The 72,089-nt window shown below is 39.3% G+C and overlaps 2 protein-coding genes across 6 annotated transcripts in view; both read left to right on the forward strand.

The window, feature by feature from the left end:
• The first annotated feature begins 9,540 nt into the window (after positions 1-9,540).
• Positions 9,541-55,764, forward strand: MMP20 (matrix metallopeptidase 20). Of its 3 annotated transcripts, none has more exons than XM_037504356.2 (10): positions 9,541-9,666; positions 17,235-17,482; positions 23,132-23,280; positions 25,048-25,173; positions 25,948-26,109; positions 28,737-28,878; positions 40,712-40,848; positions 41,698-41,854; positions 54,248-54,351; positions 55,385-55,764. In XM_037504356.2, the coding sequence occupies exons 1-10, from the start codon at positions 9,541-9,543 to the stop codon at positions 55,483-55,485; spliced, it is 1,452 nt and encodes a 483-aa protein (XP_037360253.1). In that variant the 3' UTR covers positions 55,486-55,764. The 3 variants fall into 3 exon arrangements, with proteins under 3 accessions (XP_037360253.1, XP_054549222.1, XP_054549223.1); XM_054693247.1 differs by lacking the exon at positions 9,541-9,666 and adding an exon at positions 14,117-14,141; XM_054693248.1 differs by lacking the exon at positions 9,541-9,666 and adding an exon at positions 14,184-14,205.
• Positions 55,765-71,196: 15,432 nt separating this feature from the next.
• Positions 71,197-72,089, forward strand: part of MMP7 (matrix metallopeptidase 7) — a 15,443-nt gene continuing 14,550 nt past the window's right edge. For all 3 annotated transcript variants that reach the window (XM_054693249.1, XM_054693250.1, XM_037504357.2), the window contains exon 1: positions 71,197-71,323. In XM_054693249.1, the coding sequence (XP_054549224.1) occupies positions 71,207-71,323 (117 nt within the window). In that variant the 5' untranslated portion in view covers positions 71,197-71,206. The remainder of the gene's footprint in view (positions 71,324-72,089) is intronic.

Genomic DNA, 72,089 nt, shown 5'->3' on the forward strand with positions numbered 1-72,089 from the left:
AATACCCATGGTGCTGTCTTCCCATCAACATACCTTTCTAAGCTTTCTTTATTCTCATGGCAAATGACACATTCCTAGGCCTTTAGGAGATCACTGCTCTGAAACCATTGTCTCAGAGCCTGATTTTGTAGTACATAGTAAGGTCACACAGATACGCAGTGATGGAGTTAAGGTTTAAACTCAGATCCACTGTCTCAACCTAATGTTTATAATCAGCACCTTTCACCACACTCCCTCACCATTTGCTCACACAGAGCACCAAGGACTGAATCTTGATTTCTCTATAACTCATGCTTCATTCATGCTGTCAGCAAGCGCTAGAAGCTCACTCTGCCTTCCAGCTCAAACACCTGCTTCCCTCCTCTTCCTCACCTAAGCCAATCCCTTGTACTTAAACATGTATCAGAATCTCTTGACAAGCATATTAAAACACAGATGGCTGGGCCCTGAGTCCCAGAGTTTCTGACTTAGTAGGTCTCAATGTAGGTTATAAACTCCAAAGTAGTGCTGATGAGGCCGGTCCAGCACCACTGGCTTAATCATTACATCTTTTGCCAGGACACTGAACAGCCCACCTGGCACCCCTGCTTCCACATGCACATTTTCACAGCAGCCAGTTGCCCTTTCAGACATGTTCTATCCTGTGGTGCATCTACTGCAAACCCTCCAGTGCTTCCCACCCCATGGAGAATCCAATGCAGGGCTCCAAGCCCAGCCATGATTCACCCACTGCAGCTCCCCTCACTCCACTCAGACTCCTCCTCGATCCAGGCTCTTCTCCCCAAACACCAGGCTCCATCGCAACTCAAAGCCTTTTGAGACACTGCTCCCTCTATCTGGAAACATTTTCAAGTGTTCAAATCGCTATTTCTGTTCAAATGCTATTTTCTCACTTCTGTATCCCTTGCACCCAGAACAGTGTCTGGTACACAGAGACACTTTGAAACACACTTTCAAACATGTGTATATATACACATATATATATTTAATCAAAGGAGAAGTGGTAAGGGTGTGGCAAACCCTTCAAAAACAGTTCCTTGATGTTATGTGAAGACAAAAATCTAGAGGAAAAATTGAAGACTTCAAAAAAACTGTTGGGGGAACTATCAACTTCCAAAAATTGCTGATCCATGCACTGAAATAGGTCTATAATTTAGCAAACTGACTCATTCTAAAATGATTGGGCAAATGGAATGTGCTCTAATGGGACTTTTGACATCCTGCCCTCTACCCGGGCAGCTGTAAACACATTTACTACTCAACCTCAAAAGCTCATGTCAGTGAGCTTGTATAACAGCCTGGAATTTTACAGAAATAAACAACATGCTAACTACATGGACACAGCGGTCTCTTATGATTGAAGAAAGCGTAACTGTCAGTCTCCTGACCAGAGCCTCCTACCACTTGCTCCTGGGGACCCCGACCTCCATCCTCACTCCCCTCTTATTTATGCCTTCCACACCATGTTTGGAGCTGTTTTTCTGTAAATGCAAACTCAGTCATGGATTCCAAGGGAAGAACCCTCCGGTGGTTTCCCACTGGCACAGAAGCTCTCCGACATTGCCCAGCCCACCCCTCACAGGCCCCTTAAATAAGCTCAGCAAACCCTCAAAATCCCTAGCTGCTACTGTGGCTGTTTCTCCCTTGTTCCATGCCATTTTGTTCACCTACTGCCTTGATTTTACCAAGCATGTCCCAATTCTGTGCCCTGGAGCCTCATTTCAGCTCTGCTCTTGAGCTCTTCTGGCTTTCTGTGTCGAGTAGGACTTGTCCAGAAAATGATCATGACCTCTGGCTTCCTGTTTGTCACAGGAACTATGGCTGAGAGATGGCCCCCAACAGATAGGTCTCTGCCTGACTGTTCCTCCCCCAGATTCTGGTGCCCCACGTCACTGTGCACATAGAAACACCTTCAGTTTTGTAAAAGCAGCTGTTCTCTGCCATCACCATCCCTCCATACCACACCATCATGCCATTGAACACATAACTCATAACCATGAATGTGGAACTCATAAAGCACCTCTCTGTAGAAAGCCCACTAGGCCCCCCTTCACACTGTCCTCTCCCATTCTCAACAGCAAAGGCAGAAACAGGCTCTCCCTCACCTGCCTCATTCAGACATTTAAATACCTCTATTATTTCACTAAATACACTGTGAGCTATTTTGAGTTTACATCTGTGTCTCTCCCTGGAGATGCAAAAGCATGGTAGGCAGGAACATTCTTATTTCCCCTTTACAACCCTCTTGGTCCCTATATGGTACCAGCATATAGAATAAAGCAAGAGTTCTAAAGTCAGTAAACAGATGAATGGGCAAACATATAAGTAAAATACGCCATTGTTCTGTTTTTCCAATACAACTTAAAGGGTACACTGATGTAATCTTCCAAAATTTCATTTACTATCTTTAAAATTGTATGGCAGCATTAAAGAAAATGTACAAGAATGGTTAGAGGAAAATCTTTACCACATTAACACTACTGTTTTCATTCCTCCAGCTTTCCTTCCAACTTTTTTGGCTTGGACATGCAGACTTTTCTTTAGCAAACATAAAATCATATTTTGTCTAATTTTGTATTTCACTTTTATAGTTAACATTTTTAATTTAATATTTTATGCTTTGCCATTTCATTTCTAATGACAAAACTACAAAACATTCAGTTGTCCTAATCTACGTAACCACTTACCTAGACACTTAGGTTGTTTCCAAGTTTTTGCTCTTATAAGCAAACATAAAATAAACATTTTTGCTTTTAGTCTTTAAATTATTTTCCTAGTGAAAATTCTTAGAAATGGAATATGGCCCAGTGAATATGAACCTTTTTATGGTCCTTGCTGATACATAATTGCCTTTTAGAAGGGCCCTCCCAATTTGTAATTAGAGGAAATTTCTTTTTGTCACAAAGTTTCAGTCCATTTTTACTAAAGATATTACTCCAAAGCAAGACTTACAGAAGGGCTAGCAAGCTACTGGGCAACTAGAGTCAGCCATCTGGTCAGCCCACCTGCCAGCTGGAGGTTTGGTGTTCCCCAGGACACTGCTAGGCTTGGTTTCTGTAATTGTAAGGAACAGACTTTGAGCTTGAACAGATTTGGGTAAAATTCTTGGAGCCACCACTTAATATCTGCACAACTCATTCACCCTTCCTAAGCCAAGTTTCTTCCCTTGAAAGACAAGCTGTCCTATGGTTCAGTGTGTATGGTATAAGGATTTGATAAAAGCTCTGTCACTCTAGGATCATGATAAGGATATCAATGTCTTAATCAAATGTTTTCATTTGATTCATTATGTGGCTTGATTTAAAATTCATTCCTTTGAGGACATCTCTGTTTTATTCATAGCTTTAATCAATCATTCATTCATGCATTATTTTTTTAATTCAACAATTATTTATTAAATACTATTTTGTGCCAGACATTGCTCCATGTACTAGGGCTACTGCTGCAAACAGAGTCTATACAGTCCTTATCTTCATGCGGTTTACATTATAGAAGTGAAAGACAATCAACAACAAGTGGCTTGTTGGGCCTCCCTGATGGCGTAGCAGTTGAGCGCTGGGCTGCGAAGCTGCCCGCAGCCTCTGTAGTGCTGGTTCAATCCCCAGCCGCCGGCGAGGGTCTCACATGGCACGCAGACCTCTCCTGCCGTGCCCACTTCTCCCCTCAGCAGTGTCCTCTATCTGTCTGCCTGTTCTGCTCCCCACCCTGGCTCTGGGATTGTCTCACCCTCCCATACTTCTGACTGTACCCAGTGCTTATATAAATAAATAAATAAATCTTTTAAAAAAACAACAACAATAAATGGCTTGTCAACATATACATCTAGTAAGGTAATACTTTATTTTTTTCCATGGTCAATTCCATAATTAATGGTATCTTAGTAGAAGATGCCTATACTCATTTTTTATTAACCCATCACAATATTTCTAGAAAAGTTTTGCAAAGCATGATGAAAAGCAATTTTGAAGGTTCCCATTCGTGACCTGGCCTGAGCACAAAGCACCCACTAGCCTTTCAATCCCCTTAACATCTTTCTTAGAGCAGCAGATAGTTTAAGCGGTCTCACAAATTGTTGTAGACATTATCTGGGTTAGATTTTGATTTGTTCTTCGGCTATGCAGCCCCAATTTCCTCTGTGGGGGACTTTCCCCTTATATATGTAATTGGTGGTCTCTATGGAAGATATTCATGATGAAGAGTTCTGCTCCTGCCTCTGGACATCAGGGTGAGGGCACACAACCCAGGTCCAACAAACAGACTCTTCTGTAGAAAACTAAATGCTGAGGGAGTGAAGCAAAGACAACTAAAAACAAGAGCCAGCAGCAGTGGCCTTAACTGTGCAGCTGGAAGAGTGAACAGTGTTAGCAGGGAAGGGCCCCAGCAACAGGCTCTGGTCTCTACTGCCTTGGTCCTGTGGTTCTCCAGTCTGGTGTTCTAGACTTCCTGGCAATTTTCTGATCTGACATTTTTTCCCAAAAAAAAGCAGGAAGGAGAATTTTATTAGCTAGAACTGGATTTCATAGCTTGAAATTGAAGAACACTGACTGGCCTAGAAAATGGCCAAGTCAACATTTGAGGTCAGGTCTGCCTAAATACAAAGCCCTATACCCTTTATGAAAGTAAGACAACTATTTAATCAGTTATTTTTGGAAAATAAAGGATGATACCTAGCACTAGCCTGGAGGTGAGACTTATTTTCTCTAATGTGTAACTTATAAGAACACAAATTGCTATTCCTTTTCAGTTGTTGCACTTAACAATCAAAGTGTCAAACCCAGGCATATTAGGATTACCTCCATTCATGAATTAGAACAGTAGGTGCTAGACTGAAACCTTCTAGAAATATCTAGATCACAAACTATTTACTTCAGTCTGCTTCCACAAATGAAATTTAGCATGTTCTTTTAAGTTCCAATGGTGAAAATATCTTCTCTGTGTTCCTTACGTTCCTTCCTTCAACTCCAACACTCCCTCCCGTTCTGCCTTTGTACACACGGTGAATTTGAAGAGTGGATTGAGGAGAAACAAAGAAAAAGATGAACAAATAGATGGGAGTTTCAAGGACTCAATCCTTGTTCTTCAATTTTGACATCTGCTGTAAACAGAGGACAGAACATATGATACAAAACTTTAAAGACATTGTAATATTCTATTATTTCTTCTGACCAAAAAGTAACAATGAGTATATTCATTTATTTACTTCAAAAACAAATTTATGATTTAGTTACTTGAATGAGTTTACTAGATCTGCAGTTCTTTCTTTTTTCTTCTGAAAATCATGTTTTGTGTGCCTCATAGCACATGACAGAAATAATGTTCACATGTGTGGCAAACTCTTGAGTACCTGAGGTTACTTACTAACCTACACACACTGCCTGTAACTTCATACTTTCCTCTTCCATATAGAAAAGTATGTCAGAATATAAGTGTGTGTGTGAGTGTGTGTGTGTGTACGTGCATATGAGTGAGAGAGAGAGGATATTACTATAGAAATTACTCTGAATCTAGTCTAAGTGTGAGTCATTTGCATATCCGTGGCTTAACAAATACTAGTAATAAATTATTTGCAACAGATCTCACAAATGACTTTCAAACACCAGGTATGTCACTCCTAAAAAGAACTGCTGCTGGTAGCAAAGAAAGTACTGAATATTTTCTGTGTCTGGGGTGTTCTCAGCACTTGTTATATATTTTTTTCATTTCATCCCAGACCCCACAATCCTATTTGCTCAACTAATACAGTGATATTTTAACTTTATCATACATCATTATTACCTGGAAGACTTGTGAAAGCATAAACTGCTGGACCCCATTCCTAGAATTTCTGATTCAGTAAGTCTAGGTGGGTGGGGCATGAGAACTTGCATCTCCAACAAGCTTTTAGGCAACAGATGCTGATGGTCCAAGAACCATGCTTTCAGAAACACTGCTCAAGTTATCCATTCATCCATTCAAAAACATTAATCAAACAACTACCAGGTGGGCCTCCCTAGAGGTGCAAAGGGCTAAGTCTCAGCACTATGAAGCTATCCTTGCAGCCACTGTACCATGAGTTTGATCCCTGGCCAGGGAGATGACCCACATGGTGCAACAGACCTCTCCAGTTTCACCTGCTGCTCCCCTCAGCAGTGTATTTCATTAGATCCACCTGTTCTGTTTCCCAATCTGTCTCTGGTGAATCCTCTCACACCCTGCACCTCTGGCTTGCACCCCAGCTCTTGCATGCATAAATAAACAAATCTTTAAAAAAAATACCAGGTGGCTGGCACCAAAGTAAAAAGATGCATTAAACATTATTTTGTAGAAGCTAATGTTTACTGAGCACTGAGCTAAGTAAGGGTTGTGTTATGACCTGATTTACTCTTTTATCACAATACTACAAAGCCAGTATGTTTTTTACTATTTTATAGATGAAAATGCTATAGCTAAACATAACCTGCCAATACCATATGGACAGGTGTCAGAACTAAAATTTGAACCCATTTAAGACCCACTTAAAGAACTAATGTCAGAGAGGATAAAAGCCATGTAAAAAGTCACAAAGTTAGGAAGTATCTCAAACAAAATCTAACCTTTTGTATGATGCCAAACTGTTTTCCCATCATCACTGCTATTCTGCATGCTATCTCTAGACCAAGATCTATCTAAATCAGAGTGGGGTGGGAGGAAGTAGAGCAGGAGGGAAGATATCACTCAGGGTCAGAAAGCAGAGAATGGGGAGTTCTGCCTAAGGTTCTGGTAAACTCTTTTTTAAAAAAAAATATTTTACTTTATATAATTCTTACATCTTTTTTCATCTTTGCACAATGTATGCATTTTCATTTTGGTTATATTCCCCATACAATTGCACCTCCCCCGCCTTACTTTGACTCTAGTCCTTCCTTTCCCCGTTCCTACCTCCCCAGCCCCTTGTAGTGTGTCTCTGGTTTATAGTTGCTTGTTAATTTTGTTTTTTTTTTGTTTTTTTTCTTTAGATTTTGCGTAATTTATTTATTTTTATTTAAATTTTATTTTTATATTCCCCATACAATTACAACCCCCTTATTTTGACCCCAAGCCCTCCTTTCCCCACCCCACAACCCCCATAGAGTGTCTCTGGTTCATAGTTGTTTGCTGATTTTGATATTTTCTTTCTTATAGTTATTCTTTTTCCTGGTCCCTTATTTACATTTTCTAGATTCCTGCTACTAGTGAGACCATCCGGTATTTTTCTTTTTCTTTCTGGCTTATTTCACTGAGCATGATCCCTTTTAGCTCCATCCATGTTGCTGCAAATTGCATGTGTTTATCTTTTTTGAATGCTGAGTAATATTCCATGGTGTATATGCACCACATCTCCTTGATCCAGTCATTTATTTTTGGGCATTTGGGCACCAAAAGCCCCAAATAGCCAAAGCTGTCCTGAAAAAAAAAAAAAAAAAAAAGGGAATGGAGGCATCACACTCCCAGACTTAAAACTATACTACAAAGCCATAATCATCAAAACTGCATGGTATTGGAACAAGAACAGACACACAGACCAATGGAAATGAATAGAAAATCCAGAAATAAACCCACAGATTTATGGTCAACTAATCTTTGACAAAGGAGCAAAGAATATGCATTGGAGCAAAAAAAGTTTGTTCAATAAATGGTGCTTAGAAAAACTGGGTCGCTACATGCTTGTTAATTTTGATTTTTACTTTGTATTGATTAGTCTTTTACCTGGTCTCTTATTTAGGTTTTCTAAATTCCTGCTATGAGTGAGACCATCCGGTATTTTTCTTTTTCTTTCTGACTTATTTTGCTGAGCATGATCCCTTCTAGCTCCATCCATGTTGCTGCAAATTGCATGTGTTTATCTTTTCTGATTAATGAGTAATATTCCACTGTGTATATGTACCACATCTTCTTGATCCAGTCATCTATTTTTGGGCATTTGGGTTGCTTCCATAACTTAGCTATTGTAAATAGTGCTGCCATAAACATAGGGGTGCAGGTGCCCTTTGGAATTACTGTTTCTGTATCATTTGGGTAAATACCTAGGAGTGGAATTGCTGGATCATAGGAAGCTCTATGTTTAGTAGGTCAAGAAATCTCCACACAGCTCTCCATAGTGGTTGGACCAGTTTGCACTCCCACCAGCAGTGCAGGAGAGTTCCTTTTTCTCCACAACCTCACCAGCATTTGTTGTTGCTAGTTTTTTTTTTTTTAATATGTGCCATTTTCACTGGTCTAAGATGGTATCTCATTGTAGTTTTGATTTGCATTTCCCTGATTACAAGTGATGTTGAACATTTTTTCACATGCCTGTTGGCCATTTGCATTTCCTCTTCAGAGAAGTTTCTTTTTAGCTCTTCTGACCATTTTTTGACTGGATTGCTTTCTTTGTTTTTGTTGAGTCTCATCAACTCTTTGTAGATTTTTGTGATCAGTCCTTTATCATTAGTGTGCAAAAATGTTCTCCCAGTCGGTGGGGTTTCTCTTTGTTTTTGTTATTGTCTCTTTTGCTGTGCAGAAGCTCTTTAATTTGATGTAGTCCCAGCTGTTTATCTTTGCCTTCACTATCACTGCTTTGGGTGATGTGTCTGTAAAGATGTCTTTGAGGTGCATGTCATGTAGTGTTTTGCCTATATTTTCTTCTATGTATTTTATTGTTTTAGGTCTTATGTCTAGTTCTTTAATCCATTTTGAGTTGGTTTTTGTGCATGGTGTGAGGTAGTGGTCAAGCTTTGTTCTTTTGCATGTAGCGACCCAGTTTTCCCAGCACCATCTATTGAACAAACTTTCTTTGCTCCAGTGCATATTCTTTGCTCCTTTGTCAAATATTAGTTGACCATAAATCTGTAGGTTTATTTCTGGATTTTCTATTCATTTCCATTGGTCTGTGTGTCTGTTCTAGTTCCAATACCATGCAGTTTCTGGTAAACTCTTAAGAGGCATCCCTGTTTGTTAACTTATTCAAAAGCTTTCTAACCCTTAGTTTTCTTTTCACCCTAAATCAGCACAATATAATGTAATGTTCCCTTCATGGTTCAGGATCTTATGCGTCTGAAAAACCATTATTATGAACAGTTTTTATTACTGAGAAATGTCGAAGTGGAGGCAGAAGTTACAGGTGATTAGACTAAATGTGTGGGCAGCCAAGAATTACTATGAGGACAAATTAAATCATATGTTCATAGATTACCTTTTCTGTAAACAGAATGGGAAAAGGGCCCAAACTGAGACTACTCAAACGTTTCAGTTGAGTTGGGTTCAAATCAATAAAGTTTACTCCAATTTGTGTAAGCAGCAGACAAATTTCATTTAAAGTAACTGTTTTTCTTTTTTGACCTGGTAAATTGTGAGCAATGAAACTTCCCTGACTCCTGTGTACCAATGTGTTAACCCGTCATCAGGGAGAGAAATGAGCTGTATAATTACCTTTTGAGACATGAATCATCCTTGCTCTGAGGACCCAGACCTGCTTGACTCTATAAAAGCAGCTCAAGGTCGAAGTGCAAATGCATGCTGTCTGCCGACCTCGGGTTGATATAATTAACAAGCCACAGTGAGGAGATGAAGGTGCTCCCTGCATCTGGGCTTGCTGTGCTCCTCATCACAGCTCTGAAGTTGTCCACTGCAGCTCCCTCTCTATTTGCAGCCACCCTCAGGACCTCAAGGAACAACTACCACATCGCACAGGTTTGTGAATCTTTACCCCACTACCCTCTTCCTCCTTCTGCCCTGAAAAAACCTAAGAGTATAATGAGAATAGAAGGAAAATTCTGCTCTTGTTATAGAAACATCTTATGAGCCCACTGACGTCAAGGAGCTACTATCTCCTCTACCACTAAGTAAGGGCTCGTGTGCATGACTCAATAAATGAATGAATAAATATTCTATGTATCTTGCTTCATACAGAATTTGAGGTGACTTGCAAAAATGCATGCAATACTAAGAGACAAAAAGCAGTATTGAGGAAGAATGTAGGAGGAAAATGAGGGCAGAAAAATTAAAATCAATATGTAAGATTCACACACAAGAGATAAAGCTTCCTATAGTCACAACAGATATCTTGTGTTAACACTTGACAAAAAGGCTCTTGTGATCAGGACAAACTTTATCAAAATGTAAGGTAAACCAGGTTTTTCTTGGGTGCTTACCCACTTCTCATTTGAGAGTTTTTCCTCTCTAAATTATATTCTCCCATATACCTTATTTACTGACACTTTCTGTATTTTCCTCTTAAAATTCTCACTAACTGACTGTTGGAAAGGATTTGATACCAATAATTCTTATTAGAATTTATGATTCAGTGTATATTTGCTTCCAAGCATTTTTTGCATTTATAAATCTAACTTTATTCATATGCTAATGAACAACCTTGTTATGTGGTTACAAATCTCACAGAAACAAAAATGCTACATTTATGGGGCACTAAAGAATATAGATAGACTTTTTTGCATTTAAAAGGTGACAGTGTTTAACCTAAAGAAATGAGTCTCTGATGGAATGTACTACATTAGTGAAAGGTATGTGGATGAAACAAATGTCTTTTTCACAAGTCTGTCAAAATGGTAGCACTGCTATGATTTCCAAGTCTAAGTCAGAGTGCTCTCCCACCTATCAGGCTACACCTATTATGCTTCAGTGGGTGCATAGAAAGCTGATTTTCACCCATGCACACCACACACCATACACAGTGCACATCACAATACCACATACCACATACAATACATACCACACACCACCATTCCTACCAATTGTCTACACCACTCATCCACTGGAGTCGGTGAGCCCCTATGACCACCACACCAATCATCAAAGACCCTGAATATCAGGCCTGCAGATCAACAGTATGGCAGATGCCAAGTATACACCCATAGATCTGATTTCCTTTGATGTGAGCCCACTTTAGAAAAAATAAATTCAAAAATAGCTCAGAATATTAGGGTCTATTTCAGTTTTTCACTGTTGCCAGTTTTAGGTCCCTCCTCCCCAAATGGCATCCCCCTGATCCAGCCTCATGCTACTATGATTCACATAGCAGATTCTATGTGAATTACAGAAAGAGGGCCATACAGAGACCAGAACTGATCTAAGGTGGCAGAAGACTGCGATTCTCATTCAGGTTTAACAGACTATGGCATTGGGGCCAAGACCAGCCATGCCAGTTTCATTATATTATCATCAATTACTGCCCTTTATGCCAAGACATTAACTACCAGCTCTTTGCAGAAGAATCTAGCTGATCCTTGAGCATCTATGCAGGAAGAAGGCCAGAATATTTTGGTTGAAGCTGTGCTTATTAGAAGAACTAGATGGTCTTGGAACTAGAATTTGGGGATCTTTAATAATTCCTTACTTCTTCCTTCCCAATATAAGTCAGCCCTCCTCGTTTGCCTTCACCACATATGCTCAGAAAGATCTTTCACCAAGGACACTTGTCAACTTGCCATCAGGCAAACAGCACCTTCTCCTGCTACAATGGGTCCTGTCACCAGCTCCAGCCAGGAAGAGGTACCACTCTTAAATATACTGAAATGATCTGGTCAAACCTCCAGAGTGGACCCAAGTGACTAGAAAGAATTTGTGTCCTACCTTATAGTTCATAAAAACAAGTAACAGCTTCGTCAGTCACAATACAACAAATGAAAGAGCAAGAAAAGAGACAATTTAAGTTCATTCATTCAGCAATTATTCACAGAATGTTTACTGTTAGCTGTGTGCCAGGATCAATTCTAAGTACTGGAGAAACATCAGTGAACAAAGCCAGAAAATTCCTCTTCAAGTGGTGCTTCTTATATGTGATTGACAGAGGTGGTGGGTAGGTCAAAGAAGGAGAGAAGCCAGCCAATAATTAAGTGCCTAAAAAATATTTCAGAAAGGGAGAAGTGATATTGGAAAAAATGAGTGACTGAGGCAGGAGGGTATGTTTACAACTGAGTAGCCCAAGAAGGCTTCTCTGAGGCTCATCTTGAGTTGAGCCTGAGTTGTATGAAAGAAGCAGTCGCATGAGGATCTGGAGACAGAGCAAGGCAGGCAGAGCAAAGAGGTAGTGCAGGAGCCAAGGCTACAGAGCTTGGATCAGCATCAGGCTGGTGTGGCCAGAGCTGAGAGCTGAGGGAACGGGGCACAGGTTGAGTCCCAGAGTCAGAGCAGGTGAGAGGGTCACCTAGGGCTTGGGAGCCTGTCAAACAGCACCTCGCACTGCTCTCTTCTTCATAGACCCTTGTTTCCAAATACCATAGGCTTCTACCAACATCATAGACAGAATAACCTACATTTAAAAAGCTGCTTTTTAGATATATTTAATGCTCATTTTTACCCCTTAAATTCTGACTTGCTAATTAGTATAAAAGTTTTGAAAATGACAGAATGATATAATGCTTATTCAGTCTCATGATCTAGGGTCTTGTTCTACATTTTTGTCGCTTTTTTAAAAATAAATAATAGGAACACAACATTTGAAACAGGTTGTGAAATGTCCTTAATAATATAAAGCGGCACTGTCCCATAATTCTGAGGTAATAATTAAAGAAAATAAGAAATAAAAATAAAACCCTTCCAAATATAAACTATTAAATTCAGGAGTTTTTATTACCATTTTATTTTCTATGCATAAAGATTTTTTTCAATTGTTCTTGTATTTGATTCTACTTTTCACACTACTACATCAAAATAAAATTTTGATTTTTATACCACTGTCATAACTACCACTTTAAAGAGTCAAAAGTACTCTAAAATATAAATGAGTTATGAGCGAGTTTACAGTTTTTAACAAGTGTTACTTGTTACTTAACAAATTTTTATTTCCATATGAATACTGCTTCCACAAACACCTTTGTACAATAGCCAAATATAAGAGGTCACTTTTCCACAATAGATTCCCAGAAGCGGAGTTAATGAATAAAAGGGTACAGAGTACATCTAAAAGCACTTTCACACTGAGGGCCTCACTGGAGCCGCACGCTGGAGCCTCACAGTAAGACAGAGACAGACCAGTCCCATTTTATAAAACTGAAATAAAAAAAAAATTAAAGGAATTGCTCAAACTTGTTTAACCTAGCACTTCGGATTTGTCACACAGCATCAAAAGTCCTCACAAAGCAATTTCTGTGACTTAGTGAAAACAGAAAGAAACGTTGAAGAAGCCACAACTTGAACAGCACACTTAAATCTGAGTTTTAAGCTACTCATTCTCAGGAAAGACAACTGGAAAGTGCCCTAGTGAAGAGTTGGGAGGTGACCTAAATGACCAGCGTGGCAGCAGGGACTCCCTTGGCCACTGTCATTTTCATCAAACCCTAGAAGAGAAGCGCAGAGAGACCCATTTGACAGTAGCCCCTAAAAACCTGTGACTTTAGAGAAGGGGGTAGGAGGTGCACATGGGACAATTCTGGTGAGTCCTGAAATCTGGGACCCGGTGCCACCATCAGGACTTGAATCAAGACCTGTAGGAATATCCCAGTGGTGGACTATTACCCAAACGCGATGCTAGGTGCACATCAGAACGCCTCCCTCGACATTCGACCTGAAAAGCGTTCCCAAACCTTGTCAGTCACTCTGGCAAGAAGGTTTGCGGAATCATCTGTCTCTTCAATATCTCGGAACGTGCCAGAAGGTTTCACAGAGGCACGTTTTCACATGTTGTCTAAAGAAAAGAACTCAGACGATAACTGGCCATCTACACGGCGCTGAGAAGTGTCAGGCAAACACGGCCACTGCGTCTGTGAAGGAGCCACCGTCCCACAGAGGCAGCCGCCCTGCGGGAGAGGGACCGCAAACAGTGCCCCGGGCCAGGGCCTCACACGCACGTTTCCCTTCTGGGGGAGCGTGGAGGGTGCCCCCAAAACTTCTCCCAAACAACGTAAGGCCAAGAGGCGATGCCCATTCGTGGGTGCGGAGACCTCCCTAGGCCCCGGGACCCCAACACCCCAGCAGCCGCCACCCGCTCCCACCCGCTCCCGGTCGGGAGGCAGGAAGAAGAAGATAAGCGCACACCGACCAGTCTGCGGGGAAGGCCTTGGCGGCGCGCGGTCTCATGTCGCTGTGGCGCGAGGCTGCGTCACGCACGAGCTGCAGTCGCAAAACCACGCGGTTTGCGTGGTTTGCGGCTTGTCGTAAAAGGCGCGTTCTCTCCAGGTTTCTTTCCTGGAGGCATGATGAGAGCTGAGGTAGGGTTGTCTAGTCGCGGAAGACAAGTGGCTGAGTAGGAACGACTGCTTGTGACACGAACCAGTTTGTATTCTCTGTTTACTTAGAAATCGTTTCTGTTATTTTTACTTCGTTAGAAGTACCATTTCCACCATGACGGGCCCTAAACCCATGTGAGCTGCAGGCCTAGTATTTTACACACATTTAGTAGGAATGACCTTTTATTGTAAAAACCACAGAAGAAAAATTACCAGACATGTATAACTAAAAAAGAATTATTGTCAATTCCATCACTATTCATACTTTCTTAGTCCCTTTGTCTTCAACTTTCAAAACCCGTCTCTATGACTTAGGGCGGATTAGGAGAGAGAGTGAAGTGCAACTGGAGCCCATTTTTATTTAAATTTATTACTTGGTTCATCATCAACTATTTTTGCATTCATTTTCTTTTTTTTAATAATGCATTGAATATTCTTTTTCATTACTGAGCTTTTGGCAAGGCCACTTCCTCAGTCAATGTTGTTTTTATAACCTCACACACACACTTTTCTTTACAAACATGGATTCTCCAGTACCAGCTATTGTAAACCTATTTTTATTCAGGTATCATGAATCATGTATCATGTATCATCTTATATTTGATGTATCATCTTATCATGTATCATCTTATATTTGAAATCAAAACCATCTCAGAAAATACAGGTGTCTGACTTTATGCATAAGGTTACATCTGAAGAGTGTGATTCAGAGTCAACCTTTATCACAGCATCAAGAGCAAACAGGAATGGCTCAGAGAAGCAACATCATCTTGCAAAAAGGATCAGAAATGTTAAATGCTCACTAAAGATGGCCTAACCAGCAAGGGACATGAATCCAAAGCCACACTGTTGTTACAGGGTCTGGGTGCTCCATGCTGTCCCCTCTCTTCCTCCTCTGTTGTTCTTACTTCATAGAGATTTTCACAAGGGCTGGCCCTGGGGAGTTAACTTCTCTAGACAAGGCAGGGAGCCAACAGGCCCAACAGTAAGAAAACAAAATGCCTTGTCCAAACACACAAGCTATTACAGTTCGTGTTCATATTAGAAAGCTTTGGGATGTAGGAAATGATGAAGAACAAATTATAACCCATAATTTTACAATCCAGAGATTAATTTTACAATCCAATAAGATTAATATCCCAATATCCTCCCATTATTTACTTATGTTATAACTCATGTTTGTTATATAAATAAGTGGATTAATATATTAGCTATATTAACATGCATATATAATGAATGTGACTATAATATACATATATATGGTTTGGTTTATTTATGAAATGATGATTATAATCATAATAAACATTTCATCCCTTCTTTTCTCAGCCCTCCTTTTCTCAGTATACTGCCATTATATTGAGTACTTTATTCCATGCCATGAAATATTTTTTAAAAATGCAGTAGAATCCTACCATCACTCACACAAATATGTAGTAATGTGTCTAACAATCCCCACTGTTAAATGTTAAAATTCTTTCCAATATTTTATTATTTATGCTATAAATATGCATGTATAATGTATATTGTAGTTCCCTATCCCCAGTAGATGCCTGAAACCTCAGCTAGTACTCTGTATCTATATATATCATAGGAGCATATACCTATAGATACTATGATTTTTCCTAACCACACTATGATTAAGTTTAATTGATAAATTAGGCATAGTAAGAGAGTAACAATGATAACTAAAAATAGAACAATTATAATAATTACTATAAGAAAAGTTATGTGAATGTGCTCTTTTTCTCCCTTCAAAACATCCTATTGTACATATTTTCGGTGCACAGTGGGTACCTGAAACTGCAAAAAAGGAAACTGCAGTTAAGAGGAGTCTTCTATAAATAAATAACATACATAATTTACATGGGATATTAATCTTTCATTAATATGCCATTTATTTCTATACATTTAAAATACCTCATTAGTAATATAGAAATAGAAAATCCCATATAAAATCATCTGTTTATGTATATCTTTAGCTGCTCTTTATCTTCCTGAAATAAGTTGGGCAGGTGAAATTTCTGGGCTAGCAGCAGATTGGCCCTGCATTTGTATTACCTTGCCTCACTCAGTTCACCATGGAGTGATAGCAAGTGTTTTGAAGGCTATAGTAGAGGTTTTAAGCCCTACGGTTTATGGTTAATTTTATGTGCCAGTAATAATCTTATGGTTATTTTACTTGTCTTGGGCTTCCCTGGTGGTGCAGCGGTTGAGCGCTGGGTTGCAAAGCTGCCCACAGCCTCTGCAGCTCTGGTTCGATCCCTGGCTGCTCCCCGGCCACCAGAGGAGGGTCCCACATGGTGTGCAAACCTCTCCTGCCACCCGCTAATCCCCTCAGTAGTGTACTTCGGTCCTTCTGCCCGCTCTGCTCCCCGCTCTGACTCTGGTGAATTCTCTCACCCTCCTGCTCTTCTGATTGTACCCAGTGCTTGTATAAATAAATAAATCTTTAAAAAAAAAATTTACTTGTCTCAAGGAACAAGGAAACCTGACCCATGAAAATAAGCTCAACCTCATATATTGAATATACTTAATTAAAAGCTTCACCAGGGAGACAGATTTTCTCTGCTCTCTGTTTTGTAGAAGATGAGAGGCTGGAATATCAGACTTCTGGGAGTTAAAGATATACTTATTTTCATAAAGTATAATGAAAATATGATATCAATAACTGCTTACAAGAGAAATAAGATAATCTTTTTTGCAAACAGAATATTTTGTCATTTTGTTCAATGACACATTAAAGTTCTATGGGGAAAATTGTTCACATCACTTTCCTTCCATTATTTTTCCTCTTAAAATAACTATTCATTGTAGAAAAGTGGTAAAATACAGGTGAGTTAAAAAAAAAACTAAAATTCCCACTACCCAAAGATAATCATTTTCAATAATTTTGGCATTTATGTGTTGAAGCTTTATCTATGCAAGTACATCTAATTTTTTTCCCAATTTGGGACTATGCACCAGACTCTCTTTTTAGAATCTCAAGATTATTGCCCCTATCTTAATGTCTTACCTTAGCATGAGTATTTCCCAAAGACTGGACTGTAGCTGTGTAAGCCTGCCTCTCCGTTTCAGGCTTATCTTGACAAGTATTATGCAAAGAAAGGAGGACAGCAGATTGGTGAGATGGTTGCAAGAGGAGGCAATTCCATGGTAAAGAAGATTAAAGAGCTGCAGGCATTCTTTGGCCTCCCGATCACAGGGAAGTTAGACAGGTCCACAATGGATGTGATCAAGAGGCCTCGCTGTGGAGTTCCTGATGTGGCAAACTATCGGCTCTTCCCAGGTGAACCCAAATGGAAAAAAAATACTTTGACATACAGGTAATGAGATCGAGTCTTTCCAAATCCAGAGAGAAGCACTTAAAAAAAAAATCTCCTTCTAATCTGTACAAACATTATGACTCATCACAACCCTGAGAAAAAATAAGAACTTTTTTAGGTCCAATATTTAGTCAGCAACATTGGGGAATTCGCTAGAAAAAATTTTCTCAGGATCATTGTAATGGCAAGCCATGTTCTGCATTGCAAACAACTAGTTAGAGATAGCACACTTACCTTTAAAAAATAATAATAATAATTTAGTCCAGCATTAATAACTTGATGGTACCAACCAATTTTCTTAAAAACAACATGCTCAATCAGAAGGATATGATCAAGTTCTCCTATCAAATTAATTTTTTCATTTATTGATTCTGAAAATAATTTATTGATGATTTATTAGTGCCTATGATAGCCATTTTTGGAGTGTTTTGAAGGCTACAGTAGAGGTTTTATAATGATGAATAGATCACCTTCCCTGATCATAGGGAACCCATTGTCCTTTGGGGCAAGACTCACATACAAGCAGACAGTTGCAGCTCCCTGTGAAAAATGAAACTACAGTCCAAGAGGAAAATTGTGAGAGCAAAGGGAGAGATCTATCAAATCACCCAGGGCCAGGCAGTGAAGACTGAGCCTGATTTGAAAACAGTGTAGAAACTGAATGACACTTAACCCAGGCTACCCTATACTATTCCTTCCCCCTTCTACCTTTTGCCCCCACCTGACCTCCCTCTGACCCCTCCTGCCCAAATTAGGGTTCTGTGTGGTCTAAAGGGACACAGCTAGGGCCTCCCTGGTGGCGCAGTGGTTGAGCACTGGGTTGCGAAGATGCCCGCGGCCTCTGTAACGCCGGTTCGATCCCCGGCTGCTCCCCAGCCACCGGAGGAGGGTCCCACATGGCGCGCAGACCTCTCCTGCCGCCCGCTGCTCCCCTCAGCAGTGTGCTTCCGTCCTTCTGCCTGCTCTGCTCCCCTCTTTGGCTCTGGTGAATTCTCTCACCCTCCCGTGCTTCTGACTGTACCCAGTGCATGTATAAACAAAACAAACAAACAAACAAACAAATAAATATAAAACATGCCTCTATTAAAAAAAAAAAAAAAAGGGACACAGCTAACCAACACCTACATCCTTGCTGTACTCTGGGTTCTCAGGCAGGGACAATTGTCCAGGCACCCAGAACCATGTGTGGGGCCAGCACAGATCCCTTTCCAGGTTTGTCCCACCAAGGGTGACTATCCATGACAACTGTACTTGGGCCTTGCAATTCCAAACAGAGGTGCCATTGGAAAAGAAAGCTGGCCTCTATTTGTATTTTTCCTTGGAGCTCCAAATGTTAGGGATTTTCCACGCAGAAAAGCACAATAAGCAAATGGGGGGTGGGTGGGTGGATAGAATGGTGTATGTATTGTGAGGAGAGGGTCAGGAAGGGGAATGGCAGGAAGTGAAGCTGGTGAAGCAGCCTCAGGGCTGCTAGAATTTAAGGCCAAGGAGTTTGGGTTTCACCTTTCCTGGAATTTTGCAGCCAGTTGTTAAGTGTCCAGGAATTCTGTAAGCTGGTTGCTGAACATGGCCACAATTAATAATTTTATAGATTTTCAATTAACAAATTTTATTTGTATGTACAATTTATATTATATATTTAATTATATGCTACATGCTTTTTAAAAAAAAGTAGTCAAAAATTTGCTTCCTAATTATTAGGCTACAGTTTACCATGATTTATGTTCACACGGTCCTTTACATCTATTTTGTTCATATGGTGAAAATGACTTGCTATCACTCATCTGCCCAACTTTGTGTTCAGTGGTGGCAAGTTTGGAGCTTGAAATTAGCCACAATGAGAGCATTATCAATATGGAAATAGGCAAACTCTACAAATGAGGCGGCTTAAGTCACAGAGTGGATTGCTAAACAGCAGCAGTACACCAGTGAACCCCTGTGATCTAATGAGAACCCAAGCCCAGAGAGCCTCGGCATTCCTCTAGTTCTCGAGTTAGCTGCTATGAGCCACAAAGCCCATAAGGTAGCGCTGTGAACACAATTATTCGTCTCAGGCAAAGAACGCCACAAAAATCAAAGCATTTAGGGAAAGAAATACCAATGATGATGAGCTAGTTAGGAGAAATACAGGAAAAATTTATATAAACCCATGCAGTCTTTTCTGTCATTTCCTTTTTCCTTTTTTCTCCTCCCGGGGTATTTTTTTCTTCCTTTCAGATTTTATTGATTTGTAACTCTTGTATGAAACTGTATTATATTGAAAGTATAACTTCACACTTTCATATATGTACATTGCTTATTCACCCTCCACCGAATCTCCAGTGCCACAACCCGTCACCTCCCCCCCCCATTACCTCCTCCCTCCTTCTGTCTTCTTCGTCTTTTTTTTTTTTTTTTTTTGAGGTTACATTGGTGTATAGCATTGTAAGTTATTCAGGGGACTAGGTTCACACCTCTTCAGAGTTGCGTCACCACACCAAATCCACCACCAGGGAAACCACAGTCCTTTACCTTATATCATTGGGTACCCTCCCCACTTGTTCCCGCCTCCCATGCCCCCTCTAGTATCCTCAATTCTGCAGTCAGATTTCTAGGCTCTACTTTGGTTTAGTTTCTCTGTATTCTGTATATAAGTGAAATCATCCAGTATTTGTCTTTCTCCCTGAGGTTTATTTCACTGAGCATAACCCCCTCCAGTTCCATCCATGTTGTCACAAATAGTAAGAGTTCACCTTTTTTATAGATTGAGTAGAATTCCATGGTGTATACGTGCTATGTCTTCTTAATCCACTCATCTGTCCTTGAGCATGTAGGTTGTTTCCATAACTTGGCTATTGTAAATATTGCTACAGTGAATTTATTGTTTTTGCATACTTTGCATAAATACCAAGGAATGAGATTGGTATCACAGATTGGTATCACTGTGTGACTGTACACAGCAAAGACAAGGGGTATAATAGATCAAACTAATTTGGGACTTGGAAAAAGATAATATTCTTGTGATAATATTCTTTGGGCCACCCAGACCCCCTCAAGCACATTCAAACTGCCCATATCCATACTTGTTCCTGAACAATGCCTTATTCTCCCCAACCTCAAAAAAAAAAAAAAAGCTAGAGGCTTAGTCTTTGTACTCTGCTTATATAGCTTCTGAATCTCAGCATAACTTATTATAACATAAGTCAAAGAATTTAAAAAAGACAAAATATAGCATATTGCTTATATGTATAAACTTTGAAGTCAGGTAAAACTGGGCTCAAGTCCTGACTTGAGCTGTAGAGCCATAAAATGTATTATTACTTCCTAGTGTTTGCTGTGAGGATTAAGTGGCATATCACATCAAAAAGTGCTTGGACTAGAATCTGTAATTTGGTGTGTGCAAAGAATATTAACTATGATCTCTATTGCTTCATCTACCTCAGTACTTTTCTGCATGTTTTCTTCTTTCCTTGTACTGTCCGTTTCCATATCTTCCTTCTGCCCAACACTGAAAGATATAGCTGACACTAAATAATGTGAGGGGATTTCCAGGTACTAACCAGACTCATGATCAATCATAGATTCATCTTAAGCATATTTTGAAAGCACTGTTTTTTTTTTTAAGGGCCTTTCTGGTTCCCCCCTTTAATCCTGTAATCTCTTCCTCTCAGGTCCACGCCCTGGAGTTAAGGATGGCCTTATTCCTGCCTCGCCTGCTGAGGTTTAGCTTTTTACTGCCCTCCTGAGGGACATGGTACCTTCTTTTTCTGCACCACGAATATTACTTCATTTCTGCTTGAGATTATGGCACCTAAATGGGAATAACCTAAGATACTTGTGAAAATGCAGGTAGATAGTTATACAGGCCCTAATTTGAGAACCGCTGAGTAAGCCCTAAAAATGCTAGCTTTTATTAACTGATTCATCCATTTAGCAAGTATTTCTTATGCACTTTGTATGTGCAAGGCACTAGAGTAGGAGGTGGAGAATAAGTAAGTAACTCAATCTGTGTTTTCAGGGTTGTCTCTCACAGACCTGACTGCTCACTCTAGATCCATTATTCCATCCAGGTCCACCATCCCAAGCAGATGTTCCTCTCTCCTGCCCTTCCTTCAAAGACATCCAGAAGCCCCCAACCTCTGGGTTCCAGAGCACATGTCCTGCAGAACCACCACATATCTCCACCTGTTATTTGTCAAAAAAACTTACACCTGTCTGCCTTTAGATGTCATTGTCACACTAGATCTCAATGCAAGATTCAAGCCATTTTCAGTCCAAGTGAATACCTTGTTTAAAGCTAGCACTTCCTCTTGAAAGAATGTATTATTTTCAGGAAAAAAATTTCCCCCATGGCCCTGGGGAAATTCTGATGACCTTTGAATAAGAATTTGAAAAACCTCAAAACTCCACATTTTTATATTTACAATTGAAAACTTTCAGTATCTTCTTGTGTAAAAAGAGGTCTCCTCAATTAAAACCATTTTAGGGAAAACAGATTTCTTGCTAGTTAAATGCATTACTCTTTAAAAATATTGACAATATAATAACAAGGAAAGTCTAATTGTTTTTTCAGCACCAGATTTTCTCAACTTTTTCATCTCTTCTGTCATTTTTCTTGTTGTTAAACATGTTTCAATAATTTAACAAATATGAAAGCAAAGTAAGAAATATTGTTTTGCCATATAGAATTTTCTCAACCTATTCAGAATTGATCTACCTTGTGAAACCAGCAATTCCACTCTTAAGTATCTACTTAAAGAATGCAAAAACCCTGTTTCAGAGGGATATGTGTGCTCCTATGTTCATTACAGCCCTATTTGCAATGGTCAAGTTATAGAAACAAACTAAGTGCCCAAGGACAGAGGAGTGGATTAGAAAAACATGGAATACTATTCAGCTATAAATTAAACAAAAGATGAACTCTTCTCATTTGTGACAACTTGGATGGGGACCAGATAATACTAAGCAAAATAAGTCAGAAGGAGAAAGACAAATACTGGACAGTGTCACTTATACATGAAATATAGAGAAACAAAACAAAGGGTCAGACAAGAACAAACCAATAACAAACTCTAGAAATCTAACTTTAGAAGGGAAGAGGGAGGAAATAAAGTCAGGAAGGGTCACAGTGGACTATGGTAGAGGACTGGGTGCATTGGTGGTTAATGTGGTATGGTAAGGAGGTAATCCTATACTTTTAAGTCATATAGAGTATTGTAAGTCAATGTTACTTCAATAAAAAAAATTAGAGAGGGCCTCCCCTGGTGGCGCAGGCAGTTGAGCGCCGCGCTGTGAAGCTGTCTGCAGCCTCTGCAGCACCAGTTCGATCCAGGCCGGCTGGCAAGGGTCCCACATGGCGCAGCAGACCTCTCCTGTCTCGCCCACTGCTCCCCTCAGCAGTGTATTTCATCAGTCTGCCTGTTCTGTTCCCCGCTCTGTACTCTGGTGAATCCTCTCACCCTCCCGCGAATCTGGCCTATACCCCAGTTCTTGTATAAATAAATAAATAAATCTTTAAAAAAAATAGAGAATTCTAGTTTTTGAAGGAAAAAACCTGAATTATAGTTTTATGCTCTATATTTAGATTTTTGTACAATTTTAACATAATTCTTGCTTTCTTCACTTAGGAGCATTTACTGGAAGGAAAACATGTTCCTTCTATTTTCACAGAATATCCAAATACACATCTTCCATGACTTCTGCTGAGGTGGACAAAGCGGTGGAGATGGCCCTGCAGGCCTGGAGCAGTGCCGTCCCGCTGAACTTTGTCAGAGTAAACTCGGGAGAAGCAGATATAATGATATCCTTTGAAACTGGAGGTATTGTGGTGATTTTTGGGTTTTGTCTGCTAATCTGAAAGAAGTTCCAATACTTTTCTTCCAGTGATACTAATCCAAGTGACCTGCACATTTGTCCTTCACACCAGGTGTGATTGGCAGAGGCCAAGAGCTCAGTAAAATCAGAGGTTTCCTCCTGTAGGAAATAGGCCTCCTCGAATTCTTGTCTAGACTCATCCGTAGAATGGACTCAGTGTAACCATTTTGTTTTTGCCCTGCTTAGAGACAAACTCAATCAGATTTAGCATTCCCACTGCCTGGGAAGTCACTGACCTCATCTGTTCCCATGATGGTGTTCATCACTATATATCCCTTTATTGTCCATTGTTCCTTATCTCCCTCCTTGGGTCCTTACCAAAGGATAAATTCCACACTGGCATTGGCAGCTTCCCCCATCCCTAACAGCAGTGGTAGTCAGGAGAGTGGCATGACTCTCTTGCCCACACCTGTAGACTACCTCTTGGGGGCACCTAGGCCTGCCTCCTCCATCTTGCCCATGACCCTAATCACCCTGGCCAGAAGAAGAGGCATTATTTGCATGGGGTTGCTCTGAGCCCTGCAAGAAACACATCTAGTTAGTAGATACAAGAAAGGCCATGAAATTCCTTTCCCTTCTTGCCTTCCTAGAAGTCAGAGTAGGTGAGTGCCACTGCCTATTCCCCTTCAAGGGCAAAAGTTTCTAAGTTATTTCAAATCTTGATCTTGAGTTTACTCTTACATCACTGGGTAAACCTGCTCAGGAGTCAGGAGAAAGAAAATGAAGCAAGTTCTGGTTATAAGCCCTGAGAGATGGCCCTGGGTGAGACCTGGCCCATATGTCCTGCTCCTCCCATGGGCCCAAAGCTACACTCCTCTCCCTCCAGTGAAGTGGCCAAGAGTGTGGCTCACAGCAGCTTTGGGACAGCTTATTCCCCATTTTTCAGGCTTGTGCCCACTCTCAAACACAATGGGAACTCCGCCCCACTTCACAATATCCTCAAGGATATGCACCCTGTTTGACGTTCCCTGCTCCAAAACCTGTAAAATGGCACCCATGACTTTGTTTTGTTGATTTTTAATAAAACAAAGCATCCTCACTAACATGCTAAAAAGGTGTAAGATTTAGCTTCTACAACATCCCTCATTTGGTCGTCTTCTTCCCTTTCTACTAAATTTACAATGAACTATTAATTAAATATAGATAATAAAACAAACATGTAGTTTTAAAAGCAGAACTCTATAAATACCTTTCTTGCTCTCATGAGTTTTGCACATGAAAGTATGTCAAAATTAAGGGCAAATTTTCTTCTTCCTTAAATTGTATTATGTGCTATAGAAACAGAAAGCACAGGCTTCTTCAATATGCTATTAGTGCCTTAACTGAGTTGTATGTTGAAAGCTTCACTCTAACAGGCTTACATTCTAATCAGTGGACAAGTTGTTATCAAATGACCATCTGATCTTTCTCCTTTTGTAATCTATGGCACAGGCATCATCCACAGTATCATGTCAGTTAGCACACATCACAATAGCACAGTTTTAAATTTTTAACACTATTTTCAAAATACAAAATATCCCTTTTAATATTTCAATGGACAGATTATTTGTGGGCATGTGACATTGTTATCATTAAAAAAAATGAACATTGTAAAGGAAATCTATTTGTATGAGAAGTGTTTTGCTATATCCGAAAGTCCATTCTCTGTGCTGTTATGTCAAAACTCATTAGAAGTACTAAACTCCTGTTGGCATTTCTCCTCACTTACTTAGATCATGGGGATTCCTATCCATTTGATGGGCCTCGAGGGACTCTAGCCCATGCATTTGCACCTGGAGAAGGCCTGGGAGGAGATACACACTTCGACAATGCTGAGAAGTGGACTATGGGGATGAATGGTATATATGCACAATTCACCATAACCTGGAACATATTGTACCTTCTTCTGGGCCTCCATCATGGAACCTTGAGGTTCAACGTCCCAAGCCACCCTTTAACTAGGGAGGCTGGCTAGGAAAAACAAGTAAGCCAAAAATCCAAAAGGGAAAAGGTCCACCCTCAATTGTGCTGTAGACTTGTCTGTCTCTGGTTCATTGCATATAATCTCAAGAAGCAGCAATTCTTTCCTTGATGTGTAGCTCTGCAATGACATAGTATTATCATTTCTTACCTATGTTTGGAAATGGGCTACATTTAAAAATGACCTGAGGGATTCAGTTCTCTCCTGAGAAGTATCAGAGATGGATATAAATGTTCCTGTAACCATGCAGTCCACCTGAAAACCCTCAGTGTGAAATGTCTGTAGACAAAAGAAGTAAGCTATAACAGGGAAGGAACTAGCAGAGAATCCATGGCATAAATCTCTGTATTTTTGCCACTGTCAGACATAAGTCCTTTTTGCCCATCTACCTACCATTACTGACTATGAACAAAATGGGTTGACTGACACTTCCATCTTTCCCCACTTCCCAAGCCCTTTCTAGCTACAGGGGAAAGAACTAGACTAAAGTCAGCAAAGTTCAGTGCCAGAATAACTTCTCGATCTTTGAATAATCCAGTCATGAGAAGAAAATGAGTTAAATATGATTTGAGCATAAATTCTCCTGTAAAGACAGAAGATACTGAAAATAAAACCCAGGGTTGATGCTGTCTTTTTCTCTTATATTGTTTAGGTTTCAATTTATTCACTGTTGCAGCTCATGAATTTGGTCATGCGCTGGGCCTGGCCCATTCCACAGACCCATCTGCATTGATGTATCCAACTTATAAATATCAGCATCCCTTTGGATTCCACCTCCCCAAAGACGATGTGAAAGGGATCCAGACATTGTATGGTACAGTCACTTCTTTGACCACTAACCCCGACAGTGACAGATATTCACTTCATATATTTAAAGTTTACTTTGCCAGGTATTACTGGCATCAGTAGAAACTGTGGTAAAGACCACAGCCCCAACTACGTCTTCTGGTGAAGAGCTTATTTACCAGATATGTGTATTGTTTCCTTTTCAAAGATGTGCAACTAAATTTTGCATCTTTCCTCCAGAGCATTTTGGTCCCTAATACAATAGAAAATAGTCTTTTGTCTGTTATTTAGGGTACAAGGCATGAGTTAGACATTGGGAGAGGATGAGCCTTTTTTTAAAAGATTTATTTATTTATTTATACAAGCACTGGGTACAGTCAGAAGCGCAGGAGGGTGAGAGAATTCACCAGAGCCAGAGGGGAGAGCGGAACAGGCAGACTGACGAAGTACACTGCTGAGGGGAGCAGCGGGCAGCAGGAGAGGTCTGCGCGCCATGTGGGACCCTCGCCCAGCGGCCGGGGATTGAGCCCGTGCTGCAGAGGCTGTGGGCAGCTTCACAACCCAGCGCTCAACCTCTGCGCCACCGGGGAGGCCCAGGATGAACATATTTTACAGTTCAAGTATATGGTGCTTACCCATTTGCAGCAGTGGTGATAATATTATACCACCACTCAATCCTATAGTCAGTCTGCAGTTTACAAAGTGTGTTCATGTGAATCTTCTCATGCATGCTCATGGCCAACCTGAAGGGTGGGAAGCGTATTTTATGATGTGATAACTGAGAAAACTTAGCCTCAAAGACAGTAAATATCCCAAGATGTTCAAAATTATCACCAATGTTAGCATTCTTTCAAGGTATCAAGGATTACTAGAGACTCTATATGACTGCAGTCATCCTCCATTAATTTATGAGGAGGACTCTTTAAACATCCTTGAGCCCTTACACCTGCTTTTTAATGGATGAAAGGTGGAGAATTCCAGGACACTTATTTTCCCTTAAGCCTGGGAGCCTGGTTATTTAGCTTTTACTTGTGTGAGTCTCTCCCCATCTTCTCACCCCTGAAAAGGGCCAGGAGAGCTCAGATCCCATGCCTTCCTGCACATTGGAGTCAAATTTCCAGCCCGATGCAGTCAAATTTCTCCTGAGGCATCAAAGACAAATTGTATTCAAAGAAATGTTCAGCCATCTCCATCCACTCCAGAGAGAGGGTAGGTGCAAATTCTGCTCCTACTGTGATAACAGAAAAATACTGGAAATGTCTCCACTTTACAAACTTCTCTGGCTCTCCCATGCAAGGACCCCCAAGAAAGATTGAACCCAAAGACCTCTCTGACCTGTACAGATCCTATATGTGGGGTCACCACACTGAGAGCCAGGGGCACTGGGCCAGGCATGGAAGTGTGTACTTTGACATGACCATTTTTACAGAAGTGAACAAAATGTAAAAACATGGTTTTATATAACCAGAGAGCATACACAGCACCACCCCTGACCATCTTGCCACCCTACGGTGGAGTGCTGGCATATAGTAATGTTCAAATACTGGGGTTCATTTCTAATCTGACCAACATTCAGTTTCTGATCTTGTCTGGAAACCTCACCCACCTCTGATCTTCCCCCCTCTGCTGACCCCACCCCATCCCTCATCTCACTCTCTTCAGCCCTGGCTCCAACAGCCCCTGCTGGGGTTGACTCAGCCTGACCAGACAGCCTGGTTCCTTCTCTGTAACTGGCGGAGAGACCCCAGGATCAGAATGGACATAAAAACTGAGTGACAGCTCTCCCAAGAAGCTGTGTTTCTTTTATGAGAGGATCCTCCAGAAGTTGCCTTGAGGTAGCAAACACCTTTCGTGTACCTCAGCCACAAGAAATAACTGAGTTTTTCCTGGGTTTCTAATAAATGGCTTATGTATCATACAGGATGCCCAGAAGTATATAAAAATACACAAAAAGTTATGATTCTTTTGAGAGCAAATAATTTAATTACAAACAATAAGTAGCAACATTAATTTTTTATTGAGGTATAAATTTTTACAACTTTTTTATTGTGGAATAATTGACATATAACATTCAGGTGTTCAACATATTTCATTATTTGTTTATATTGTGAAATGATCACCGTGATGGGTCTAGCTATCACCCATCACCATACAGATTACAATTTTTCTTGTTACAAGAACTTTGAAGATTTACTCCTTCAGCCACTTTCAAATGTGCCCTATAATATTGTCCCCATGTTACACTTAGGCACATGACTTTTAAATTTCATTTCTCATGTGAAACATCTGTAAGTATCAGAATAGTCATATGTAATAATAAAATAATAGTTACCATTTTTTAAACATTTACTATTGCACCAAGCTCTGTATGAAGTGCTTTTCAGATATGAAGTAATTCTCATAACAGCCTTTTGAGATAGGTACCATTATTGTATCTCGCATTGTAGTAACAAAGCAACTGAGGCTTGAAGAGGTGAAATAATGTGCTGTGTCACACAGCTCACCTCCACCAGTGAAGGCAAACCCAGTTCTGCCCGCAGTCGATAGCAATGCTCTTTATCACTTCATCTTATGTGGTGGCAGTGGGTCTCTAGAGCAGAGGTGTGTGACTCTCAATTTCTGGTACCACTTTGACCCCATCACTTTGAATCCTAGGACCTCGGAAAACATACCCAGGAAAACCCACAGTGCCCAATGCCCCGCCTCATAATCCATCCACCCCCGACCTCTGTGACTCCAGCTCATCCTTTGATGCAGTGACAATGCTGGGGAAGGAGCTCTTGTTCTTCCGGGACAGGTAAGACAGGCCACAACTCTCATCAGGTCATAGTGCCACATTCAGACAAGTGTTGTCTAGTAGTCCTTATGAAGATTGTACAGAAATGCTTTCCTGAGAGGCTTTCATGAGGGAGGTGGGGTTCTGTGGGCAGATGTGGAACTGCCAAGACCACTGTGCGGGACTCACTATGCTCAGTGCTGAGCTGCTTCCCATGTGTGTATTGCATTTCTTCACACCGTTAGCACCATGAGGTAGAGAGTAGAACCTCCAATTTATAGGTAAGGAAAATAGCTCAAAGAGAATAACTTTTACTAGTGATGACTTCATTAAGTGGCTATATTTTACATTTGTGACTATTAGTCCATTGAAGAGCTGCACTGTTACTTTTTTTAACCAATCCCATACTGGTAAACATCTAGATCATTTCTAATTTTAACAAGTTATGAACAGCTGGCATGAAGTCTTCAATAATAGTAGGGCATCCACTCTTCAAAGGCAAATTAGAGCAGAGCCCAGAAACTGAGGCTTTAGCACCAGGTTGAGTTGGCTTATTTATTTTATTTTATTTTATTTTATTCTAAAGATTTATTTATTTATACACGATCTGGGGTACAGACTAGATGTGTAGGAGGGTGAGAGGATTCACCAGAGACAGAGTGGGGAACAGAACAGGCAGACTGACTGAAACACTGCTGAAGGGAGCAGCGGGCAAGACAGGAGAGGTCTACCTTGCAGGTTGAGTTGATTTAAATTCTTCTTGATCAGGTGAGCCTGGGACAGACACAGCGAGTGTTCAATGAATGTCAGTTACTATAATCGGAAGAGGGGATCAAAAATATATATACGGTGGATTAAGGCTTAGAAACAATTGTAACATTTTTTATTATTTTTAATTAATTTTTATTAAGACATTGATTATTGATTTATTTTTATAGATTATTAATAAAAAATCAACTGAATGGAATTGCTAGACAATGACCTAGGTGTGGTAGGCAGACACAGAGCAAGAAGAGCCTGGAAAGTGCTAAGAATCAACAGTTCCATCAGTTGTCAAATTCTGCATTGCCCAGACAAGTGCAAGTAGCACTTGTGCAGTGATAAAGAGAGGCTGGATATGTTGTAGCGTGTTGTTATTCTGTAGCACCATTTATTCTTTTGATAAATATTCGTAGTTCTGATAGGAGCAAAGGAGAGTGGCGTCAAAGCTGTGACTTCCTTTCATTCAATTTCCTCAAGCCCGCGGGTGGAAGCCTGGGATGTGCTAGATTCCAAACATACTATCGCATGACTGATTTTCTCCCCCTTTCCCACAGCACATAACATTTCTTTTCCTCCACTGGCTCCTCTTCATGTTCAACATGCCCAGGTATTTCTTATCTTGAAAAGTCCTCATTTGTTACCTCTTCTAGCCTTCCTCTTAACTCATCTCCCTTTGTCATGAAGAAGATTCGCAAATGAAAGATCTAGATCACTTGCCTCCATTTGCTTCCCATCACTTGCTCTTTCTCACATAATGATCTGCCACCTCCCTCATAAATCCCACTGAAATCACCTTCCTTAATAAATCCTGTCCAGCTGGTTCTTTTTCTTCAGTGTTCAGTCTGATGACCTCGGCAGCATTTTTCATTGCTGTTCACTTTTCTAAAAAGATAAGCCTCTTCTCCCTGATTTGTTTGGAGGTTCCACTACAGGGGTTCTGTCTCTGATGTCCAGTAGACGTAGGCTAACATAGCAGCTGGGAAATTAATAGTGTGGATTAAGTGAGAAAAGTCTTTAAACATTGTAAATGACCCTGAATTGTCAGCTGTCATAATTATTACCATTAACATTATTATTATATAATGAGACCTCCCCCTTGAGCATTAGCCATTTTTTTATAGTCACAAGAGCAGGTTTTATTATAAAAAGAGAAGGGAAGTAAGGAATGCTTGCACAGACACAAACTGGGAGAAAGAGCTGCCCCTGAAGGGGACAGGTTTGTTAAAGGAGAGGCCTGCATAGTCATGGGCAGGCAGTCGTGGGAGGAGAGCTGCCTCTGCTGCCCGGCAAAGGGAGAAGGTTGATGAAGAGAAACACCTTCGTAGGTACAGGTGGGCAGGAGAGATGTTGCCAGCATTAGCCATTTATTTATGAACCCCCGGTACCATTTTTCACCTTGTCACCATCTTCTATTTGACACACCTAACACTGAGTTTTCCTTCATGTAGCCAACAAATCTTGACTTTTGTATCTTTGTGAATGAGCTGCTACCTTTGACTCTTCCTTATCACCGTTCTCCTCACCCAGTTAGTGTCCAAGTCCTGATGTATTGAATCCTTCCAATGCCTCTGGCAGACACCTTCTCTTTAATCCCTACTTGCATAGGAACTTTAACAAATGTGTTCCTTTGCATTCCAATTGAAGATGCATAGCATCTTTCAAAATGTGACAGTGATGGACAGATATTTTAAAATACAGAAACCTATTTTGAGAATAGAACAGACGTGGACAAGCCTATCAAATGTTTGCGAAATCTTGACAGTCTAAGTACACTCCCCTCCTTGTGGCCCACTACCTATCCTGCAGGCCACGTGCTGGGACCACAGGAGCCTCCCCAAGTGCTTTTCCTACTAACCCAAAAGCACACCAAAGGCAGAGATCACTCCAGTCAAAATGCAGTGCTTCTCTCAGCAGTTTCACCATGTAGCCAGAAGGTTTTCTACATAACTGATAGGACAGACTTTGTACTCAGAAACAGAAGACCATGTTTCAGTGGACAGTCAGTGGCTGAGAGACCTTATCTCTAAAATGAGAGATTTGGATGTGATCAACCTTATGCTTATCCTATTTATTTATTTAATGTTATTATTCTAAGGTCGATAGCTGATTGTGACATTCTTGATTTTATTCTCAAGATTATATTATATAAGCCTAGAATGATCTGAGAGTTTCATAGGTAGTTTTGGTCTGGCTGCAATTCTTGTCCTTTCTCTCTTCTCTCCCCTAAGTGCCTGTGGAAATCTGGGATCACTGTAATATTTTGTCATCTATTCTAAAGAATAAATATATGGGCCTCCCCGGTGGCGCAGCGGTTGAGCGCTGGGTTGCGAAGCTGCCCGCGGCCTCTGCGGCCCAGGTTCGATCCCCGGCTGCTCCCCGGCCACTGGAGGAGGATCCCACATGGTGCGCAGACCTCTCCTGCCGCCCACTGCTCCCCTCAGCAGTGTACTTCGGTCCTTCTGCCTGCTCTGCTCCCCGCTCTGGCTCTGGTGAATTCTCTCACCCTCCCGCGCTTCTGACTGTACCCAGTGCATGTATAAACAAAACAAACAAACAAATAAAATAAATAAATAAATAAAACATGCCTCTATAAAAAAAATAAATAAATATATGTGGTCTAATATATATATGTATATATGTATATTATATAGAGAAGAAAGTCATATATGCATCTATGACTTTGCACTTAAAGTTTCTTTTTCTTCAGACAGAACATCTGAAAGTGCCCCATACTTTGTGTTCTACAAACATATGTAACAATTTCATGGTGACTTTAAAAGGTACTGCATTCCATCTTGCTTTGGGGATAAACCGTGTGGTCATTACATCCACAGCTTGAAAATGTCTCATCAACAGATTATTGTTGGTGATGGGAATTCCAAGCTTTAGGATGGTAGAGAACAGAGAGCTCTTTCATAATGACCCTCAGGTTGCCAGTATGTTGTGGCTTGAAAAAATTCTTTGGTTTTTGTTCAGGTTTAGTAAATGCTCTGGGACTTCTGGTGACAGCCAGCAGGGGAGGAGAGGCTGGAGTTCTGGGATTCTAGCTCTGACTGGCACCATAGGAGGCCGGAGCAGGCAGTTAGGAGATGGCCTCTATCATGCACCAGTGTGGGTTTGGGTTCCAGCTCCACTCCTCACTAACTTGTTGCTCCCAAAAAAGCTGTTTATCTGTTCTTTGTCTACATAAAAGAGAGTAATGATTCATACCTGATAGGAGTATTGAGAGGATTTAACAGCAAAGCACTTACATAGAAGTATTGCACACACTGAAGCCAGTGAGGAAGAAGAGAGGTTCAATGTCCCTCAGCGAGTGGGTGGCAAATGCTGTGCTGCAGGGCATGCAAGGCGATCACATCTGACTCCCAGTACTCCCAGCTCTTCTCCTTCTTGGAAATTATCTGCTTATCACCATTGCTCATCAGACTGAAATTAGGATGACTCAGTAGATATAAGGGTAGTCATTGGATTTTCTTTCTCTAGTCCCTTTCCACCACTCATTTCTAAATGTCTCTTTCATTATGCCTCCCTTTATAGTCTGTTACCACTCTCAGTATTTACTGCCAAGACTTTCACAAAAGATGTGTAATCATCAAATAGTCATTGGTAATTGCCCAGTGCTAAGAGTTTGATAAGTAGAGGGCTTTGGGGTGGGGGTGGGGGGCTTACCCTTTTTTAAGAAAACAGGTACAGTTGAATGAAAGGGCATGATATCTTTGACCTCGCCATGTCCTTGTCCCTGTCAGAATCATTGATACTTACTAAGTATAAACCACGTGCAACACCATGGCTGACATCTCTCGTCTGTGCCCCTGAACACATGCTTGTTGTGGGCAACATAGCATCTGACAGCATTGTTCCTTCACATGGACCATTGTGCTTCTTCACAGTCTCCATGGAGGTGCCTTTTCTGGCTATCAGTTTGCCTCATTGATAGGCAACAAATATCCTTGTATTTAGATTGGCTCACTGTTATGCATTAAGAATTCAGACAAAGAGGCAGAATTCATTTTCATTTCTCCTGGACCCCCTTCTCCTGGCTATAGATGAGACCATTTACATCCTCACAGGTTCTGATTTATCAGTGTGATTCCCCACAGGCTTCTTAGATGGATATAAACACTTGATCTAAGGAACCTTTGCATGGCCTTAATTGTGTTTAATCCACAGAACTATCTACAGGTGAAGTTTTAATTGTATAGACTATATTTTGCTTGTGAACAGCAAAATAGATGATGAATGTTTGATTTCTTAGCCTCTAAAGTTTTTGGATATAAGTGTCTGTGTAACTGATCACCCCCCCCCACACACACACACACACACACACGCACACATACAACTTCCTGAATGAATGGCTTCTCAGCCACTGATGTCATCATTTGTAATTCAAAGTTTACATTGACAGAAAAAATTTATATCAGTGATATAAATTTAGAAGGAAACTTAGCTTGATTTATAATCTCCAAGTTTAAGTTTACATTGTTAAATTTGTAGAGTAAAAACTAGTCTTTTTTTTTTAGCATCTATAGATAATTATCAGAATTTTCTAGAGTTTATAAAATGCTTTCATATGCTTCATCTCAATTAATCCTTTGAAGTACTTACACAGATATTATCCTTCTCGTTCTTATTTAGCAAGAGGAAATGAAGTGTCAGAGAAATTGAGTGACACACATGAAGGTCACACATACAGTGATAAAATGAGTCTTCAGGAGGAGCAGCAATTCAGTTGAGAGCTTCAAAAAACTAGAAAGATACCTCTTCCTTCTGAAAGCAGGGAGCAGGGCAATGACAAGAATCAGAGAGGGAAAGGGGTTGAAGATGATGGGAAATGAGGGCTTCCATTGGGCCTAGCAACTGAGGTGAAGGCATCTCTTGAAAATGAAAGACTGTGAGCTCAGCTTAGGTAGGAGGTGAAACTGTTTGGATATAACAACAAGAAAAAAGAACAAAGTTTCCACAAACTTGGTTCAGGTTCCTAGATGTGTCAGGCACTAGACTAAACCCATGGATTAAAGATGAACAATACATGATTCACCCCAAGGAGTTTACAGAACTGTCAGAAAGAACAGGTGAAGATTACATTGACTCTTTAAACTTGATGAATTAGTTGTTATTCTTTAGTAAAAGGGAATGAAGATTTCAGAGACTATGAAAATCAATGACCAGATAAATTCCACTCAACCCTCTGGCACCCATTCATTTAGCCAACAAATATTTATTTACTGAGCACTGGCTCTGTGTTAGTCTTGGGTACACAAGCTAAATATCTTATCAGCAGATTGGTAATATCAATAAATTCCATTGTTTGCTCTTCTTATCAAAGATCAGCTTACGGACCATTGGCAAACTCTTTTTATTACTGGTTCTGGTACATCCTGCAGCTGCTCTTTCCAAACGGATTCATAATGTATTTGTGTTTGTTTGTTTTGGCATACATTTTAAATTCATGTATGCATGTATTAGGAGGTTATTCACTATACTTCATCAATTTTAATCCATGTATTATTATGATCTCTAACTAAAGTTGTAAATTCTCTGAGCATGCCAAACCTAATTTTTTTCATTAGTGTACTAGTAGTTTTCATAATATGGATTCTTTTGGAGTCAGTGACACTTTACACAAGTGATGGGTGGTGTTGATTCCTACTTTATGTATACAGCATATATGTTATGTCACTATGGTGTTTAAAACATGGTTTCTAAAGTTTGCCACTACTGACATTTCAAGCCAGATGAGTCTGTGTTGTGGGGGCAATTCTGTGCTTTGTAAGATGATTACCAGTGTCCTTGGCCTACTGAAATCCAAGTTCTGACTGCCGGCCATTGTCTACTGTCCCCCAACACAAAATCACTCGATTCAGAATGACTACCTCAAGTTACTCCTCATAGTCCCCACAAGGTCCTAAATAGAGATTCATTTCATAAATAAATTTCATAAGGAATTTAAGATGCTCTATCCATAAGAATGCTCCAAAAGCTCATTTTTTTATTTAAATATTTTATTTTATATAATTCTTACATCTTTTTTCATCTTTGCAGAATGTATGCGTTTTCATTTTGGTTATATTCCCCATACAATTGCACCTCCCCCCTTATTTTGACTCAAGTCCTTCCTTTCCCTGCCCCCCCCCCCCCCCCCCCCGTAGTGTGTCTCTGGGTTATAGTTGCTTGTTGATTTTGATTTTTACTTTGTATTGATTAGTCTTTTTCCTGGTCTTTTATTTAGGTTTTCTAAATTCCTGCTATGAGTGAGACCATCCAGTATTTTTCTTTTTGTTTCTGACTTATTTCGCTGAGCATGATCCCTTCTAGCTCCATCCATGTTGCGTGCAACTGCATGTGTTTATCTTTTTTGATTGCTGAGTAATATTCCATTGTGTATGTGTACCACATCTTCTTGATCCAGTCATCTATTTTTGGGCATTTGGGAGAATGGCACATATTAAAAAAACTAGCAACAACAAATGTTGGCGAGTTGTGGAGAAAAAGGAATTCTCCTGCACTGCTGGTGGGAGTGCAAACTGGTCCAATCAATATGGAGAGCTGTGTGAAGATTTCTTGAATTACTAAACATAGAGCTTCCATATGATCCAGCAACTTCACTCCTAGGTATTTACCCAAATGACACAGAAACAGTAATTCCAAAGGGCACCTGTACCCCTATGTTTATAGCAGCACTATTTACAATTGCTAAGCTATGGAAGCAACCCAAAAGTTCATTTTTGACTGTCTGCACTCTTAATCACTTACATTGAGTCATTCAGGACATCAGTGTCCTGGCACTTGAAGTAAAAGCTAGTGTTAATTTTACCTAGACTTACTTGTTGATTGTTAAATGAGAAATGAAAGAAAATAAATCCCAGCTTCATCGTGCCTGAGGAAGAAACAGCTGGAAGTAGCTGTAGCTCATCAGAGAAAATGCAGGTAGAGTCAAATTACAGGAAGGGTGTCTGCTCCTCCTCTGCCCACTTTTCTCACTTCACCCACCACTCAAAACTCCCTGAACCGCACACTTTGTGCCTTAGTAGACATATAGATCAGGGACTTGGACAGAGTCGGCACTCAGAACTGTGTATTGTATTGAGTCAGTTGGAAAACACTCGCATTTTAGATTTCTCATCAAGTTCCCAATTAATCCATTGTATCTGCCCTCTTGATCAAAAATCAGACTACAGATTATTGACATGATATGTTTATCTATTTCATTACCTGATTCTTCTGGACACTCAGACGTGTGCTCATTGTTTGGTGGTGGGGACAAAATGAATTAGTTCTTCTTGCCTTCAGAAAAGGCCAGGTCTGAGTGGCAAAATGTTGTGTCAGGAGTCCCTGAAAGGCTGAGAGGGCATCGGTGAAACTGAGGGATGAGGGGAGGGGAGAGATGAGGTAGATGAGGTAGTGAGGAGACACTGACACTTGATGAGGTGCAAGTAACTCCTGCTGAGGGTCTCAGTGGGTCTTTATTTATACATTAAGGCAAGCGGTGACATTACATCATCATAAGCATTGAAGCAAAACAAAGACAATCATTACATATTTTCTCATGAACATATAGAGACCCTCTTGGTCTCATACCAAAAGGGCACTTCTTTGATCACCTTAAGAAAAACATCAGGGACAATTAGTTTTCTTGGTACAACTCATTTCCCAGCATGATCAGTTATCTAAGACAGCACAATATTCAGTAACAATTAATCATCCTATTAAACTTAGCTAATTTCAGAGTGAGCGTGAAAGTCCTATCCTATATTCTGTTACTAAAATCAACCGATCTCCCTAGCACACAAATAATCTAGCTAATTTATCAAATACTTCAAAGGGGCCTAAAGTAACTCATCAAATATATTTTAATTCTGTAGAAATCTAACTCTTAACTGGAAATACCTAACGTCCACACAGCCTGCAAACTATTGACCTTTTGCATACACCAGGAAATGTACTGCTGCCAAAAACACATACCCCTTGGGTTAGGCTATGGTTTCCAAGCACAGTTGGTTCAGGGCAGCTTGTTCTCCATAGTTCTTAGGGTCAAAACAATTCTTTCCTAACTATACCTTAGCAATTTTACTTTCTTTTGTAGCAGTTCAAGTGTAAGAACAACAGGCCAATTAACACCTTGGTCTGAATTAGGTTTTCACAAGCCAATTTATAACTAACTTACTTTTGCATTGACCAAGAACAAACAGGAGAATATTAGTAGGCGTTTCTGTGGAAACTCCCTTATTCAGATCTTCTGGGAAGTGCAGAACCCCCCTCTTCTCAGGAGTCTCCCCCAATGTCTGGACCTTGTCAAGAGACAGCATGAGTGGCGCCGCCTACAGCAGGGTATGTGAAGAAAATCAAGATAGCGGGAGTCTAATCTGCCTCTGTCTTTGGGCCTGCATCCTTTCTGGGCCTCTGGTTTTCATCCATTAATATAAGTATTCCTAATATAATAGCTACATAATATAAGTAAGACTGTGATGTGTGGGACCCGAGGGAAGGCAATTGTAGGGCTTCGACAGACAACAAGCTTGCTCGGTTCTTGATGGCAGTAGATGAAAACACAGGTCATGAAGCCCAGATGTGGGCCAGGAACAAGATTTTATTATGTCAACAAGTGATACACAAGTAACAATGATAGTATCTCTCTGGCTGGCCTAGAGGGAGCAGCCCAGCCCAGTGGCTCAGGAGGTGGCAGCCCCATCCTGGACCTGGTCTTGGCAGACTCCTTGGGCCCCCTGGAGCCTCTCCCTGTGCCTCTCATTCCTGGCAGCAGCAGCAGCAAAGGCAGCAATAGCAGTGGCAGTAGCAACAGTGGCAGCATCCAGCAGTGGCAACCCCCCAGGCTCTAGCTGCAGCAGTGGCCCTAGCCCATCAGTGGATCACCCCCACCCCAGGAACCTTATTAGCTTTTATATGATTTATAGATAAAGGCAGCGTAGAGCCAGGTTTAGGCCTAGTTTACAGAACTATGTTTTTGTGTATGCAAACTATTCATCAAGGTTTCATATTATTTACTGCTCTTTGTACATGCAGACTATATCTCAAGGCTAAATGTTATCTACTAGGCTAGCTGTGCTGTAAAGTAACAGCAGAAAAACAGACTGAGAAACTTTGAAAAAGCTATGTTTTTTTCAATGCCCTACAGCAATGTACCCTAAATGGACTCCTGCCACCCTGTGTATTATCTATGTGGGTATCAAATTAGTGGATAGTTAAGGTCTAAGAAAATAATAATTTTTATAATTACAAAATATGTTCTAATGCACTTTCATGTACATTATCTCCTTTGATCCTCCTAGAGATCTCATGAGATAGCCCAAGTATTATTACCATTTATTACCTAAATGATAGCATTTAGGAAATGAGACACTGAGGCTTGTGGTGCTGGTGTTTCTTCTAAAACACAATGTACTTCTTCTGCGTCTTGATGCCCCTCAGTGAACATAAAGAAATCTTCCTCTCCTCTCAATATAGCTCTCATTTAGATTTCATCCTCACCGTAAATGGCCTCATCTAGGACACCTTTGCTAAACCCCAAAACACCATGGGGTTTCCCTCCTGTTTGTTTCCATAGCATCCTGAAATTAATTCTTTGTACCACCGATCACTCTGAATTATAATAACCTAATTGCTTACCCATCTCTACTACTAGGCTGAAAGTTTTGTAAGAGCAGGTCTTACCCGGCATTTTATCCTTGATGTTCATTACAGCACCAGGTGATCTTTGTTAAATTAACTAAACAGGAAAATTCAGCATGACATTTGAGGACTTCCTAAACTAATTACACAGAAAATTAAGTGTCCTGACACTTAATTGGTTTCTCTGTCCACAAAATAAAATTATGTATTGATTCTAACTTCCCATGAGCCAAGTAAGCTTCATATTTTATAAAATGAATTTTATTTCCAAAATTAAAGATGGACCACCACGAAAGTCATCAACCCAGTGCCCTCAGGTACACTGTCACAATTTTTTTTTAAATAACATTTTCTATGTGGATAGATGAATTGCTGCACAGTAAGTTAATTTGTCTGTACAGATTTTTTGTGAATTGGCCATAAATTTCAAAGATACAGACACTTTCAAAAGAGAAACAAATAGGTAACATGATAATTAATCATTGTTAGTATTTCCATTATTTTTACTCAAAACAATCAGCATCTCCCAATCATAAAGTTTTGGTTTATTTATGTAATATTCATAATGTTTACCTGGATCATATTTATCTTTATGAAATTTTAATTTTTTAAAGATTTATTTATTTATGCATAGAAGAACAGGGGTGTAGGCCAGAGGTGCAGTGGGGTCAGAAGATTCACAGAGACAGAGTGGGGAACAGAATAGGCAGATCTACTGAAATACACTGCTAAGGGGAGCAGCGGGCAAGATAGGAGAGGTCTACTGCACTGTATGTTGGTTATGCTCCCTGGCTGGCCTTTGTGCTGATAGCACCGAGACTTAACCCCTAAGCCACTAGAGAGGCCCCTGAAATTTTAATTTTTTAGAGATTGGAATAGGAAAGGGAAATTTATATAAAGTGATATTTAGAGTAGGAGGCATACAGCTTAAATATGTCAAACCTTGCTACTTCCTTGCTATCTCCTTTCATTTTTGACCATTCACAAATAAATTTAGGAAGGAGGATTACAAAAATACTAAGAGAACAAAAGGGAGAAGAAATATTTTACTAAAATTAAAAAAAAAATGTGTTCTTAAAAAACGTCAAAGACAAGAGGCATTTAGGAGTTATCTCTGAAGAGCTGTTTGTAGTAACTTTTTTTTTTTTTTTAAAGATTTATTTATTTATTTATACAAGCACTGGGTACAGTCAGAAGCACAGGAGGATGAGAGAATTCACCAGAGCCAGAGCGGAGAACAGAACAGGCAGACTGCTGAGGGGAGCAGCAGGCGGCAGGAGAGGTCTGCGGCCATGTGGGACCCTCGCTTGTGGCCAGGGATCAAACCGGCGCTGCAGAGGCTGTGGGCAGCTTTGCAACCCAGCTCTCAACCGCTGAGCCACTGGGGAGGCCCTGTAGTAACTTTCAATCTCTATTCAATTTAAGATCAACCCCTGAATTTGATTTCTCTTGATATGCCCAATAGGATTTTCTGGCGTCGGCAGGTTCACTTGCCAGCAGGGATCCGGCCCAGCACCATCACCAGCTCCTTCCCCCAGCTTATGTCCAATGTGGATGCAGCTTATGAAGTGGCTGAGCGGGGCACTGCTTACTTTTTCAAAGGTACCCTCTGATCCCTCAAAGACAAAACAAGAGGGTTCAGTACCCTTGTGATGAGAACATCCAGCATATCAGCATTTCTTCTGTAATCAGGGAGTGTGTTTCTGTCACTCCCTCTCCTCAGGTTGGATAGGAAATATCATTCACCATCTTGTAAGAAAGACAGGAATGACAATGACTTTCATTCTGTACTCTGAGCAAGTCTTTAGCATAATGAGTCACCATGCCATGTGACAGAACCAGGAAACAGAAAGCTGGTCCCTGCTCTAGGCACAATGGCATTTCTACTGATACAGTAGAAATCTACTGTAAATTTCTAATACACAAAGCCAACATTAAACCCAGTGTGTGAGAGCAGTATTATTGCTCAGTATCTTTGTAAAATAACCATAGTACTATCATTCTTGAAAATGTGAAAGTGGTGAGCCAATGATAATTATCTAGTAAGTGGTAACTATCAGTTATTTATCTTATATTTTCTTGAGGCTAAAAAGGATCAAAGACAAGTACCAATTTAAGTAAGCGTCACAATGTTTGCATGTCACTTGTTCCTTTCCCATATTGATACATGAGGCTTAAATGATATTATAAATGGAACGTATCTTGGAAAAAATTAGTATGCTAAATTTAAGACACATTTGTATCAATATTATTGCTTTCTCAATACTTCATTAGGGCCATTTGGCTCCAGGGCAAGATTTAAGTCTTTTACTGATTTGAATAGTTAGAGGCGCTCTTATCTCCTATACAGTTGTCACCATGGCAGACATCTCATAAACTAGGCCCATTTATGATCCTCATGAGTAAAGTCCATACCTACGAGTTTTTGTGAACTTTGATTTCTGTTTTCAGGCCCCCACTACTGGATAACAAGAGGATTCCAAATGCAAGGTCCTCCCCGGACTATTTATGACTTCGGCTTCCCCAGGTATGTGCAGCGAATAGATGCTGCGGTCTATCTCAAGGATGCACAGAAGACTCTTTTCTTCGTGGGAGATGAATACTACAGGTATGGCTTTTCTCCTTTTGATAGTCCAAATATATTCAGCAGGAAGGAAAAAACTTCTGACAGAAAAGAACACAAAGGTTTGCAGTAGGCAGACTTTAGCATTCTTGGCCACTAGAGTGTCAATCACTGATGGCTAATGCTGTCTTCAAGATACAGAACCATGCAAACGAGAAGCAGCACATCCATGCAAGAAATCCATTGTTAAGTCTCTAGGACACTGATCATCCCCATCTTTTAGTGCACTCACTCACAGACGCCAAATAGCCTAAAAGAGCAGATATAGTCTCACCAAGTACAGGACTACCCACTGGAAGTGTCTAAGGGAAGTGTGTAAAAATGTTTCAGAATACTCACAATTTTTTTATGCAAAATGAATGTGGTCTTGACTATGGGGTTCTTTGAAGGAAAGTTCTGCTGAAAGGTAAATTCCTTACTGCTAAGTCCTTTTATCCATCCTAGAACCTGAAGATTCTTCCTATCTTAAGTAGATCATATGGAATTTCATGCTTCTCTTGCTTATTATTATCATAAGTATATCTGAATAAGGGTCTGTCAGAGATCATATCTCATCCCACCTACTGGTTTTCTGTTTTTAAATGATTCATGCTGAAAAGTGGGTGCAGCTCTTTACCAAGTTCTGTCTCTAAACTCACCCTCCCCTATCCCCATGGCCTTGTTTGGTGTTCTAAACTTTAAAAGAGAGAAGCAAAAGCAAATTCTAAGCAGGTGACTATGCTTAACACTTTAGGTCTGTGATAGGGCATGATGGAAGCAGGAAAGCACACAACTTTGATGTCCAAGGGTTTTCATTTTAGTTTATGTCTCCTGTTTATATCACCTATTTTATAGTCAACTCTGTGGCATAAAAGAAAATTATAAATAAATATTTGTCATCTTCTTTCACCTGACTGAAAATAACTTCCCCAATTTGATGCTAACAAAATAATACAATTGGAGCACAGATATATTGCATGAAGAAGAAAATTTATGCTATCAAAAAGAATGCAAACAAATGTGGCCATACTGTCTCTTCTGGGCTGCCACTAGGAGCATTACTCAAAGTATCATGTCCAGGCATGACATGGTGTCATGTCCAGTCCACCATTTAAACCACTAAGTTAGTTATTTTTCTTCATTTATTAAACCCCTGATATCTCCTGGGCAGATTCTCCAAAGTCTGTCTTTAAGATAAGGTGGCTATAATCAATTCCTGACTTCTGGAAGATAGACCTTGAGAAATCATTTCCCTGTCCCACTGTGCACTTTCAGAGAGTGAGATAGAGAACTACATGTGTGCTCATGTGTGGTGACATGGGGGGCATTTATGTCATGATTATCCAATTAATTGTCAAAGTGTTCTTAAAGCCTCATCCTCATTGGGAGACTATCCACCTTATGATTATTTCTCTCAACATTTCTCTAGTCTTTGTACTAATCTATCACTCACCAACACCCACAGTAAAACATACACGTCCAATCAGGTAGCATTGAGACAGCTACAGCTAACATAGGAATCTCAGTGAAGGTTTAAATGATTGGGGAAGGAGAGAGTCTCTGATTTTAATGGTGCTTGTTGACCCCTGAGGAAATAACCTTTATAACTGTGTCTATTACAAAAAACTTTAGTAATCTACATAAAACAGACTCATTATATAGTTTGTCTAGGCCATTATCTCAAATGCTAAAGAGTTTATTTTGCTGGTGTGGGAGGAAAACCATAGTAGGCATTTTTAACATGAACCTTCCAGGTGATTGAGAGTATTAAGTGGTGTAATGCATATAGACACTTAGCACAGTGACACAGGGTAACTGTTTCATAGTAGGGACTACCTAGTAACGAGCAAACAGACTCTTTAAAAGCTGTGATAATTAACACATGATTGCTTAGAACTTAATATTTCTCTGAGCTCAAGCCAAAGAACTGATCAAAAGGAATTTCATTTTTAAGTACTGAAAAACTCTGGCATTGAACTGAAATTTTTTTCCTTTAATTATTTTTTGAATTTTTTTTACATTGTTGTTCATATCTATACAGTATTTGATTTCTCCCTCAGGTGTAGTCCCGTAAATATCCTACCACTACATCACCTATGAACCATCATGGTCCTTTGTGTTCTTCCCCACCCCTGTTTTGATGGCTTTTCCTCCTCCTCCCCTATTTTAAGCCTCAGATCTATAGTTGACTACAGGTTTTTTATTTTTTTGACCCTATTGAACTGAAATTATTGCCTTTAGCAAAAAAGAGACAATCCTTTCAGCAAGTCTTTCACTTTGCACACTCCAACAAACACAGAGGTTTGTACACTAAGGAATCAGATGAACAATGCTGACCTCAAAAGTTCAGAAAAGCTGCTGTAACAACTCCACTAATAACTTTCCCCAATTCCACACATTGTATTCAGCAGAACCTCTATGACATCTTATTGTCATATGAAGACGCATATCAGTTAGAAATTGCACCCAGATCCTAGTAACAGAGACCCAAAAGTAATTCTGACTTAAACATGTAAGGTTAGTTTTCCTCGTATATGTGAATGTCTGGAGTTTAACAGATTTAAGGGCTGGTGTGGTGGTCTATGGTCTTCTGGGAACCCAAGTTCCTTCTAATGTTTGGCTCTGCTATTCTTTACACATGGCTTTCACTTTAAGTGGTTGCCTCAAGAATCAAGGTGGGCAATGGAGCATCAGTCATTACATCCGTGTTCTAAACAGGAAGAAGGAGGGAGAAGGGAGGAAAGGGCAAAGTCAACCGATGACGTTTCATAGGTAAAGCACATGACCACACTCAAATACTGGAGGCCACAGCCTCTAATTGTGGCCCAAGAATTGTACTCCATTGCCATCCATTGACAGTTGTTAGCACACACATCTCCAATCATTCCTTGGGTTATTCTTGGTCCTAATGCTAGCTTAGTCCATGACATAACTAATGTACCAACAGAAGAAAAATCTCAGTATGCTTGCTGTCAGAGATATTATCCTTGAACTCTTGGGGCCAGTTTTAGTGAATGAAGTGCAGTGAGAAAACTATTGAACTTCTTTCACTGAGGACTGAGGGTGGTTTAGGCTCTGTTTGTGAGAACTCACATGTCAGTGTAATAGTAGCATATAGGGGAGCAGGACAGAGAACCACAATGTGAGATCAACAGAGGGGTTGAATCATGCTTATGCCATTGCGTCAAATGACATACTGGTGAAACTTTCCAACGAGGGCCACTTCCCCACATGAACATTTATGTTATGCCTTCCCTTCTTTTTAGAAAGCCTAGTGATCCAGTCAGTTTTTCTTTCTTTATATTACATTTACTATCTGTAACAAACTTCTCCCTTTAAGTGTGCTCTTTCACCTACCAATAGCAGAGCAGAGGCCACACCAAGGAGTTTCAGGGGATTAGGGGAGTGCCATTAGCTAGCATTCTTTGAGATGGTTGAGGTTTTCAGTTTATATAAAGTGACTTGAATCTACAGTTCCAATCCTCTCTAGACAGATAAAAGACTTGATGCCAACTAGGACACAACTTCCACATTGTTTCCTTCCTCAATGTCCCTGAAATACTGCAAGTGGCTCTATTTATTTAAGAATTTTATAGCTAGTCACCATAGAGAAATAAATACTAAAAATAGGGAAGATGGGTAGAGTTCAAAATCTTGTTTTTTAATCTTAAATTAAAAAAAAAAACAACAATAGCATAACTGAGCTATCACATTCAACCTATATATATCGCACATAATTATACAGTTAGGACTTTGTTAGGACCTTGCCACTAAAGGCACAGTGTTTGCTGTTTAGGAGTGTGAGCAGAAGCAAGAGAGTGTTAGTCTCACCTCTAGCAGAAATCATCTGACAACCTGAATCACCTTTTTTAGCTTCCTTATCTTTAAAATGGAGACAGAAATGGTATCTACTCTGTAGAGTTGTGAGAATGAAGGAGAAAAATGTAATGTGCCTGTCATATAATAAGTATTCAATACATGTTGGGTGCTATTAATGCCCTTTACAAATCTTACAGTTGAGAGTAAATACACAGATAAATATTTAAGAGCAATCTAAATGTGCCACAAGTGCCCTAATAGAAGATTTTTGGTCAAAACAAAGAGGACGTGGCCATCTCTAGCAAAGTTATCAGGAAAGAATTTTAGAGGAAGCAATGACTGAGCTTCATCATGAGAGTTGAGTAGGCATTTCCCATGCAGGAGGTGGGAGAGCAGGGGGGACTTCCAGGTAGAGAGCAGTTGAAGAAAAGGCACTGATGCGTGAAATAGCTGTGTATATGGGAAAAGCCTCCAGCAGTTCAGTGTGACTAGAAAAGGGCTAAAATGAGAGTGGCAGCCCAAGGATAGCTGGGTGTAGATGATGGACAGCCTAGGCCTTTCTGGAGAGAGTAGTCTATAAAAAAGATGGGCATCTTGAAAAGTCTTAAATAAAGGAGTAAACCCAAAGATTTGCATTATAGAAATATCACTCTGGCAACAGTGTGACTGGATGAGAGAGGACAGACAGGGAAGTCAGAGAAACCGGTTAGGCCAGAAGATTATGGGAAACATTCAGACTGCCCAAAGGGGAGGGGGAATGCTTTTCAAAGATGAAGGCCAAATAAAAGCCTGCCAAGGTAAACAAAAACTGAGAGAATTCATTGTTAGCATACCCACCTTACAAGATATACTGAAAAAGTTCTTTGGTTGAAAGCAATTCACTTGGAATATTCTCAAGAATAGATAACACAAGTCTCAATAAATGTAAAACAATGGAAATTACAGGAAGTAGCATCTCCGATCACAATGACATGAAGCTAGAAATCAACATCAAAGAAAAACTGCAGAGTTCACAAATAAATAGAAATTAAGCAACATATTCTTAACCAGTAAGTCAAGAGGATATCACAAAGAAAATTGGAGAATTCTTAGAGATGAGTGAAAATGAAAAGATTTATAATAACTCACAGATCCCATGAATGCTGTGCTGAAAGGGAAATCTACAGATGTAAAAACACCTGTATTTTTAAAAAAGAGAGATCACAAATTAGTAACTTGTTTGCCGTAAGATACAAATTAATATAAAGCAAGCTGAAAGAAGCAAATAATAAAGATTACAGTGGAAATAAATGAAATAGAATGAAATGAAATAATGAATAAGCAATTTGAGAAAAACATCAGAACTAAAGTTGACAAACTACTAGGTCGACCTTGTAAAAAAAAGAAAAGACTTAAATTACAAAATTCAGAAATGAAAGGGGACATTAAAATCAATCTTATAGAAATAAAATGCATAATAAAGGAACAATTGAATACCAATAAATTAGATAATTTAGATAAAATTGACAAGTTCCTAGAAAGATACAAATGGATGTCTGAATAGACCTATACAAAAAGAAATGGATGTCCGAACAGACCTATACAACTGAAGAAATTGAATTAATAATTAAAACACTCCACAAAGAAAAGTTCAGGCCTACATGGCTGGTGAATTCTACCAAAACATTTAAAGAGAAATTAGTATCAATTTTTTTTTAACTCAAAAAAAATAGAAAAGGAAGGGACACTTTCCAGCTCTTTATATGAGGCCAGCATTACCCGGATCTGAAAATCAGACAAAGAGATCACAAGAAAATAAAACTTCAGACCAGTATATATTGTTAATATGAATGCAAAACCCCCCAAAAAGACTACCAACATAAATAAATAATTATACATCATTACCAAGTGTGATTTTCCAGGGTATAAAAAGTTGGCTTAACATCCAAAATTCAACTAATGTAATGCACCATATCAATGGAATAAAGAAACAAAAGCCATATGATCATCTCAATAGTTGCAGAAAAAACATTTAACAAAATCCAACTCTGTTACATGATAAAAACACTCAGAAAAGTAAAAATAAAAGGAATCTTCCTCAACCTGATAGAAGGTACCTATGAAAAATCCAAGGCTAATAATGTACTCAATGAAATATTGGATGTTTCCCCCCTAAAATCAGGAACAAGTCAAAAGTTCCCACTCTCATCACTACTATTTAAAATGGTATTGGAGGTTTTAGTAAGGACAAGGAAGCAAGAATGATGGATATGCACCATTCTTAAAAAAAAAAAAAAAATGTCCCCAGCCATCTGCGCCTACTGAGGCAGGTGCCCGTCCCCCAGCAGCAACAAGCTTCCTGTCATCCTTTACTCTCTTCTTGTAAGATAATAAAACTGGCACCATCCTTACGAAAAAAAAGTCATCCCAATTGGAAAGAAAGTAAAACTATCTTTATTTGCATGTCAAATAGTTTTTATATTTAAAAAGCCTAAGGAAACTTCTACTAAGATTATTAGAATTAGTAAATAAGTTCAGCAAGTTTGCAGTGTATTAATTTGATATGCAATAATCAGTTGCATTTCTGTACACATCAATGAGCAATATAAAAGGAAACTTAAACAAATAATTCCACTTATAATAGCATCAAAAAAACCCAAAAATTAGAAATACAGTGGAAAACTTGTAGCCTGAAAACTATAAAACATTTTTGAAAGCAATTTAAGATTTAAATGGAAAGACATCATTTTCATGAATTGGAAGCCTTAATATTTTTAAGATGGCAATATTTTCTAAAATTCATCTACATATTCAACACAATACCTACTGGAATACCCCCGGATTCTTTGTAAAACTTTGTAAACTGTTGTTAAAATTCATATGGAAACTGAGAGGACACGCAATAGTCAAAGTATCTTAAAAAAGAAGACTGCAGTTGAAGGACTCAGACTTCTTGATTTCAAAACTAATTACAAAACAACAATAATTAAGACAATGTAATACTAACATAAGACATATAAATGTAATACTAACATAACATAGACATAGTATTACATATAAACATAGTATTACATATAAATGTAATACTAACATAACATAGACATATAAATCAATGAAAATTAACAGTCTAGAAATTAGTCCATTTATCTATGGTCAATTGAATTGTGGGGAGGGGAACTGGGAAATAATAACCAAAAAAGAATGGAGTTTCTTTTTTTGGAGTGATGGCAATATTCTAAAATTGTGCTGATTGTAGTATGATTTTGTAAAATTACTAAAAACTATCAAATTATTAAATAAAAGACAATATTATAGTAATCCTGCCAAAGATGACAACTTTCAGGAGTATCAGGTATATTTGATAGCATTCAAGCAGTAAAACAAACAAAAAAAAAATTATGTATTGGTGATTGAGTAGATAAAGATCACTTCTGTGATAACTAGGTCTTTCACATTTGCCACTTTATTAAGTAGTAAAATTAAAAAGTAACAGAATTCAAGGAAGAAACAGGAGTTCCATTTTGTACATGTGGAGGTTCCCAAGAAAAATGTCCAGAGAGACTTGGAAGCTGCAGAGAGAAACTTGGAATTCATCAAATAATCCAGTGGTGATTGAGGCCATGTGAGAGCATGAGGCTGCCCAGGAAATAACATCCAAGGATAGCATATGATGCTCATTATAGAAGACATGGAAAATACAAAGGGAATGAATTCCTCTGATGGCAACATTTTTTGATACCCATTTAATATTTTCCTTCTATTTGTCTCTAGGGCTTCTCTCCATTTTTAAATACACAATTTTATATAGTGACATTTTCCCACTTAATATTATAGCATAGATTTCTTTTTTCCATGTTACAAATTCTTTGTTTCAGAATCTTCTCATTGCCTCCAAGGCCCCAGTTCCTGACTCCTATCTGGATTGGTACATGGAAGATTCTAGCTCTTCTCTTGTCTTTTTCATTCCTAACCACTCTCTTCCCTGCTCTTCTCTAGTGTAGTTCACAAAAGACCATTTCCCCCATGAAATCCATATGATTCTTTGCTAGAGGTAGATAATTAGCTTAAAGAGGATAGATACCAGATTTCTGTCTCACTAGAAAGGGCTCCTTAGGGAAAATTCCTAGATTCATTCTACATCTATATCTTAGATACCTTATCAAAAGGTCCCCTTTTGCCATCCTACCTCCCAATCTCTTTAAGCATCCATTAGCTGACCCAACACCTGATTCAGTTTTCTATAGGTGGTGAAATGAGTCAGTTTTGCCATTGACAAGTGATAGAAATCCTCATCCTGAAATTATCAGAGATTACTGCTAAATTTAAATTCTAAGTATAAAATTAAACAAAAGAGTGATCAAGTCCTTAAATTACAAAGGTGAAAAATAAAATAATATATCTGAAAACCCACATCAAAATATCATTGTGGGTTTTCTGTGATATCACTAGTGAAGTTTAGCTGTCAACATCAATCTATTTAGTATTTATACACATTAATCAATATTAATAATGAAGCAACTGCCATTCAGGAAATAAACATAGTTACAGGGCCAATCATTTTTATGGAGTATTTAGGTTTCACAAATAAGACCTCGGTGATGAGAAAATGTATGCAATGATTTTAGCAGGTACATAGTATATAGTAGATTCACAATAAAAATTTCTTTCCTTGGGGCCTCCCCGGAGGTGCAGTGGGTTGTGCATAGCACTGTGAAGTTGTCCACACCCTCTGCAGCGAGTGTTAGATTCCCTGCCGGCCAGGGAGATTCCCACATGGTGGGACAGACCTCTCCTGTCTCACCGGCTGCTCCCCTCAGCAGTGTACTTTGATCCTTCTGCCTGTTCTGCTCCCTGCTCTGTCTCTGGTGAATTCTCTCACCCTCCCATGCCTTTGGCCTGTACCCCAGTTCTTGTATAAATAAATAAATAATATTTATTGATGGTTTGTTGGGTGTCAGGAATCATGCCAGGTATTTCTCATATTCTCTCATTTTCCCATCTGCTGTCTCAACAATCTGGATACGTAGGTACTGCAATCTTCATTAACAGTTTGAAAATCATGTTAATCAGAAAGATAAAGTGATTAGACCAATGACACCCAGCTGAAAAGTTGTCCATCTGAGGCTGCATTTCAGGTCCTCTTAATTTAAACCCAGAAGCACTACTCATTGACCACATACAGTCAACTTCATTCTCTGCACCAATTTTTGTATATCTACTGCTTGTCAAAATACCCATGCCCATCAATCTCATCTTGTCATATAATTTCCTTTTCTTACACCCTCAGTAAAATCCTAAACATACCACTAAACATCCTTGATCATAATCCCTTTTTTGACGTGTACTCTGTACTTTTGACTTGTACCTCCCACGTTCTCTAGACTACCCTCTCCACCTCTTCTCCACCTTTGCCTCCTAATACACAATGTTATCTTGATGAAGGATGTTTAAAGATTAGGTTAAGATTAAACTCGATGACTCAGGATCCCAGATCAAGCCACAGAGTTCACTCAACTCCATACATCAGACTCAATGGTTTTTGGGGCCAAAATAAACTTCAAAGTCTTGTGTCTTGGATTTGCCCTGGGTATCTACATGTGTGAGGTACCTCGTGTGTGTGTGTGTGTGTGTGTGTGTGTGTGTGTGTGTGTGTGTGAGAGAGAGAGAGAGAGAAAACTGTCTCTTAATCCTAACTAATGACCATTATTTTCCAGTCAAGGAAACTGGGGCTCAGAACACATTCCCCTGACCACAGAGCCAGCAGATAGCTGTCAGAACTCAAGCCAGCACCATCTGACGGTACACATTGTGCTCTGTGCTCTCCAACAGAAATCCCCAAATCTCTTTCCACAAACTAAGCACTAGGCCATCACAAGGTTTTCTCCAGAACACAGTGAAATAAGAATGACACAATATTATAAACACAAGGGGCTGTACAGCAGTACAACAGTACAGGCAGTACAGCAATACATTCTTGGCAAGAACCTTCTGTTATTCTGAGATTTTATCTGCTTTTCAGTGTTAAAGTTTCTCTTCTTTGTAAAATGATAATAAAAATAGGTGGTAATTTTTTTGATGGCTCGATAGTAATATTACTGGACAAAATGAAAAGTACATGTTAATTATAAAGGCCCTATCTACCTAATGTCCTCTTAAATTAAACATTAATATGTTGCCAGCTAGCTCCTAAATGAAATAGCTTGTTAAGAATAATACTCTTTGGAAAGAGCTATAGGATTAGAGGTGACTGGCAGGAAGGGAAAGAGACCTAAATATTGAAATGGTAGAAGGGATGCCAAGGATTTTGTCTAAGTGTGGTTTTTTGTAACATTGCATTAAACATTACATAGGTTTTAGAAGGACATCACTAGAAATTAACATCTGTATCTAATACATTACGTTCACTACTAAAAGTCCAATTCCATTCTTTACCATACAACTGACCTCTTTTACTGGATTGCCTAGGCTTTTACAAGTCTGATTGAGAATTATAATTTTCTGAGGGATGTTGCATCTCTAATTTATGTAATTTTATTTATATACAACATATTATCTCCATTATCCTCCAGATAGGTTTATGTAAGATTTGAGATGTGAACTCTGCAGACAGAAAAAAGAGGGAAAGTTTTTTTTTTTCAGATTGTACTATTGGATTAATCATTATTTTCCCTTCAAGATTTATTCTTCTGTTACTTTAACTATTTTTATATTCTCAAGAAAAATGTTCTTTGCTGTGTTCTTTCCAGACTTTTCCATTCAATTCAAGCATGACATAAACACATTTTAACGTGTAATAGGTCTGCCTGCAAATATTCACTAGTCATTCATTTGTTAAAAACTGAGAACACATTTTGCCGTGGAAAAAAGTGTAAATGGTGATTAAGTTCTACACTCATAAATGTGTCTTTGACATACACAGAGGTAAAGCATAGATCCAGCTATAAGTGCTCAGCTTCGATCTTCTATTCAGAGCACATGGAAGAAGATGAAGATGTGAAAGGCGTTCCAGCTGTTCCCTGAGGATGGGGTCAGCATCAGGCAAAAAAGTCAATAGATCACCCTCTGTAGCCTCCTCCACCATATTTCCCTGTATCTACAGATACACCAAATGCCTCTTTGTACTTTTTTTTGCAGTCCACTCCCCAAATATTTTAAGCTTAAGAATTACCTCCTCCCTCTCTCTAATCAAAGCTTCCATTTCCTCTAGTTCTACAATAGTCTTAGGTAAGTGAGAAAAGAAAAGCAGCCCAGTGGACAAAAATTAATAGGTGAACAACCTGCATTTCTGTCTTTAATAAAGGGCTCTAGATTTCAGACACTGAAACAGTGGTCAAAGGAAATGGAGACCCCAGGATCAGTGCACTGGACTTTTCTCTCCTCTAGTTTTTTCTTAGCTCCTCTCCCCATATTTTGTAGTCAGTAAGAATAGAATGAGGGTACTGGTTCTTCTGATGACCAGGCAATATAGGATATCATTTTCACTTGTGCTATAGTCACTCATATAGCTTGGTTTTCCAAGCTTGGTTTTCCAGATAGCTTGCATTCTAGAAGATTCTAATGGTTCTCCTGCAAATGTACTGCGGAGAGTTAGTGCTCTCTTATGTTCAACCCTCCATAAAGTGATTCAAACATTTTAGCCTGGCTTTTCTCCCAGTCTTCACTCCCTGCTCAATATGGTGGATCTGTCCCCTGGCCTGTGTAGTCAGCCACATGAGGGGCATATCTCAGGAGAATGTGCCTTTGACCTGCTACCACAGGAAACCACCTGGTGGCCCAGGCACCAGTAGAAACTGTTTGACCTTTTGTGGGAAAAAAATGTCCACCCGGGGTATGTCCCCACTGGGAACTCTGTCCTACTCAGAAGGGAATTTCTCACATTTTAAATGACATCTTCTGGAAGAGATGAGTCTGCTCTCCCTGCATGCTGAACTCGTACATGTCATATGACTTATGCAAACCACAAAATTTCAAAGAGACATACTAACCAATCTTCAACGTTATCTTTGAATGATGCTTGCTGATCCAGAACAAGCATCATTGAACAATTATCCTAATCTACTATTTGGTCAGTCATATAATCTCTTCAGGAAACAAAAACAATTTAATTCAATTAAATCGACTTAAAAATAGGAGTTTCAGTTAGTCTTCTTACCTTTATTTGTTGGCCATTCATACATTTGTTTATTCATTCACTTCATTTGTTTGACCTCTTCATATGCGTGTACAGAAAATTGCCCATGAATAAAGGCCCCTTTGAAGGGCTTTTAGCTATTTGGTAAGTAAGGAAATTCATATATGTGGGATGAGAGAGAAAGAAAGAGAGATTACAAGACACAAAAGTATATAAAGCACGAGTAGAGTTCCTTTTGAAAGACAGTGTATAATTTTTTATTATAGGGATGCATTGCTACAACATATAGAATGACTGATTCTAAGCAAACTATTTAGGAGTTTTTTTAAAGAGCTTGTTTAGAGCAAGTGGCCCCCAAACCGGGTGTTAGAATCTCAGAAACCTAAGAAAGTAGTGAAGTAGTGATCGAATGTGTGCGTGTGTGTGTGCATCCACGCGTAATATTATTCATAAAATAATATTTCTTCCAGCTATGATGAACGAAAAAGGAAAATGGAAAAAGACTATCCAAAATATACCGAAGAGGAATTTTCTGGAGTAAATGGTCAAATAGATGCCGCTGTAGAATTAAATGGTGAGTGGTTCCACAGAAAACTGTTTTTGTGGAAGTTGTAAAAGGAGGCTGGGCTCTGCTTTAACACAACAGAAAGGGGGGTTTCAAATGGGGGTCCTTGATTCTCATTTTGGGTCCTGAATCCTTTATAAATGTAGCTAACCAGATTCACCACTAGAGCAACTGTAAATGCTCTACCATTGTAGTTTCCCTTTGCAAAAGAAAAATTTTAAATATAGCTTTAGTCTACTCGTCATCTACAACATTACGTTCACCCAGACCAGAATTGCCTTTTTCATCTTTAAAATGCACAGTCTCTCCACCTTGCCAGTGACTTTCCTCACTCTATCACCCAACTCCTGATATTTAACAAACAGTTGGGGAAGTTGAACTGAATTGATGTGAGGTGAAACATTTCACTGACTATTTTGGATCCATCAACACAATTTTCCTGAGCATGTAACACAGAATTGGACAGTACATAGAAATGCTAAGACAGTTCCAGATACAGTACCTGCTCTTGTGAGATGGATAATATCTTTGGGAAATAACCATCCATCCAACACAGATGAAATTTCTAGACAATACAATAATCTGTAATTTAGCACTGAATTGTATGGTGGTGGTCACAATAATGGCAAGAGGTATTTTGAGGGGAAAAAAAAAAAGATCAGAACCATCATCTATAGTTGGAGGTTTGATGATGGGACTTCAATTGCATGTTAAAGAACAGCTAGAGATTTGACCAGGGAAAGCAAAGGGCAGGGGATTTCCTGGAGGGAAATAACTGAGCAGAAGCACAGAATATAACTGACTGTCAATAACCCCAAGAAGCAGTATAGAACAGAAAGAAAGATAAGCAACAATTAATTGAGGAATTAGCGGTGTTGAGTGCTAGGGCTCAGTGGGGAGCAGTGCCGAGGACTAATTGCCACCTAATTAAATCCCCAGCATTCTTTGGTGCAACCTCAAGAAAGTTAGGATAAGAAATCCTCCTATTTATGAATTTGCACATCATTTTCAGTAACCACGATTTCAACTTTGTCTCTTTTAGGCTACATTTACTTCTTTTCAGGACCCAAAGCCTACAAATATGATACGGAGAAGGAAGATGTGGTCAGTGTGGTGAAATCTAGTTCCTGGGTTGGTTGCTAAATAGAAACGTCTAGTCTTACCTGAGGAATGAAGATGACTGCAAGCAGCCCATAACTGGATCTTAAGGATGAAAGCAGAATGTAGAACAGGGATCTTTCCTGTGGCCTTTGGGAAAGTTTCTAAGGGCAATTTAAAATTCATTGAAAATAATCAAGTTTATAATTTTTTTCATAGTTGTGGATTCAGAGTTTTAATCCAAATGGGAAATTCCTGTTTGGTCAGGTTTATACAAAATCAGAATCAATACAATACGCTCTTCAGATAAACACTCGTTTTTTTTTTTTCTAACCATACTGAATCAAATGGAAAATTTGGTTTTATTTCCAGGAAGAAACTTACTTGTGGATTCTCTTACACAATTCTTTTAATAGGATGCCATTACCGAACAAATTATAATTATTCTTTATAAGCAGTGGCTTGTAAATAAAAGTCTCCTTAATATTTGCTATCATAAATATAAATATATCCATCTTTAGTTTAAGCATATCATAAACAAGATACCATGTAAGATTTGTTTCTCATTGTTTGTTTGTTTGTTTAACTCTGTGTACTCACTAGACCTTGAAGTAGGTTATGAACCTTCATACTAGGGAAGACATGGGCACTTTACAACAGGAACTTTTTTAAAAAGCCAATAAAAATGTTATATTAATATACTTACTTATTTCTCTTTCAGTTAATATTTACTATCTTCTATCACACTTTATTTGACAACAAATTCTGTATACCTATAAAAAACTATTACCTAGAGACAGTATCATGACTATGCTTCTCCAGGAGAAATGACAACAGTAATTCTTTCAATATCTCCTGGTTCCTAAAAATAAAATACCCTCAGTGAAAATATCCTGTACTTATCTAGGTGACTCTCTTCTGAATAGTATTCCATTTGCAAGAGTCATCTTCTGTTTTAGCATTTCTTACTTCAAGCTAACCTCCCTCCTCTGCCCCCCACACTTAGTCATCAGAGTAGATAAAATACAGCTGTCATCCTTACGATTTTTTAAAATTGTATTTTTTTATTAAGCTAATAGTGGTTTACAGGTTCACATCTTCAGACATATATTGCCACACCAGAACCCGTCAAAGCACCAATAATCCTCCACCATAGTCCAGTAGGTCCCCTCTCTCTTTTTCCCCCATTCCTACCCTCCCTCTCTGGTAGTTTCAGCTCTACAGCCAGATTTCCAGGATTTTGTTTTGATTTAGTTTTGTCTGGGATTTTTTTCTTTATAATCTACAAAAGAGTAAAATCATCATTGGTGTTAATCTTTGCCCTTCTGATTTATTTCACTTGATATAATCCCCTCCAGTTCCATCCATTTTGTCACTAATGGCATGGTTTCATCTTTTTAATAGCTGAGTAGTATTCCATTGTATAAATGTACCACATCTTCTTAATCCAATCATCTTATATTTTTTAATATTACCCTCTAGAATTTAGGAATTCTGAGACATGCTAGTGATTATAAAATTAGATGATAAAATACACTGGACAGACTTCATAGACTGACCAGAACATCCATAGTGTTTAGCAGATGTTAGCTAGTATTATTACTATCATTTATTAAATTTGTTTCTTGTACTGACTGAATTAGAGACTTTGTATTCAGAAGAGATGGACCATTAGTAAAGGTGATCTGAGCTTTCCATTTGGTTTGTATTACTAAAAGTGACTATTTCTGGCCAACCAGATGTTCAAATTTGTGCTGTTTAAAGACAAAGTCTAGTTACTCTGCTTTCTAATATTAGCTGCCTCTAGATTGTGAGAAAAGTCACTTTTGCTGAAACAGTGAGCTGAGAACTTTTTAATATCAATAAGAAAGAAGGGAAAACAAACTGGCAGGTCTTCAGTGGGCTAAACATAGAGTTATCACACAATCCAGCAATTCCACTCCTAGGTATACACCCAAGAGAAACGAAAACATACAGCCGTACAAAAACATACAGATGTTTATTTTTTTTATTTTTATTTATTTATACAAGAACTGGGGTACAGGTCAGAGGCGCGGGAGGGTGAGAGAATTCACCAAAGACAGAGCAGGGAGCAGAACAAGCAGATGGACTGAAGACACTGCTGAGGGGAGCAGCGGGCAAGGCAGGAGAAGTCTGCCCTCACAGATGTTTACAGCAGCATTCTTCCTAAAAGTCAAAAGTGGAAACAAATCCCTCAGGTTACTAATGGACTTTTTTTTAATATGGTACATTTATATTGGAATGGAATATTGTTCAGCAATAAAAGACTGAGATATGCTGCAACATGAATGGACCTTGGAAACATTACACTAAATGAAAGAAGCCAGATATAAAAGGCCACCTTGTATATGATTCTATTTATATGAAATGTTTAAAAGAAGAAAATTCATAGAGACAGAAAACTGACTTGCATTTGTCAGGAGCTGGGGGGAGAGGGACTGGAAGGAAACAATAATGGGTTGGAGGTTTCTTTTTAGGGTGATGAAAATGTTCTAGAAGTGATGATGGTGATGGCTGCACAACTTTGTGAATATACTAAAAGCAATCAACTGCATACACTTTAAATGGATAAATTGTATGGCATGTGAATTATATCCCAATAAACCTGTTATATTAAAAAATAATAAGCAAAGTGATCAAGGTGGTGTATGGTCTGAGAGGGTGGTCAATGTGACCCACTGTGGTGGGACTAGATGCAATGAAGCTTCAGGCCAAGGACAGCTGGTGCTGAGACAATCAGCCAGTGCTCCTTGTGCCCAGTGCTGGGCACACTGTAGAACTCCACTGACTAGATGAAGGCTGCCGAAAGCAAATGAGCATGTGCTAATCAGAGCATGTCTGATTAGATCCAAACCCCAAGTCTGCTGGGTATTTTTTTTTTTAAGATTTATTTATTTATTTATACAAGCACTGGGTACAGTCAGAAGCGTGGGAGGGTGAGAGAATTCACCAGAGCCAGAGCAGGGAACAGAACAGGAAGACTGACGAAATACACTGCTGAGGGGAGCAGCGGGCAGGGCAGGAGAGGTCTGCTGTGCCATGCGGAACCCTCGCCGGCAGCAGGGGATAGAACTGGCACTGCAGAGGCTGCAGGCAGCTACACAGGCCAGCGCTCAACTGCTGTGCCACCAGGGGAGGCCCCAAGTCTGCTGTTTTTAACTTAAGATTGTTCAAGTTCCCTAATCTCTATTTGAGTTAACTCCTTTGTAAAATTACAATAGTATTTCTTACCTCCTAGAGATTTTTAGAGGCTTAAATATATGAGTCCAAATATACAATTCTCTTAGTAGTTTTGGTACCCTATAAGGGCTTTAGCAAATGCTGACCACTGTACAGGTTCTGGCCAGTCTATGAAATATGTCCAGTATATGTTATCATCTAATTTTATAATCACTAATATGTTTTAGAATCCTTACATTCTAGAGAGTAAGATTTAAAAATATAAGATGATGTGGGCCTCCCCTGGTGGTGCAGCGGTTGAGCGTTGAGCTGCGAAGCTGCCCGCAGCCTCTGCAGCGCCGGTTTGACCCCGGCCACCGGTGAGGGTCCCACATGGCGCGACAGACCTCTCCTGCTGGACCTGCTGCTCCCCTCAGCAATGTGTTTTGTCAGTCTGCCTATTCCGTTCCCCGCTCTGGCTCTGGTGAATTCTCTCACCCTCCCGCACTTCTGACTCTACCCAGGCTTGTATAAATAAAATAAATAAATCTTTTTAAAAAATAATAAAAAAAAATAAAAATATAAGAAGAGTGGATTGAGAAGCAATTTGAATTAGTTTTGTTTTGAGATATTTTGGGGAATTTGTATATCTCTCCTAAGATAGACAGATTAATGCTAAACTATAACATCACAAGGACTGATAATTGTTAATTCCAAGTTAAATCAATAATCAAAAAATATTTAGGCTATTGTTCACTTCCAAACCCCCCAAAAAATTTTTACAAATCACTGTTCCTTTGTTGAATAAGAATTCCTGACTCTCTGGTGCTAATATATATTTTGGGAAGAAACACAGCAGTCTCTCTAAAGTTCAAGAAATAGTGATTGTGTTTTTGTCAAAACTCAGAACATTTATACACTCATTTGAAAGAAGAATTTTGTGCATGAATAATTTATAACATACTCTTCACTTGGTTTCAGAGTAACTGAAGGCAAAAAAAATATTTTTATTAAATAACAACTTTGAGCAAAGTGTGATTCAGTTGGTCCTTTTGGAACAAGAGGATGCAGACAGTTTGCTTTCTGATGGCCTGATGACCTCTGTGTGTTGTCTTTAAGCTCAGTGATAACTTTATGAGGGGAGGAGTGGGAGTCCTCAGCACCAGAAAGGCTACCGGAGAACAATGGATTCACAAGGTGGGGAGCTGCCCTTGGCCTGTTGTGGAATGGCAGACCCAACTTGGTCTGTACTTTTTCAAATGTTTGTTTGGAAACATCTTAGATGTCCATTTCACAACAAACGATGCATTTTTTATTTGGAATTCTGTATGACGTATTTTACAATTATCAGAATCTTTGAGTGTTTTCATTTATATATTATTCAGGTGTTTTCTCCTTATACCTATTCTAAGTAATTTCCTTCTATAGTCAATGCCATGGAAGATTCTTTGTGAACAAGCATACTTAAAATTGTGTAATGAAGTGCCAGTTGAAAAGAAATGCATGTTAGTCAACAGATTGGAGTTTCATTTTCTCATAACAGAGCATAGATAGTTTAGGACAAAAGATTTTCTACATTTCTCCTCTACAGAAATATATAGAAAGAAACAACAGACCATCTGATGGTCTCCATCTGCTGAGACTGCCTTTTCCTTTCCCACCCCTATGTGGCTTGTCAACTGACCAGACTACATGCATCCTGAAAGCCTCAGATGTCATGATCCCTTCCTTGTTCCCAACAAAAGACTCTTGGAATTGAAACAGGCACAGAATAAGGAAGACTTCCGGTAAATAAATTATAATAGTAAATCAATGAATGATGTTGGAATCCAAAAGGGGACTTTTTAAATGCACATCTTCATTTTAATTCCTTCTCTGTTTATCTTAATTCAACATCAGTTTAGTCTTTTAATTCTTTATGTGCAATGTATTCAAATGGTTTGGATGAAATTAAATTTTGTTGCTCAATGCAGCCTACCTATTGTTCTGAGAGAAGGTAGGGAATGGATAATGAGAAAAACAGTTGCAAAAGACCAGGTGGTAAATGTAACATTTAAATCCATTTTATATCATGGGGGGGCGGGGGGGGGGAGTTGCCGGGAGAAGCATTTCTATATAAGTAATTAGCAATTTGTTTCTTCTGGGAAAATCCTAAGCTTGTAGCGCAATGATAAATAATGTGAGCTTTTGAAGTCGGGTAGTAAATGTGTTTACAACCACCCCTTTGTTATTTTCATAACATTAATACTCAAGCGGTTAGGTTTAACTGCCAGGACATCTGCCTTTCCACAAAGACAACCACATAATCTCTTTCTCAATCTCTCACTTCCTCTCCCTCTTTCTCTCTTCCTCCCTTTCTTTTTGCTAAGTACAAGTTAGTTACAAAAATATTTGAATAATATGCTGCCAACTCAAATTTAGTTTGAACAGTAAATAGGTTATGTGTAGTTTCACTCATATGAATCAAAGTTCACTATACTGAAAGCAAACTACTAAAGGCTGTTCTGGAAATTACCTCACATGAAAAATCCCAGCAATTTGTTTCTGGGCTCTTTTGATATTTCTGTGTATTACAGTCCTCAATACATCAGCCCAAGGCTGTATCCTTATCAATATGTGAAGGGAGGACGTGGAATCATTTATTGACTTATGTATCCATTCACTCAGGGTATTTATTTACCCATATATAAGAATGCAGGACTTCCATCATTCAAGTTATTCCAGAAACCAAAGACAGTGGCTCTCGGGTAAGTTCACATTATAGAGAAGTCAGTCTAGGTTTATGGATCTGCTTCTATAAACTGTTATCTGGGCCCGACATCATGTCAGGGAAATTAAGCCAAATGCCTCACAGTTCTGGGAGTTCTCAGAGGACATGTACTTATGAATTGTTTGTCTCAAATAATTTCACCTGACAATGTCTGAGGGCGTCTCCTGTTGCTGCCAACACAGATGGCAAAGGCACTGCAGGGCACCCTATCCCCCATTTCATATCCCACAGTTTGCATGGTTACATGGGCCTTGATGCATTCCATTTTGTAACAAGACCCCCAATGGGGAAAATGCTCCAGCTGCCTTAACTTCTCCCAGCCATGTTTTGTAGTGGTCAGATGTTCAGATCTCACAGGTAGCCCATTAAATTTATCAATAAGTATTTCATATATTTGACCCTGCTAAAAATGGCTTTCTTTTTTATTTCAACTTCCAATTAGTCATTGCTAATGGATAGAGACACAACTGATTATTATATATTGGGCTTGGATTCTGTGAAGTCCCTAAATATCATTTCTGCTGTATTTTTTTGCATGTGAATTTCATATGATTTTCTCCATAGACATTTATGTCAAGGTTTTTACTTTTTCTTTTCCAGTCTTTATGCCTTGAACCTCCAGTACAGCATTGACAGGAAGTGACGAGCAAGCACTTCTCAGCGGGAAGCTGTCCAGTCTTTGTCCAGTAAGTATATTAATGTACAGGTCTTTAGCAAACAAAGGATGTTGTCTTCTATTATCATGAATAGAGAAGTCAGTATGGTCAAATAATTGTCTGCATATTAAAATGACTACATGGGTTTCTTCTTTCTATTTTTAAATTTTTTTCATTTATTTATTTTTAATAAGAAACCAAACCAAGTGATTTTCAAATTTTAAACTGCTCCTGCACTCATTCCTGAAATAAACTTAGTCATAATGTACTATTTGGTTTATATATTGCAGGGTTCATTTTGTTAATATTTTGCTTTAAATTATTGTATCTCTGTACATGAGGGATATTAACCAGAATATTTCTTTTCTTGTTTTTTGGTCTTATGTATGCTGATCTCATAAAATCAGTTGGGAAGTATATCCTTCTTTTCTGTAACATAAAATAATTTGTCTTTGATCAGTACTTTTTCCTAAGATGTTTAATATAACTTACCAGTGAGGCTTCTTGGACCTTGAGGTTTTTTTTGTGGCAAGGTTTTAATTACTATATTTTGGGTAGCCCTGATCCATGGGACATAGTCATTCAAAATAATATGCTGTAACTAAAAGTCACCTGTAAAGTATGCCTGTGTTTTATGCACTTTATGAAATATCTAAAAATATGTTATAAGGGAGATAAGAAGAAAGAAGGAGGGAGGAAGGGACAGAGAAGTAGAATTGGCTGACCATTTGATAATTGCACAAAAATTATATCAATAAGGGCTATCTATAAAATACTGCAACCTTGTGCAAAAATTCTGCTGAAGAGCGAATAAGAGAACATTGAGCTAAGTTTTACTAAATGAGAGTTTAATGAGGATCAAGTAAGAATGTCCTGGACAATGAAAACTCAAGCGCTTTGGCACAAACTTAAGCTTTTTTTTTTTTATGGTAGCAACCTTTATTTTTTTTTAAATTATTTTTTACATCATTGTTCATTTTTAAACAATATCTGCTTCCCCCACCCCCTCAGGTGTAGTCCCCATAGAATTTCCTTCACCAGTGCACCTGTGCACCATCACCTCAGTCCCCTGTGCTCCTCCCTCCCTCCCTCTGATCCCTCTCCCTCGCCCTCCCCTGAAGGATGTCTCTGGTTTATAATGTCTGTTTTTGCTTTGTTATGTTTTGTACTGTTGGTATTTTTTTACACTGATGTCTTATTTGATTCTTCTATATCCCTGCTATAAGGGAAACCATCTGATTATTTTTCTTTTTCCTTCTGATTTATTTCACTGAGCATAATTCCTTCTAGCACCGTCCATATTGCTACAAATGGCAGTAATTTATCATTTTTTATTGCTGAGTAATATTCCATGGTGTATATGTACCACATCTTCTTGATCCAGTCATCTATTTTTGGGCATTTGGCTTGTTTCCAGGTTTTACTTATTATAAATAGTGCTGCAATAAACTTAGGGGTACAGGTGGTCTTTTGAATCAATGTTTAAATAGGAAAATAGAAAAAGCTGTATTTGAAAAGCAAGTACATTTTAAAAACATACTTCCATTTTCAAATGTTAACCACCAGTAATAATGTTATTAACACTGATTTTTTTTCTTTTTTTTATTTTTATATTCCCCATACAATTGCAACCCTGATTTTGACCTCAATCCCTCCTCCCCCCTCTCAAAGAGTATCTCTGGTTCATAGTTGTTTGTTGATTTTGATTTTTTTCTTTCTTATAGTTATTCTTTTTCCTGGTCCATATTTAGGTTTTCTAGATTCCTGCTATGAGTGAGACCATCCGGTATTTTTCTTTTTCTTTCTGGCTTATTTCCCTGAGCATGATCCCTTCCAGCTCCATCCATGTTGCTGCAAATTGCATGTGTTTATCTTTTTTGAATGCTGAGTAATATTCCATGGTGTATATGCACCACATCTTCTTGATCCAGTCATCTATTTTTGGGCATTTGGGTTGTTTCCAAAGCTTAGCTATTGTAAAATGTGCTACTATAAACATAGGGGTGCAGGTGCTCTTTGGAATTAATGTTTCTGTGTCCTTTGGGTAAATACCTAGGAGTGGAATTGCTGGATCATATGGAAGCTCTATCTTTAGTAGGTTGAGGAATCTCCACACAGCTTTCCATAGTGATTGGTCCAGTTTGCACTCCCACCAGCAGTACAGGAGAGTTCCTTTCTCTCCACATCCTCGCCAACATTTGTTGTTGCTAGTTTTTTTAATATGTGCCATTCTCACTGGTGTGAGATGGTATCTCATTGTAGTTTTGATTTGCATTTCCCTTATTACAAGTGATGTTGAACATTTTTTCATATGCCTGTTGGCCATTTGCATTTCCTCTTCAGAGAAGTTTCTTTTTAGCTCTTCTGCTCATTTTTTGACTGGATTATTTTCTTTGTTTTTGTTGAGTCTCATCAGCTCTTTGTAGATTTTTGTGATCAGTCCTTTATCATTAGTGTTGGGTGCAAAAATTTTCTCCCAGTCGGTGGGGTTTCTCTTTGTTTGGTTATTGTTGCTTTTGTTGTGCAGAAGCTCTTTAATTTAATGTAGTCCCAGCTGTTTATCTTTGCCTTCCCTATCACTGCTTTGGGTGATGTGTCTGTAAATATGTCTTTGAGGAGCATGTCACATAGTGTTTCACCTATATTTCCTTCTATGTATTTTATGGACAAACTCAAGCATTTTGGCACAAATACCTTCATGCCAAGAACCCTGCCCAGCAGTCTATTTGAGGAAGTCAGCCAATTCCTGCCCAAGATTTAATTATTCTTCTAATAACAAAGCCCCAATTTCCAAAACACAACTATGTAACTCACCTGACTCTGGTGTGCCAAAAACTTCAGACCTGTGAAACTCAGGAACTTAAGGGCCGAAGAGACAAAACCACGTCACTATGGATAAACTATAGCAGGGACAATCCCCAAGTTATCACTGGGTTGTAGTTCAAAACCTTGTTGGTTGACTTTTCAGAATTCATAATGTATTCCCATCATGATGATCTTATCAACTAACAAAAGACTCAATTGGGGGGGGGGATAAATACATAAGAATGAAATTATTGGGTCATAATTTATGCATATGTTCAGCATTAATAAATACCACCAAATTGTCTTCAAAATCGATATCCTGACATTTCAGCGAAGTCATTTTTATTGAGAACATATTATGGGCCAGGCACTATGTATGTGCTTTGCACATGTTGTTTCATCTGATCTTCACAGCAGCGAGGTGAGGCAGGTATGGCTGTTTTCTCCATTTTTCCAGGTTAACTAAAGTCGCCCCATTCACACAACTAGAAAGAGGTAGAGACAGTATTGGGACTCATGTCCAGTGTTCTTAGCCATTCAACCTTCCCTAAGAAAGACTTCAGTGCAGTTACAGCCAGAGAGTAAACACATGTCAACAATGCCCCTCATGACATGCTAAAGGAAGAGCTACATTTGGACCTATGTATGAATCAGCTGCCAGCTCTGCAGGGATATACCTGAGGGCTGTTGGAACAGAGGAGGCTTCTAGAGGGAGTGAGCAGGGAAAGATTTGGAGAACTGGGAGGAGGGAGAAGGGGAAAGAAGGTTGGAGGGTGGGCAGGGGAAATTCCCCCAACCCTTTGGGTTCTTCTGAGACCAAATGAACGTACAAATTAACATGGAACATATTAGTAGGTGCAAAAGACCAATTTAATAATATACATATAGAGGATACATGACTGTAAATCCTAAAGTTAAAAGGAGGCAAACTAGGGGTTTATATCCTGTGCTGAGGGAGCTGGGGCACCAAGGTGGGGGGCATATAATTCACATGTCAAGGAGGAGATAATCTCATGTTTTACTCTAAGGGTAAAAAGATGTATTTCTCACAGGAGACATGTTCAGTCATGAACCCAAATTTGGAAGATAGCCCCCAAACTACATTCTTTTAGATCTTGAGAGGGAGGAGTAGCCAATTCTTTGAGGAGGGGTAAGGCAAAGGGATTGGGGGAAAGCAAGAGCTTTTTAGCTTCCAGTGCCTTGACTGACCTTTGTTCCATATACCAAAATGACAGGTATTATAAAAAACAGTCCTATTCTGGGCATTTCAAAAAAAGCCTGTCTGACCTTTGAAGCGAGACCAGTCCCACAGCAGGTAATACACAAGTGAGGTCTAGAACTCTGATGTGCCTCTCTCTCCCCTCACATCTGCAGCTCCCTTTGTAGTGAGTTGTCTGACTTCCTGGAATAATGGAGACACTAGGATTCTGAATGAAAGAGGGATTTCACACACATTTCACCTTTCCCAGGGAAGAGAAATCAGTTACTTCTTCCTGGAACTCCACCCTTTGTTCCTGGTTCTGTTTGTGGTTTCTGAGCCAAGTTTTCTTCCTCATTCCTTCTGAGCTGGGTTGCCCTCCCTCACCACTCTGCTGGGAATTCTTCACTGTCCCTTAAGCAGACTTAAGGTAAACCCTTGGGGGGTGCTCTGAAGCTCTGCTGTCTGACCTACCTTCCCGCAACCCAGGAACACTGTATTTCTCTGCATAGACCATCGATTTCACTCTCTCTCTCTAAACTCTTGGATTCCTTCCAGGGATGGAAATCTAGTAGACTTTGCTCTATCTGGACTTTTTTCTGGGTGGACATGGCCCTGAGCTATTGATACCTTAGCTCAAGTGTCTCCAAATACCCACCATTGAGATGATACTTTCTCTAACATCCAAACACTGGATCTCAGGTCATCCACAATGCACACCCCCACCATTGTCTATCAGCTCTTGTTTGTCCCCCTCTGCTCTTCTCCAAGCTTCTTGCAGGGCATCCTCATGGTCCTCTATCTTGGTCACCTTCTGTACCCTTCTTCCTGTGCCCCAGATTCCCACAATCACAGTGTTAATGTGTGCAGTAGATTTATGGTAGGTCAGGGGGTAGATTAGAGCAGAAGAATTATTATCCTACATTTGAATATCAAAGCTACTAGTAACAGTCCTGAATGTTCTCAGGATCCTCTCCTGGCTGTGTTGCTTCAAGGACCTAATCTACCACAGCCACTCCAGTCTTTTTTCTCTCTGTTTGCCTGTGTTCTCCCTTTTTCCACCTCTCCAAATTCATACACCTTGAATACTCCATTAGGACCAATGGGGGAAACAGAAAATCCCTCTATCACCAGAATCAATTTGGCCTCTTTTGTCTCCAAATCCCACTTTCTGGACCTTGACTTTCACAGCCAAAATACAATAAATGGGATTCTCAAAAGTAAACTCTCCCCTCCAGGCTTCCAACTTCAGCAATAGCCCAGAATTCTGAAATTAGCATTTTAACAACTTCTGCGTTTCCACATCAGATTTTCTTAGTTTTATAGGAAAGCTTCCTCCCCCACGCAGGAGTCTGTAAGTAGAAGAACAGTGAATATTCCAGTCTCCCCTTGCCTATAGATAGATGAGTGGAGAAAGAAGATGTGGTATAGCTCACTGCACAATGGAATACTGCTGAGTTATTTTTTAAAAAGATGAAAGCTTGTCATTTTCAAAAACATAGGTGGAACTGGAAAGGATTATGCTAAGTGAAATAAGTCAGAAGGAGAAAGACAAATACAGATGATTCCACTCATACGTGAAATATTTTTTTTAAAAAAGCAAAGGAACAGGAAAAACAAAAAACAAACCCTTGAAATGTGAACACAGAACTGAGGATCCCAGAAGCAGAGAAGGAGGAAGGGGAGCAAAAGAGAGAGGTGTTGGGGAGTGCCAATGGACTGTGGTGAAGGATTGTGGGTACCTTGGCGGTGGGTGTGCTGTGGTAACATACATCTGAAGAGGTGTGAACCTATACCCCTAAATTGTATATAGTGTTGTAAACAAACATTACTTCAATAAACATAACTTTAAAAAAAACTATCTAGTCTCCCCTTTACCTGGTCAAATGTTAGGGCTACAGTTTTATTCCTCCTCCTTATTGGGTAAAATTACTTCTTAAGGAAATGGTCACTTAGAGAAGAATTGTGTCTCTGGCATCAGTCAAGTTTGCTAAACTTAAGGGTTGGTCATATCAGAGGATGCAACAATGTTTTCTCCCCTCCACTGCCTTCTCTGGAAGAATAAGACATCTTATTCTTGGTGTCAGTTATGGAACTGATACCAGTTATGGTTTCTGATACCAAGAGGCAGCAGAAACAAGGAGAGTCAACGACCAAATGCTTTTCCAGAGATGTGAAAAATTCTAACTTCAAGATGCAATACATTTACCTAGGAAATATTGAGGGTCCATTTGCCGTCATCTTTGTGTGAGAATTTTTTTGTTCACCACCTCTATTCCAAGAGTTCAATTGTAAGAATGGTCTTGGGAGTCAACAATCAGCATAACTGAGGGGTGCAGTCTTCCTACCTATGAGCATTTGCCTCTTAGCCCAAGTCCACCAAAAACTACTTCAAATGAGGGAACATAAATGGGACAATGGAATGTGAAGGCAGCTTCCAAGCAAGAAAGAAGTGAAAAACAAATGCAGCAGTAAGTATGTCAGCATGTGTTTATTGGGTGTCTTTGTAGCCTGTTCATCTATTGAAGTATTTGACTTATTCTTTGCAGAAATCTATTTGTATTGTTCTGTTCCCCCAGGGTAGAGAGAACAGATATGTTTTTAACAATCATCACAAAAATGCTGAAAATTATTAGCTTCAAGATTCCTATTGTAAACATATTACAAATGATGTGGGACTGCCTCCCACCCTCCCCTCACCCCTGGTCTAGCAGGCAAGAAAGCACAGCCATCTACAGCCATCATAGCTCTGTCCTGTGCTGTGAACCAGCCTTATAATAATTTGATGTCTGTAGGTAAACCAACATTTCACCCACTACTGATGACCAAGGAACCAGTTAAGAAGATTGTAACAATGGGCACCTAGCCTTTGTATTTCCACAGCACATTCTTCAGAAGTCAGGAAAATTATTAAACCCTAGCATTTGCCCTCCTTTGCCCATAAATAGCACTGATAGTCCTTTAGGTGAAGATAACAGGAAATTGAAAGGCCTAGACCTATAACTAAAAACTGCATGCCCCGTCAAGAATAATGACATTTCTATGATCAATGACTCACTGTTCCTTTACTTTTTCTACAACTATGCTACTCTGTAAGAAGCTATATAAACTGAACTCAAATTTGGGGTAGTCAGAGCAGTTCTCAGAGTAAAATCTGCCAAAGTTTGCCAGGTTCTAATCCTCACCTTGATTTTTCTAATAAACTCTTTGTCTATCATTGAGACTTTTATTTCAGTTAACACCATGAAGGAGGGCAAGGTTTGCAGGCCACCATCACAGTCGTGAGTGAGAACCAACAAGTAGGGCAGCATACGGGGAGGCAGACTGTGGGTTTGCGCCTTGTGACCTGAGACACAGCAGCGTCATAGTCTTCCCAACAACCTGAGAACAGTCCAGACACAAACAGGGATTTTTTTCAACTGCTCTCGCCTACCTGCTATCATTACAGGGGTTGAAAGGATCCTGGGTGACATTTGCCCCACACTCACCCATTACTCAACAAGCAATGGCATTTAGATATTATACCTGCCATCCCACAGGTGGTCAAAGTTGAAACTATGTAGAACTCGGATGCAGCAGACACCCCCAGATCCTAGTGAAAAGGTGAATTGCTAGGTGGGTGGACGTGGGAGGAGAGTGTGTTGGGGCCTGCCGCCCAAGTTCAGTGTGCTATCTCCCCCTTGACCTTTCTGGTGACACAGATCTTACTAATAACACACTTGTCTGTGGGGTCTGTGATCAGGCTAGCAATTGTTGAGTGATCTGGGGAAGATTATTTTCTTTTCAGTCTCAGTTTTCTCATCCGGCTGACAGGAATCATAATAACAGAATTGTTGTAAGAAATAAACGAGTTCCTTTAGCTGAAGCACTGAGCCCCATGCCTAGTTCATTATGAACAATGAGTTGATCATTGGTATTAGATGAAAACAATTCATTTTTGTTTCCCTTTCTAAAGTCCTGTGGACTTACCTCATGTTGTAATGTGACCCATCTTCCCCAGTGATAGGGAACAAGAAATCTGCATTCTAGTTCTGGTCTTCTAATGACGTCAGTATTTGTTCTTGGATGAATTATTTCATCTTTGCAGATTAAGTTAAACTCAGTTTTATTATCATTACATGCCAGAAATCCTAAATACTATCATTTGCAAGCTATTCCTCTTCCAAACAGCAAGCATTCACCTATGTCCTAAACAAATGCTGGTTACTGTTGAATTTTAATAATATGTAGGAATACTTCAAGTTAGCATGTTTTCATCATCTATCTTGAACAGGTATTGTGTCCATAGGGACATTAATTTGGAGAGCTTCTAGCTACACATTTCCCCTCAGACAAAAGAGGACTCGGCTACATGCACACCTGTAGAAAGTTCACGCTCACTCTAGCACAATCTGTTTCTCCAATCTCTGTGGCATGATGCATCCCTGCATTTAAGCCGTAGAATCAAAGTAAACATGGGAACATGCAATTATAATGATTAGAAAACAGAATTGAATGTCATTCTCTATGATCACAGGGAGTTTTTATTTGTATTTAAAATTTTTTCTCGGTGCTGCACAAGGGTACCAGGAAGGTGAGGAAATGGAGTACAGGTCCTGTACTGTACACAGCCCCAATCACAGTACAGCATTTCCATTACACCATTCAATAAAGAACCACAGGATGATGCAGTGTTCTCTTCCCAGCCTTTGCTAACTATCACAGAATGTTTAATGATTATTTATATATTGCTCAATAATTATTTGTATGTTTTATTCATTTTTCTATGCATTTTCATTTTTTAAAATTTGAGATACATGGGACAATAATGTGCTGAATGATGTGCCCCATCACTCATTGAGAAGACATGTCTGAATGGTAATTTTATTGTGGCAAGTAAAATGTGTTTTCTCATGGATTAAATTTATACAGCACACAAGGCAGGGGAATCCTTTGAAAGATAAATACATTGGGTTCTTTCTGCCAATAAGGACAAAAGACTTCCTTGTTATCATTAGTGAAAAGTAACACACACTTTTAAAGTTCTGTAGACACTGAAAAAAAGAAAACAATGCCTTGAGTCATCTATTTCACAGGCAGTACTGAGAAGTTATATAAATCTCTGCCTCTGGCAAAGAACACCACACCAACCCTAGATCTAAGAACAATTGTCTCTGGATGGCAGCTATGCAAGTGGCTGCACTGTGTGCTGTGTGTCTGCTGCCCAGCAGCCTGGCCCTGCCACTGCCCCAAAGCCGAGGAGGCTGGAGTGAGTCGCAGTGGGAACAGGCTCAGGTATGTCATGGACCTACTCACCTGGGGTCCCCCAGTCTCACCATTAGCATTAAGAAATCTGTTTCTCACCTCGATAATTTTTTCTCATTATAAAAGCAATGTATGTTTTAATCAGGTAACTGCTAGGAGCAGACTTTAGAGCCTGCCCGAACCAGGTTCAAATTCAAACTCCTCTGCTCACCATCTACATGTACATAGGCAGGCATTATTCAGCTTTCTCTGAGCTTCATTTCCTAACCTGAAATTTGAAGATAACAATGGTATCAATCAAATGGGGGTGTGGGGAAGCTCTTAACAGAGTACAGAAAACATCCTTCATAGTCCAAGTTGAAATTGTTACTGATTTTATTACTTAAAGTAACTTGAGATTCTTTTCACAAAGAGCAGAGTGCTGCCTCTTAAGATGAGGGCCAGTTGTGAAAGGAGACACTTGAAATCAAAAAAGCAAGGGTGGAAGTTACAGCTTTCCCACCTGCAAGCCATATGATGTATAAGCTATGGTCTAACTTGTTTTCTTTTATGTCCAATGGAAATAGTAATACTATATGTTGTATACTTCTCAGGATTATTCTAGTGAATAAATGAAGGGATAATATTACCACTATCATGTATGGAACAACTGGCGTGTCAAGTGCTTCATTCGAATACATTATATCATTGACGCTCAGATCCATCCTGGGAAAAAAAAGAAATCAAAGTTCAGCTGATTTGCATGCTTGTTAGTGGTAGAGATAGGCATCAAGGACAAGTTTCAGAAATACTATCA

Source organism: Talpa occidentalis, unplaced genomic scaffold, assembly GCF_014898055.3.
Source record: "Talpa occidentalis isolate TD23 unplaced genomic scaffold, MPIMG_talOcc4v2.1 talOcc4.12, whole genome shotgun sequence".
Classification (NCBI taxonomy): domain Eukaryota; kingdom Metazoa; phylum Chordata; class Mammalia; order Eulipotyphla; family Talpidae; genus Talpa; species Talpa occidentalis.

Coding starts and splice junctions, on each gene's coding strand:
- MMP20 (XM_037504356.2), top strand. CDS start 9,541: ATGAAGGTGCTCCCTGCATCTGGGCTTGCTGTGCTCCTCATCACAGCT. Junction 17,483..23,131: donor AAAAATACTTTGACATACAG/GTAATGAGATCG, acceptor CTATTTTCACAG/AATATCCAAATACACATCTT. Junction 28,879..40,711: donor CTCTTGTTCTTCCGGGACAG/GTAAGACAGGCC, acceptor TATGCCCAATAG/GATTTTCTGGCGTCGGCAGG.